Source organism: Acomys minous (genome assembly GCF_964271855.1).
Source record: "Acomys minous genome assembly, chromosome: 11".
Taxonomy (NCBI): Eukaryota; Metazoa; Chordata; class Mammalia; order Rodentia; family Muridae; genus Acomys; species Acomys minous.
This window is the reverse complement of record NC_140492.1, coordinates 41,132,463-41,204,551: the sequence shown is the minus strand read 5'-3', so window position 1 is coordinate 41,204,551 and position 72,089 is coordinate 41,132,463.

Sequence of the window (72,089 nt, the reverse complement as noted above, 5' to 3'; positions counted from 1 at the left end):
AGATTGACCTTTTTATATCCCTCATGTGAGTGAGACCACACAGAGACTGTCTCTCTGTATGTAGCCTACTTCATTTAGCATAATGATCTCTATGTTATTATGAAGGGGGGGGATTTCCATCTTGATATGGCTAAAACATATTCCACTGTGAATACATACTCTATTTTCTTTATCCATTCATCAGTTAATGAACACTTGAAATTTGGGGTGCTGTCTTGAATTCTTCTGCCACAAAAAGTGGAGTGGAAATTTCTTTTGACATACTGCTGTCAGTTCCTTTGGCTATGTAAGTAGTACTGGGATGGCTGGATGACTTGGGAAGGGGCTCCCACACTGTCTTTCATAATATAGGTATTATTACTGCCATCAACAACTTGTATGTGTTCCCTTTTCTTCACGTCCCCACCCACACTTACTCTCCATAATCTTTTGAATAGCTGTCATTTTTGTTGGTTTAATGTAATATGTCATCAGTATTTATAGTGTCATTCTGTCTTGCAAATTGGTGACCATGACTTTTGTTCATAGGCTAGTTGTCTACTTGTCCTCCTTTGTGAAATACCCATCTTTATTTATTATCCATTATCATTACTCACTGTTTAATTATTTTCCTTTTGATTTATTTCCCATATATTCTAAAATTCAGCCCCTGTGTTGGGAGTAATATTAGCAGATATTCTGTAGTTGATCTCATCATTGGGCTGATTTTTTTTCTTTTTCTTTGAAAAAAGAGGACAGTATATTTCCGTAAAATAATAACTCACTAACTATAATAGAATGCAGACAGACAAGTAAATCATGGGTTTTCAAACTGCAGCTCCAGGTCAGCAGCCAGGAATGTGAGCTGAGAGTTTGTTAGAGAAGCAGGCCTGGGTTCTACCAAAGACTTCGCAAATTTGCATCCAAATTTAAGGAAAATTATGCATAACACCATTTCAGAACCACTGTATTCAAAAATAGGTCTAGAGAGATATGGTTTCCTTTCCTGGATTCAAATCATGTACAAAAAGACAAGACTTGGTTAAGAATCCTTGCAATAATATTCTATGCATAGAAACTTTTCTGGCCACTTTTAGTCCACTTCTTTTTGAAATCATTTTTTTTTTCAATTTCTCAGCTACCAGGGTGACAGTATATTTTGTCTGACATATGACTTCTGACTTCTCTATTTTAGAAAGAGACAGGACATGGGGTGGTCCTGTAGGAAGCAGTGACATTTCTCTTTCTGGGTCAATACTTGAAGAGGAAAAGCATTTATTACTAGCATACTTTAAAGGGATGGGAATCTCTTTAGGCTCATTTTCAACTACTTGCAACATTTTCCTTGCATATGTATCTCTCTTTTAGCTTTTAAAGTATTTCATTAGAATACTTAGAATATGTTGTGAGGACATATTTCTTGGTTAGCTCACCACACTGCTGCATGCCTGTGCTGAACTGTCTCACAGATTAGTTTCTTGAATGTAGTCTAAAGTCCAGCTATGCACCACAAATTGGTAACCAGCTGGATGTCTTTGAAATTTTTTTCTATAACTTTTGTACATCATAATTAGATGTACTTTCCTCCAGAAAGTGTGCTGGGGGACTGAAAGCCTCCTGGAATTCTCTCCTCTCAACAGCAGTGTTCAGTCTTAACACACATATTTACTTAATGAAAGCCCTTGTCTGAAGGTACCACCACCACCATACTATCAAATTGGGGTAGGAGTTTTATAAATTCATAAATTGCTATGACCAAAAAATCTTGCTGAAGCTTCCAGCAGTAACCCTTTAGTTGCAGATCCCAAGGTGATACACGCTGAACGTAATTTCTGTGACTGGCATTTTGGCCTGCCCTTACTTGTTTTATGTCTTAGTGATAATTCTAGCCCTGGTAATAATTTCTCTGCAGGGTATTCATATTGCTTACTTGCACTCAAATTGTTTAAACCTTGTGTGTATGAGCTTAGATGTAGTCACACAGTGATACTGATATACTTGGCTCTATACAGTGTGATTTTCATTATTTGTTAGGTATTTATTTGTTTATGAAGCTGTGTTTAATAATGGAAGCACACTATCTGACTAAGACAGCCATCCATAAGTCAAAATTATGTACTCCACACTCACCGGCCTCTTTCCAAGCCCTTATACACCTTGTGTGTGGAACCCTCATCATTTTTGTGGCCTTCTATCTGTTCCTAGCAATTATTTGCTAGAACTTTCATGAATGGAAAAGGCAGAGTTTGAGAGGTGCTGGATATTAATTTGGGGACTCATGGTTTCAGAGGATTAGAGTCCAAGCTAGCATGGTGGGGAGCATGGCAGCAGGCAAGCACACAGGCGGGCCTGGCAAAGCAGCAGTAGCTGCGTGCATACATTGGATCCTCTAGAATGAGGCAGAAAGAGGAAAAAAAAACCCGCTGGGAATGGCATGGACTTTTACATTCTCAAAGTCCACCACAGTGACACACCTCCTCTTACAAGGCCTCACTTCTTAATCCTTCCTAAAATAGTCCCACTAAGTGAGGACCATGTATATAAGTGTAAGAGTCCATTGGGGCAATCTTGTTTAAATATACAACCCACTTATACATTCCTTCTTCTTTGTTTTCAAATTCATGCCCTTATTTTTCATTAATTGTTGTTATAATAGAGTCTTTCCCAAGGAAGAGCACACCAATTGGTTATCTAAAAGCAAATGGTCAATCCTAAAAACATACCCATTACTGTTGTTATAAATATATATAATTATATTTTCCACACATTTCCCACCTCATATGCTTTCTAATTGTGCTCAAACGTGAGCTTTTGGGTTTGTAAACACATAATAGAATCTTGTAGTAAGCTCATTAATATATGAAATTCCTTCAGGAAATATTCATACCCTTTTAAACTTGTGTGGTACACAGAACACATCCAGTCTTTGTGGCTAACCTTCCCAAAATGAATCTGGAGAGATGGCTCAGAGGTTAAGAGCACTGACTATTCTTCCATCAGACCCAAGTTCAATTCCCAGCACCCACATGACAGCTCACAACTGTCTGTAACCCTAAGATCTGACATCCAAAATGAATCTGAATGTATCATAAAAGCATTTTAAAAATGCCATGGTGGGGTACAGAACAAAAAAGACAAGGGCTTGATAGGCTGTGCAGTCAGTTTCCTGGGGCTCCACACATCTTCATAGCCCTTCCTGATCACTGACCTGAACATCTGGGGACACCAGAACTAATACTTCTGTATCCTTCAGGATCATATTCAGCATGGACATCTTTCCACTATTTTACTTATAAATTTAATAATTGCTTGGATGTTTTATTATTATTACTATTATTATTATAGTTATTATGATAATTGCTGTAATGACTGTCTGTGACCTTTTACCAGCAAATATTTATGGCCAAGCACATAAACATTGAGCCAATAACAGATATTCATTAAAAAGACCTATAGCCCTTAGTAAAATAAAAGCAGTAATTAAAATTCTACCAACCAAAAAAGGTCAAGGCCAGATGGGTTTTAGCATAGACTTTTACTAGACCTTCAAAGAAGAGTTAATGTTAATCCTCTTCAGTGTGTTAGTTCTGTTTCTTCTTCTCCTTCTCCTCCTCCTCCTCCTCCTCCTCCTTCTTCTTCCTCACCACCACCACCACCGCCACCACCACCACCATCATCATCGTCATCAAAGCGAAGAATTTGAAAATGGAGAACTCTCAGAGCTATTCTGTCATAATTATGTTTTAAAAGTCCTAAATAAAATTATTAGCAAGAAGGAGAGTAGGTACTTTTTCTGCAGAGATTTTAGTGACTAATACCCACTGTTTCTTGGTCTGCAATAACAGGGCATAGATATTAAAAGTTTGGCTTCAGCTGGGCAGCTCTCTTGCTGTGCCTTTCATTCACTCTGTTTCTGGTTCTCCATGTAGCTTTGTGTTTGAGGGCTGCCTGTCTGTTCATTGTGGTTGCAATGGCTTAAATGCTCCTTACTATATCTGAGCTGTTTCATATGGAACTGGTGGCAAAAGATCTTGTAACAGCAAGAAAAGCCACTAGGATTTGTGAGGCTTTGGGATGTATTTCCACACTGCTGATTCATTAAATTCTATGGGTTCAAGCAAACACATACCCAGCTGGATTCAAGAGTCAAGAAAATTGACTCCACCCTTTGATTAGAGAAGCTATACAATAGTGGTTAATTCTTCAAAGTACTCGCAAGTATCCAAGTGTTAGCTGAAGCCAACGAGGCCCAAAACAAAGGCAGGTAAACAGAACAGGTTTCAGGATTATTTGGTGGGTGACCTCTAGGAATGATAAATTATACTTGATGGATGTGTGGTTTGACTCTATGACAGTTGTTGAGAGAAATGTTTTGTAGATCTTGTCAGAACCCCAATATTCTGCGTGGTAACAAACATCAATGTCATGGTTTTGCTCTTGGTCTGCAGAGCACACTTTCATATGCCAACCATGAGAGCAAGTGGTACTCAATGCATCCTGGAAGCATCTACATCACTTGTAGGAAGTGTTTGTCTTAGATTCATGTTTTTGGCTAATGAATGCACATTTGAGAAAGAGTTCCAAATCCTTGCTTTAATACACTTTCCTAGCCACTTATGTATAACCTAGGGGCTTGATAAGCAGTGCACTAGAGGGCTTTCGGTAGACAAAAGCACAAAGTAGGGGAGGAGGACAATAAGAATAAGGATAGACTATAGAACATGTAAGATTTATTCAAGCAAACAGAAATCCTGGTCTTTCTGAGAGCACGTATCAAACCTGAAAAATAATACCCAACACAGGAGGTAGAAGAAATGTACTACATGCTCCAGAAGAAAAAGATGACTAATGGTGCCTGGCAAAAACCTGTAGAGGAATGACCTATGTTTTCTTTATAGTTGGCAGCAGTCTAGAGTTGACCCTTCCTGGGATATGTTTTTTTTTTTTTTTTAATGGTCTCATAGTGAACACTGGAGAAAGCCTGTCTTGAGGATGACTGTGGAACTAATCAATCAGGGCTCAGGCTTGGTTTACTACTGTCAGGAATGATTTGTTCTTTTCATTTTCTTGCCACAGAATTCTGATGAATTCATTTAAGGTGATCCAGCACAGGTCAAACACACAGAAGTACTATCATAGCTTAAATTCAGTGCAGCAATGCGCATAGCGCCTGGAACTGGGAGGGCATTCATAGCTTCCTGGGGACGTTACATGGAACCTACAGAATTCTGACATGCACTCTTACTGTAGTTTAACATTAAGCTGTATGCAGGGGAGTTTGAACATTCAGTTGAAGGATTAACGGATTTATCCCATTGAGGTGCATGTATGTGGTACTAAGAAGGTTGAGTAAGTGTAGGGTTCAAACTATCTTATGCTTTTCACACTTCAGAATTCCCTTGAGGATTCGTTCAACTGCTTAAGATTTTTGTTCTAAACCATTGAGATGTAATTTGAATAAGTTAATAAAATAAAAACTTTATAGAAATATAAAAAAAGATTTTTGCTCTAATTACTTTAAAGTGATGTGTTCCCCCTTAAAAGTAGATTATATCAAATACACTAACTAGCTCTGCTTGCCATCTGTATTTACGTTCAAAGGTAACAAAACCTGTAATCTTTGCTTCACATCACCTAGTTTTTAATCCTGATTTCTGAAAGGACTTGGAATTTAAACCTCAAACTATGAAGTAGAGGAGCTGAACTTGAAGTAAGGGGGAAGCCCTCTGTGTGCACGCATTTCATCTGCTAGTAATTGTGCAAATCTCTTACTTCCTTTGACGTCTAGGCACTGCTCTCCATCACACGAAAACGTCTAGTGACACTAGAGATTGATCTCAGTGCCTAAGAAAGGAAAAAGCGTCCTTCCTCTGAGTGATTGGCTTGTCCCCAAATTCCCTACCCCTGCCACTACCATGATGACTATAATCAATTAAGCTAGTTGTCTGAAGAGAGAGGTAAATACAATCTAGCTCTGTTATCAAGCTGTTCAGCGCTCATGCTCCCCTTCCGATAGAACAAAGTGATTGTTATTTTCAAATGTTATAGCTTCATGAAAATTAAAGGTGCTAAATGTGTCAGGCTTTTGCTTCTCTCTGTAGGCTGGCTTAATTTTTTTTTTTTAGTTATTTCAAAGTATCTAGCGTCCAATATTTAGAAAATATCAATTGCTTTCCATTTCTGGCCATCTTTAGAAACTGAACAGCCGCATGTGACGTCACACACCCTAGCGTTCATTGGAGCTCAGCAGTGCTGATTCACAGTCATACTCGTGGCCTGTGACTCACTCTCCAGTCTTCCATATGATTCTTATATTCTGTTCAGAGATGGTTGAGGGATTAAAGGCAATGTGCTACAATATCCTTTTTTATAAACACATTTTTATTGAAAAATAAAATAATTCATATTACATCTCATTTTCTATCCCATCCCATGCATCCTCCCATTCCTTGCTCCCTCCCTCCCACTTTCACCCCAATCCCCCTTCCCTGTGACTGTGACTGAGGAGGATCTCCTCCCCCTGAATATGGTGCTAGGGTATCAAGTCTCTTCTTGGTAGTCTGCTATCCTTCCTCCGAGTGCCATTGAGCCTCCCCATCAAGGGGACATGGCCAAATATGGGGCACCAGAGATCCTGGCGGGGCTGGCTGCACACACCATCTAATCCCAGCCAATGGATCTCTGAGTTCGAGGCCAGCCTGGTCGACAGAGTGCCTTCCTGAACAACCAGGGCTACACAAAGAAAAAAATGCGCCACAATATCTTAAATTTATCAACCATCTTCACTATTTTCTGTTCCTTGTCTTTGTTTCTTGTACTTTTAAAATTTGACTTTTTAAGAAGGGTTAAGGCATGACACTAATAAAGTTTCTTTTGAAAAGCAAAATAAATATATTGACCACTCTGCAGAGGAGCTTCCTAATCTCTGTGATTTTAGTCGTGTTAGTGTTATTTTCTGCAAGAACAAAAGTTCTAAAACAGAACTTTGGCAGATTTTCATACACACTATTACCATGTTTGAGTGTGAGGAAATACAAATATAACAAAGAATGCATTCCAGAAAAAATCTGTAAAGCCAATGAAATTTACAGATAAGAAGATATAACTAGAAAAGATTATGTTGAGTCCTAGACCCAGGTAGACAAAAGTGCACATAGTGCATAAATGCATGCTTATACATATGTTTAGCTTAAATAAAGTTAAGCCGATTGGGCTGGCAATAGTCTGCACAAGAACCATAGAGTAGCACCTCCCCCCCCCCCCACCGCATCACAAGAAACCTCCTTTTGAGAGGTTGGTTAGAGTAGTTCAAATGATGCCCCAAACACTTCAGACCATTGCTGTTGCTCTTCGATGCCTCTCAGAGATTGAAGGTAAGCACCTATAGCTGAAGAGACCACATATTTAAGACAGGACTTGGATTATTTGAGCTAGATCTTTTTAGAAGAACACTCTCCACAGTCTAGCTTCCATATTACTCAAGATTACTCAGGAAGCTGGCAAGAGAGAGAAGCAACGAAAAGTCTGACACAGCGGTGACACCTATGAAGAACAACCATGACCAAAATGGCAAAATATCCATAAAGGTGCACACGTGGCACTCACATGTGCGTGGTAAGCAGCAATGCTTTAAGTGGGAAGTGATATAATTATATTTTAATTAAGAGTGCTGAAACATGCCATGGTGAGTTCCAGAGCTGAGGAAAAAAAAATGGCAGAATGGAGCGGTTCATACTGCAGGGAAAAGTGTAACTAGAGACAGAGCAGTGAAGACAGGTTAAAGATGCAGCAGCTACAAGCATGGGACAACAGGTGTGTTAGTGCAGCTCAGGGGACAAAGTGGGTTGTTGTTACCAAGTAGGGCTGGACTCCGCATACTGGGAGACCAGGACCACCAAGTGATCTGTTTTGCCCCTTTGCTGTCTGTTATGCCCTCACCTCTGCTCAGCCCGCAGGCCTAGTCAGCTCACTGTTGCTTACACTTGGGTGCTTGCTATGCTGTGGGGAGGAGAGCATGGGGCTGCAGTTCATCCCTCTGTTTGCAAACATGGTGGTCATTTTGAGTATTGGCAGGGTGGCTGGTTTTGAGGGCAAGGTGGTGTACAGCAGCCTGGAGCTCGACAGGACCAACCTCCAGACATACTGCCCAACTGTGCTTTCACCCTGACTCTAAGCAACAAGAGTTTCATACAATTCATGAAATTCCCAAATAATTAATAAAAATAATATATTGGGTAAAAAATGTCTTAAGAAATGCCAAACTGTATCAGAAATGAAATCTTAAACCTAAGCAGCTCAATTGGACATTAGCCCAAGGGGCATGTTCCATGAAAGTCTTCACTTACCAGGAAATTGGGATAGATTGTGAGGACATACTATTGGGACTCTAGGGGAGAGAAGTATGGGAGAATGGGGAAATAGAAGGATCCAGGGGGTCCTAGAAACCTACAAGAAGAATGTTATGATGGACATATCTGGGCCCAGGTGTTCTGCTCAAATTATGGCACCAACCAAGGACAATAAGTGCAGTAAGCATCGAACCCCAACCCAGATCTAGTCAATGGACAGGACATTCTCCACAATCGAGTGGAGAGGGGGGATTGACTTTCACACGAACTCTAGTGCCCCATATTTGACCGAATCTCCTTGATTTGGAGGCCTGGTGGCCCTCAGGGGAGGGATAGCAGGCTATCAAGAAGAGACTTGATATTCTATGATCATATGGAGGGGGAGGAGATCCCCTCAGTCACAGACATAGGGGAGGGGAGTAAGGGTGAAAGTGGGAGGGAGGGAGAAATGGGAGGATACAAGGGATGGGATAACAATTGAGATGTGATATGAATACATTTTTTGAAAATCTTAAACAGCTCATTTTCATACTGCAGATTTATGCCAGCAATTACTGGAAAGGATGGGCATGTGTGTACACACTTGTTAACATGCATGTGCGTTGTGCATGTGTGTGTGTGTGTGTGTGTGTGTGTGTGTGTGTGTGTGTGTGTGCACGTGCACACATTTACCAGTGTTCAGGCAATCAGTATTCCAGTTCTCACTCTTGCACGATTGCTAGTATAACCACTGAACTATCTTCCCAGTTGTTGATTATGGTGTTTAAAATCTCTACTTCAATGTCAAAATTTTGCATCATTTGCACATATTCGCATATTTACACAGGAGTCCATATGCATTGTCCATGAAACCCTTCCAAAGAGCCCAATTAGAGGAATTCCCATTTTGTCACATCTTAACAAAGGTGAGTTCTCAGCAAAGTTTATCTTCTAGTAGACTTCAAGCATTGATCTTTATGGGAAAAACAAAGGTCTAAATAAACCATGAGTTATTTTTCCATCTGTTTATCTGAAAGAATCATTATTCTCTCCAGTTACAGCTTGATTTGTCTCAAAAATGTTTCCACACAGTGTTGGTGCTTAGTTCATGCCTCTGCAGCTTTGGATTTCTATGAAATTCATGATTAGAGGCGACTAATGAACACCCTGAGGTTTTTCCTACTGTTTAGTCTGGATGGGAGATAGGGAAAAGTTGAGCCCTCACTAAGATCAAGGCACTCTTGTGTTCCGAAAGAGATGCATTATTTAACATGTTTAGCATGTTTTCAGTGAGAGATCTTTATCTGATTTCATCTGTGTCCTCAGTACTTACACCACTGTGTTAGCAGCTGATGAGCAGGGATGGCTTGGGAGGTCCCACATGGCACATTGCATCACAGCATGCATGTTCCACCCAGCTGTTTACTGAGAACATCACACTGCAGTCCCGGAATTAATTTTCTCTGGAATTAATTTTCTCTTAAATGGATTTTTTAAATTAGCCCAGAACTCTTAGCAATGTTAAATGTTTAGATGGTTATCTATCTTATCAATTTAGTTTGCTACTTTCTCAGCTGTATTATTTTATTTTAGAGTCTGTGGTTGTTTATAAGAAACAAATTCAAATATTTCATATTTTTCATTTTTAGTATCACCTAAGATCCATTTTCCTTATGGCTTCTGTCATTGTTTTAAGTACAATATGTTTGGCTTTGCTTTTGGTCCTTGAAATCATAACTAATTTGAGAGGGATACGGAGATTACTAAGCCCGCTGTAATACTGATATTGCCTACAACTGCCCCTCATCCTTTGCAGACCTAGTCAGATTCTAGAAGTTAACCATATTCACATGGACAAAGTGGCTTCAGAGAAGGGCCTTAGGAATAGTAGGTTGGTAAGTTAAATATGGTCATAAACCTCATTATGATGTACCAGGTTACTTTCTGGAATGATGCTCCTGTTATAAACAGACGGCATGTTCAAAAGGTGACTGAAAAGAGCTTAACGGAAACATCATTTACATTTGCGGTGGGAATAAGGGAAACTAAGGAGGATGAAGGATGGTAGAGCACCCTAGGGCTAGAAAGAGAACAAAGGTATGATCATACGGGTGCTCAAGGGACACAAAAATCTGTGATGTGTGGTGGAGGCCATGCATTTGCCTATGTGTCACTTCATGCCTCTGATCCCCTTACAGAGTGTTCTATCAACTGCTACTAAACCAGAAGCCCCAAGCAAGGGAGGACCTCAGAGCAAAAAGAAGGTGAAAAAATGATCGAGTATAACTGATGGAGCGAGTCACCAACATAACCTAACCCGTTTGTACCTCCACACCTGTTCTTGACACTCCTTCTGATGGAAAATCCATGTCTTTCTTCATACGGAACACAGATGTTCTAGACAGCGATTGACCACATTACCATGGAATAAATATAGTCACACACTTACCAGAAAAGGAAACCTCTAAACTTTGCTAGCATACTTGATATGAAGTTATATGGTTCTAACTACTTATTAGCGTCGTGACTAGCATTGAATCCCTCTGTGTGACCAAATATCTACAATAAGAGTTTTTCAAATGGAAGATGGCTGAGCTATAATCCCAGGACTCGGAGAGGCAGAGGCAGGCAGATTTCTGCAAGTTCGAGGCCAGCCTGGTCTATAGAGTGAGTCCAGAACAGACAGGTCTACACCGAGAAACACTCTCTCGGTTGGAGAAGGGAGGTGGGGGCCGGGGAGAAATAAAGACATTTTCGGAGCTGAGCATTGAACTGAAATCCTTGCCTTGCATTTGGTTGGCACCACTGAGCTTTATGACCCACAGCCAAGAATAAGTTGTTTCTATTGACCAGAGCCACATGTAAAGAGAATCGGCAAAGGAGCTTTTACAATCTCATGAGTTCCAGCCACTGCCCTTCTTGCTATCATCACAGGTAACCAAGACATTTCCACTGGGTAATTGAGATCAATTACCAATTCAGTAGCGTGGAGACTCCCTGTTCCTAATGGTTCAGTGAATAATACAGAACAGCTACGTTTTATTCTGACTAACATCTAATGCTATCCCTGATCCTTCTGTAGAACTATTTGCTCTTCAGGTAAGGACTATTAAATTCCCCACGGCCCATGTTTCTGGGACAAGAAGCACATACTCCTGAAATGAATTACTTGATAAAATCATGAGAAGGGATGATCACTTCTGCTTACACCTTTTAGGTTTGTGTTCTATTAAATTGGTGTAGATTAGCAACTTCTATTGATTTATATTTTCCATATATTTATATCATGCATTCACAGAGTATATTCCCCCAAACATCTAGGATGGTGTAACAAATAATAACTACTGAGCTTTCAGCTAAACTTTCCCCTACTCTTACATACCAGCTGCTTCTCTTCAAGGCATCATGATGTGAGTTTGAGCCAATTGGTATAATGCTTGCAAGATAGCTTGCTTTTCCAGAGTGATGTTTTGTGGAATGCAGTGGTAAAAGGGAAGACATTCTATATGTCCACAGATGATGAGGCTCTCAAGGAATAATAACGCACAACAGAACATCAGTAAAAAATCAGGAGAGTAAATGTCCCAGATTATCTCATCTCCCTTTTTTGTTTTTTCTTTTCCTTTTTTTTTTTAATACTCTAGCAGAATCCAGAAGACAATGGGTCTCCACTGGCATAGTGAATGGCAGAATCTACATTATAGGTCATACATTAAGGTTGGAAGAAGGGCAGGAGGATCCAAGAAGTCAAATTATTTTCAAAAAAAAAAAAAAAAAACCAACCCATGGGATGCTAAATCCACATCTGTATATTGTCACAATTGCTGAAAGTCATTTGAATAATTTTTGTGATTTGTTGTTTGTTAAGGCTTAATTTATATACAAGGTTTACATATGCTTATACTCAGGGCCATGCAAAACTTGCTCAGAGAAAAAGGTCAGGAGTAGAAAAAGCTGAAGAAAATCTGGGGAACCTGAGCTGGAACCTACCTGAAACTTTCCTTCCCTATGACTAGCTTTTGTGTTGCAAGAAGGCACCATGCACACTTCCAAAGGAGGGAGGCAACCAACAGTCCTAGTCAGCTACGATACCTATGAGCTACATCAATGAGCATCATAGCCTAATAGCGCCAAGGGTGTGGTAGAGTCATGTAAAGCTTGGCACTACCTAATAGCTCCCCAATTGAACTCTTGATCCACTAAAAAACAGGGAAGCCATGTTTGTTGCTGGGGTGTCTGAATCGCTTTGCCCACCTAATCTTGATGTATTGATACAGAATACAGTCACTGGATTATCTTGATATCACTGCTCACATCCTAGGAATTACAGAAATTCTAAAATCTCAATGAGCAGTAATAAGAAAACTGAGAGGGGTTATCATAGTGTCGGAAGTAATGACAGGTCTGTACTGCTAGCACTTGGCATGGCCTGAGTGAGAAACGTCCCCCATTGGCTCAGATATTTGGACAGCTGGTTTCAAAAATTTTTAAGTGACGTTAATGGGAGAAGTATGTCACTGGGTTGTAGCCTTTAGGATTTCAAAACCTTGCCCCACTTGTGTGTTTTTCTTTCTGGCTTTTGTGTGTGGTTAGAGAGGTTGTCCGCTGGCTTCTTGCTCAGTCTGCCTTCTGCCCTATCTTCCATACAGTTATGTACTCACTCACTGACTACCCTAGCTTAAATAAACTTTGATCCTTTTGGTCATACTGTTTATCACAGCATCAGAAGAGTAAGTAATGTAGTGCCGTTTTTGTTTTCCAAGACAAGGTTTCACTGTGTAGCCCTTCCCATATTAGAACTTACTCTGTAGACCAAGCTGGCCTCAAGCTCAGAGATCTACCTGCTTATGCCTCTGCAATTAAAGGTGTACACCATCACATCTGGCTTAATATAGCACTTTACAGCATTTTAAACATATATTTTATTAATTTATTCATATTACATCTAAATTGTTAGCCCATCCCTTGTATTCTCCCATTCCTCCCTCCCTCCCATTTTCCTCTTACTCTCCTCCCCTATGGCTGTGACTGAGGGGGACCTCCTCCCTCTGTATATGCTCATAGGGTATCAAGTCTCTTCTTGGTAGCCTGCTGTCCTTCCTCTGAGTGCCACAGAGGCCCACTGAATCCAGGAAACTGCTTCTTTATCTTTATTGGCTCATATTTTGTCCAGAGGATCATCCAGTTATGGGATGTATGGATGACCTGATAACTATGTAGCCAAAGTTCTGGGAAAGGAACACCAGGAAGCTAGAAATTGTAATAGGAAGAAGGGAACTGGATAAATTAAATCTTTAGAGGAAACCCGTAGTCCTCAGGTTATACTGTAGAATTGAAACAAAGCACAGCAGTGAAGCTTTGAAAAGTGTTGTCAGGTCCCCAAATTTTCCTCCTGTGGTACACATGCAATGTGGGCTTAAGTAGTCACTAAGGCTTTGAAAAGTAAGCTGATGTTGGAACCAAATCCACTGAAGAAAAATTGGGAATTGTGGTCTATGTTTGATTATAAACAGAAGTAAGCAAGCACTTAGCTAACATGGCATTGGGTTTTAAGCAGCAATCATACGCCCATAATATTTAACCTATGTAGTATGTATTCTAGAACTATTTACAACCACGGAACAAAGATCATCATAATTTTTTCAAAGTAAAGTGTAGCCATTTACAAATTATAAAGTTAATTTGGCTCCAGTGTTAGAACTATAAAAAATGTTAAAGCAATTTCTAAAACCTTAGAAACCTCCAGGATACAAGAGCAAATGTGTGTGTGTGTGTGTGTGTGTGTGTGTGTGTGTGTGTGTGTGTGTGTGTGTGTGTGTGCATATAATGTGGGCATATGCATGCTGCACTACATATGTGTATATCACACGACAGCTCCATATGTACATTGTTTTCCTTCAGCCCATTTTGAGATAGGATCTAACTGTTTCTGAGTAGGCCAGGGTAATTGGTCCATGAGCAACCAGAGATTTTCCTGCATCTGCCTCCCATTTCTCTCTGGAATTACTGGGACTACAGGTGCTCACATCATACCTGCAGCTTTCACTGTCATTGTAGAGATTCAAACATAGGCCTTTATATTTGCCTGTCTAGTGCTTTTACCCATTGAGCAATCTCCCCCACAAAAAAGCAAACACTCTTGAAGTGAAGTGAAAAGTACATATTCTCTATATAGAGACACAGGAGCTCAATAAAATGAACTGCTTAGAAATTTTAGGTGAGAAGCATTGTACTAATAGAAAACTTACCAGTGGAGCTCAAAATATATGATAAGGGTAAATTAAGTTTATGTTTATATTAATAGTTTAAATTATATAACTAATGAAACAATATACTAATGAATTGAGGCTTACAGAATTCTTCTTTACCCAAAACCTGTATTTTAAACCAATCATACAATTTGTTATATTTTCATTATCATAATGCATATTTTAAATATGTATTACATCTAGAAGTGTACCTTTGAAACACATTTCCTTTTTTTTTTTACTGCCAATAGTCATTGACTGTTTACCATGTGCAAATTAATTTAAAAGAGGTGTTATCTCTAAACTTTCATTTAGTTTTTCTACCCTCCTGCACTGATTTATTTTAGTTTATCAAAGTCATCAAATTCCAATATTTTTCCTGAAACGTTAATAGGACAATTGTTTTAACAAGTTTGCTATGTCTATTGTGATACAGATATTTATCCAAAATATTTTATTGGGAGGCAATATACAGTCATGATCCTGTTGTATAGAAAAATGACATAAATATATTTTATTTGAAACATTAATGGTGCTGTCTAGTTTTTATACTACTAGGGAGAAGCGAGATTAAACTTAATGCTCATCCAGAGATGTACATAGAGTGTGTATTTAGGGGCAAAGGGATTAGAAAGAGTTATTCACATAAAGTTTAAATATTTCTTTACGTTCATGCACTCACCTGATTTATACAACAAAACTGTGTCTGTGTCATTGTTCCTTAATTATGTCTATGTATTAAAATTATCTACTTTTAAAAGAGGGGAAATTACATGTGTACAGGTCTTAGATTGCATCTACTGTAGTTGCCTTCAGAGTGCTTGTGGTGGTGATCTTGGCAATCTATGGCTTCACCAAGTTCCCAAGGTGATTCTAATGGGCAGGGAAAATGGAAAGCAAGTAGGCCAAGCCTTTGGCAGAGTCAATAAAATGACAATTATTAAACATTTTAATAATACAACAGCACTGCAAGCATTTGCTCTATTTAAGGCTTTTTATATATAAAATCTGTTTATGTAGCCATACTTTCATGAGTAGCTTCCAGGAAAGCAGGTTGGAAGGCGATGTTCTTGTTTCAGAGAATTGGACTCTGAGAGACAGATGCTCACTTCAGCAACACAAAGTGCCCAATCTTTACCTTAGCCAGGAATGAGAGGCTTCTTCAGAGAAAGCCAAACACACCTTGGAAAAAGACAATGAAATAATTACTAATGATATTCTGCTATACTCATAGTGTGGTGGCTAACACAACTGTCAAAGAGTCATCCAGCACCCGAGGACTTGCTTTTCATTTGCATTGTATGGTGTTCTTACTCAAAATGAAGTTTTCTCCCTGGAGTGGAGTTATGAAGAAGCTTCCTAAACTTAAAACATTTTGATAATCTTGCCAATTATCCGTGATCCGTGTATGATTAAAATGGAGACATTCCAAAATCTAGCATTAAGTTTGAGTTCTGAGACGGAAATGATGTTCCATCATTTTTTCCCACCCAAAAGCATCTGCTGTATATTTCCAAATAGCAATTGGTCATGCAAAGGATTTTCACCAGCCTGATGTGGCTGCTGACTTCCAGCCTACCCGAGACTCTGGTACCCTGGTAGCTCCCCATAGTTCCTTCCTGGGGAAGTATTGTCCATTGTTTCCTGATCCAGCAGCATCTCACTACTTCTTCCAGTGTGATTTCAAAGATGCTTTTGAGTTTGTCAATAAAGAACGAGCTACATTTTGGTTAGAAAGTCAAGCCAAGCATCATTCATGTGATAACTCACTGAAATTTGATGTATTTCCTTTTCTTTCTTTCTTTTTTTTTCTTTCTTTCTTTTTTCTTTCTTTCTTTCTTTCTTTCTTTCTTTCTTTCTTTCTTTCTTTCTTTCTTCTTTCTTCTTGAAGACATATGCTCAGGGATTCACCTCACACTGACTTAAGTCAACCAAGAAACATACATTTTATTGTTTTTATTGATCTACTGTTGGAAAATTTTCCACTGAATTATTTAGATGTTCTACTCTAATTTTTATGTTTTGGCGCTCTTCTATAACCAGGCAAGCTTTTCAGCAGTTGGATTGGGACCCCAGACCAGCCACAAAACTTTCAACCTACAATCTCCTGTCTCCAAGATGTGCTGGGGTAATAGTGGCACAGAACTTGTCAGAGTTGCCAACCAATGATAGGTCCAGTTTGAGGCAGATGCATGACATTAGCTGGATGGCCAGGAATCAGGGTGGACAGATTAGAATAAAACACAACTGGGAAAAATCAATAAAATAATTACTATATATATACATATATATATATATTTTTTGCTATACTCATAGTATGAAGGTTAACCCAATTGTCATCAAAGTGGACTCATCCAGAAACTGGTGGGAACAGAGGCAGACAGCCACAGACAAACACTAGGCACAGCCAGAGGAACCCCACAGAAGAGGTGGGGAGGATTGCAGAAGCCAGAGGTGTCGAGCTCACCATGAGATCGCAGCCCTCAGGTTCAATTAAGCATGGGTCATAGGGGATCACAGAGACCTAAGTGACAATCGGGGACCCTATGTGGGGATCAGATAGGTCCTCTGTATATACCTATGGTTGTATAGCTGAGTATTCATGTGGGACTCCCAACAGAGGGAGTGAGGGTTTATCTTTTGCTCTTTTGCCTGCTCTTGGGACCTTTTTCCTCTTACTGAGTTGCCTTGTCCAGCCTTGATATGAAGGTTTGTACATAGTCTTATTGAAACTCCTTGTGCCCTATTCAGTTGATATTCCCTGGGAGGTCTATTCTTTTTCTGAGGGGAAACAGAGGATGAAAGGATCTTGGGGAGAGAGGAGGTGTGGGGCCAGAGGAGGACTGGGAAGACTGAAGTGAGAGGAAACAGCAGTCAGGATGTAATGCATGAGAGAAGAATGAAAGAAAAGATTTAAATATGAACAGATTGGTGTTATGGCTCTCTCTGGGACTGCAGCAGAGGCAGTTAGAGAATTCACATTTTCTGATTAGAGCACACATATCACAGTCATCAGTCACTACTTGTGTATCCCTTAGCTTCATAGATGTACACATAAGAGTTTTACATTCTTTCTTGTTCTTGGTTTTGGCCTATGGTACTGATTTTCACAAAATAAATCAAAGAATTTATAAACACAGACTGGGCCTTCATCCTCAATGACCTTAAAATCACATGCCAAATCCTAGAAAATGGAACAGTATATTTGATTTTAAGGCATGACTTCTTCATTTTTAAGCTGCTATCCATGACTTACAGAAGTATTTACTGTGTGAAAAAGGAAATCACACTGGAGTATTAATCAAGACTGTGGCTTGTACATGATAGAAACTCAACACAAAGAAGCTTTAAGCAAAAAGAACAGTTTTGTTTCCAGTTTTGACTACTTAGTCCTCAGATGACTCTGGTCAAGTATCAGTCTTTGAGCTAATTGATAAAGGAAGATAAAATGATTGATTGGTAACATGCTTTCATGACATCATTACATGTTAAGGGGAGAGTGAGTGGAGGAAGAACAATTTTCCTTCAATAAACATGACATGGATTTCCATGAAAGTGTGAGACACTAAAGTGTGTCTCATTCCTTTAGTGATGTATTTATGTGAGGGTGAACTAACTGGGAACAGCCACTGTCCACCATGATAGGACTGTGCAAAAGCAAAACGAACCATGACCACTCCAGAACTGGAATGTTAACTTATATGAACAAAAACTTCACATTCAGCTTTCATCCTGCTCCATTGGGAAGTCTGTTGTTCACAATTACAGCCTTATTGGACTTATGGAAGACTGCAGAAAGAATTAAAATATTCTAATGACTATTTGCATCGACATTTGCAATATTGCAAGTGGACTTGATGTAAACAAAATCATTGTTGGTAAAGCTCATGAATGGAGGAAGATAAGAGTAGCATGTTTGAAAAATCAATTTAATGGTCTGGTGATAGCTCTGTGGGTAAAGTCTGGCTGAGCAAGCATAAGGGCCTGAATTTGAATCTCTGGAACCAATGTAAAAAATTAGGCATGTCTTATGAGCTAGGCATGTCTCTATCCCAGTGCTGGGAGGCAGAGATAGGAAGGTCCATGGGGCTGCCAGTCAAGCAGTCTACCCAAATTAATGACATTTACATTTAGTGAAGGAGCCGGTCTCAAAAAATAAGGTAGAGAGTGATGGGGAAGACATCAGCTGCTGGCCTGCTTCTCTCTCTGCCCCTTCCTTGATAGAGTCTACTAAAGTCATTGCATAAAAAGGTGTTTTATGATCTTTCTACAGTTTGTCTTCTTCAAATACCTCTCATTCTTTATCTCTCCTGCTGAAAGTGTCCTTTTGCTGTTTCTTAGGAAAGGACTGGATACTAGTCCAACATGGGTGTCCTCTGAGAGTCTTCACTCAGTGGGGCATTGAGACCGATGCTGGGGCTTGCTACTGGGACTCCAGGTGAGAGTGGTATGGGGGAATGGGGAGATAGAAGGACCCAGAGTGTCCAGGAACCCTACAAGAAGGCTGGTGGATCTGGATACAGGAGGGCCTACCTAAACTACTGCACAAACTAAGGACAATGCATGCAGTAAACCTAGACCCCCCTATTCAGATCTAGCCAATGGATAGCACATTCTCCACAGTTGTGTGGAGAGCAGGGACTGACCTTGACATGAACTCTCGTGCCCCTTACTTGGCCACTTCCCCTTGGTAGCAAGTTCTCGTGGCACTCAGAGGAAGGGGAAGCAGGCTACCCAGATGAGACCTGATAGGCTGTGATCATATGGTGGGGGAGCACATCTCCTTCTGCCATAGGCCTAGGGGAGAGGAATAGGGTGAAAGAAGGAGGGAATGGGGATGGGAAGATACAAGTGAGGGGATAACAATCGAGATGTAATATGAATAAATTATTTAAATAAAAAATAAAACAATTGTCTAGAAAGATTGTAAGCCAGGCCTTAAAGGTGGTGGTTAGAACTGTGTGATACTGAAATCATTCCCTCTACATTTGGCTGCTTTCTCTGAGCAATTACTGAATGTTGTGCTATCCTAGTGTTATGAAGCTATGGCATGTGTGTGTGTGTGTGTGTGTGTGTGTGTGTGCTTATTATATATGTGTATACATGTCTATATGTGTATATTATGTGTATATGCATTCTTATGATATGTGTATATATGTCTGTATGTGCGTGTGCATGTGTGTGTGTTTGTGCATGTATGTGTTCTTGGCTATATGAGCATGGAAAAGCCAGAGGTCTATGTCAGGTGTCTTCCTCTAATGTTCTTTGCTTTACTTTTTTGAGACTATATTTTCCCATTGACTCTGAAGCCGGCCATTTCAGCTAGATGGCCATCAATTCTCCAACAGACACTTATTTCTGAACCCCCATAGTTCTGGGGTTATATACGTATACTACCAGGCCTGGCTTTTGTATGGGTGCTGGGGATTTTAATTAAGTTCCTCGAGAGTTTGATACTTGGTCATATACTTAAAACTATTTAAAAATAAGGTTTAACATTTAATGAATCATCTAAATGAATTGACCTTAATGAAGAAATATTTTATGAATATTGGGGAAATAAAGACTAGATGGATGATGGATCACCTAGACTGACATACCTAAGTAGGATGATGCTCTTAAGAAATCAAAATCTAGATTTAAATAATGACAGATGAATTTTCTTGAAAATTAACAAATCTACATTTGAGAACACCTGTACAAATGCACAGTCCTTACATAAGAATGAACAAATGTGTTCTGAAGGTTATATGGTTGGTTTGACATCGGTTCTTATTCAAAGAGGGCAGGCTTATTTTAACAACGCGGTTGGTAGAACAGTAACATTTGGTATTGCTATTTTCCCCTTGACATATTGTCTATGGTGACATCTCCTTCCAGATATAGAGATCTTATTACTGAAATCAATAATTTTTATCTTCAGCCATTAACCTCTGTAATAGCTGAGTAACATTATAGCTGTCACTCAAATCTGAGTGCTGTGTGTCTAGGTTCCTTGTGAGGAGTTCATTTACTCTCCAGGATCCAAAAGATTATATGAGTGCATAGTGATCAGGGAGAGGGCCAACTGACGCTTCGGCTGTTGTTAACCCAAGAGAACACCCCTGTTTCCACTTGCACAGCACACACATTTGCTGTTGGCACTTGAGTTACGTCATTTAGCACCCTCCGGGCCTTGTGATCCTGGGGTACTCTCATTATGCATGTTTTGGATTTGTGTGTGCTTAAGTTTTATGAATCTTCTTGCCCCTTCTGTGCTTCCCACCTCTAGTCTGTTCTGATTTAACATAACAGAAGGGGGTTATGGAAAGGGATTTGAATATTTGAGTACAGACATGGATTTCTGGTTGGATATCCAGTAAGCTTCACTGTTGCCAGTAATATCTTGAAATAACATACAAAAATTTGCACTGTTTATATATGTTAAGTGTGCTATTGTGTCTCTAGCCATAAAAAATTAGATGCTCCTTTATGTTTCCAAAAGTTACTGTTTTGAATTAATTGTATGTTGAATAACTAGAGTGTTCTTTGAACTAAGATATTAATTTGCTCATACAGTTTGATGTTGTATATGGTAACCATTATGCATGTTTTTCCTTCCCGGTTAACAGTATTTCAAGAAGTATTGTGACTAACACACTTCTCTTTCTTGTACAAAGGGAATTTTATTTTACTTTCTTGGAGAGTCATCTCAGCAATTTCTGTCTTAGTATTATCAGTGTTTGTAGTTTTGACCTCATAAACATGAGTCTTGGTTGCTTTGCGCATGTGCGTACTGTAGTGTGGGTCTCTAAATTTGATGTAAGTTTTATAATTTATTGTTTTTTTTAAGCTAGGCTGATCTTTTCATCGTCATGGGGACACTACATGGTGCTAAAATGGCATTGTATCCAATTCCCATTGGGATATTTTTCTTCCTCTTAAGAATATTACTTACATAGCAGCCAGATAAGTGCTTTACTATCCTCATTTATTATTCATAATGTCCCCAGCTGCTAAGGGGTATTAGATGCTTGGTTTTCACCTTGGGGACATGGTCCCATTGTAGATAGAAACCAGGGTGCCTAATAAATGCATCTAAGAGTTAAATGGGCATCCTGGGTGCCTTTTCCTCAGGTGGTGGTTTAGGTTCAAACGCTCTTTCTTCTATATCTTTGCAAGGCTCTTTAACTTGAAAATTTTCTGAAGTTTGACTTTATTAAATTTTATGCACTAATTAGAACTGTTAGAATAAAAAAGGGAAACCAGCTTATTTTTGTCTTTGTTCAAGATAATGTTGAGTTTACCAGAAATATAGAAATAGGGATTCAGTCTTATGCAAGAAGCAGAAAGGGACTTCTACTTTGAGGCTGTACTTAAAAAATAGTTCAAATAATTACTTAGTAACTACTTCTAGTTAATCAGCAATATTTGATGAATAAAATGACTGATATGATATTAATGTATATAACCATAGCATATAAAATTAAGTTTAGGAAACGATGTAATTTTCCAGTGTTCTATTTGTGGAGGACTTTCTTTTTGTATTTAAAAATTCAAGTATTGTACTGACCTAAACCGTGCATATATAGGTTAAAATGTTTAAAAATGTATTGATTTGGTGTGTGATTTGGTATGCTGTAAGGATTACCACAATCACAGTGACTACCATGTCCATTAATTATGTTGAAATTGTGTGAAGGATGAAACTCTTTGTATTTACCAGATTTCAATAAAAAAAAAAAACCAGCATGGTATTAAGTGTAGACACTTGGTAATAGATCCCAAGAAATTACTCATGTTTTATATGAGCATCTGTTTTTCCCCATTTCTCAAGTTTTTTTTCAAACGCCTTACAGTCAATGGCAAGAAAACCATTTTATTCTCCACTTCTATGGTTATAGCTCTCGATTCCTGCGCACACATGAAGTCATATTGGCTTTTTACATTTGAATTGTACTTATTCTCACTGAGCATAACGTCTTCATTGTATTTCCTTTAAAAATGATTGAATCTCATTCTTCTCTCTCTTCCCTCTTGTGTGTGTGTGTGTGTGTGTGTGTGTGTGTGTGTGTGTGTGTGTGTGTGTGCATTATTGTCACTTTATTTCTCAGCTGTTCCCACATTTCATCTATGTGACTAAAGCGGCAGTGAATGTGAGGAAGCAGGTATCATTTCAAGATGCCGATATTATCAAAGGAAATGACGGCAATTTGCCATTTGGAGTGAAGAATACTGGACTGGAATCATGAATGAAGACATCATTATGCTGTGCCACCTCAGACAAATGACATTCCTTCATCGGTTCTTCATACATGACTGTGTGGGGATAATAAACTGCCCATATGATGAAGAAAAGGAAGGACATGTGATGGCAGTGTTTCACAAATGAGAGGCTTCATGGATGTCAGGTGGTGTACTTTTCTGTCGAGGTGCACTGCTGCTTGACAGATGTGGATGCAACTGTACTTGTGGTACCTGGAAGATGCTTTTGGTACTTAACAGAGTTTCAGCAGTGATGAAGTTAGTACAAGGCAAGGAATTTGAAAGGATTCCCCACACTGAGGAAAAGCTTATTCTCATCAAATTTTTATTTACTCAGTCCTTGTGATTATAAACCTCTGTTGAGTTTCCAGGACATGTTAAAATGCCTTTATATGTTGCTACCAACTACAGCACAAGAACTTTTCTGATTGAAATATCATGTAAATAAAATAATCAAATAATTATGTTACTATTAGAAAACAGAAAAATGGTCTCTGATTTGCCTGACCTTATTTTTTCAGCGTAACTCTTTTAACAGATTTTATACACGCACACACACACACACACACACACACACACACACACATACACACAATGAAAGAGAGATGGAGAAAGCGAGACAGAGACAGAGAGACTCAAGGAGATACATACACACACACACACACACACAGGGAGAGGCACATACATGTACACATGCCTCACGTGCATGTGCACATGCACCCACACACCCACCATGTTACACTGTGTGATTAAAGGATCCAAAGGGTCCTAGAAACCTACAAGTAGAACATTATGATAGGCAGATTTGGGCCCAGGGGTCCCGCTCAAACTAAGGCACCAGCCAAGGACAATACAGGCGGTAAACCTTAAACCCCTACCCAAATCTAGCCAATGGACAGAACATTCTCCACAGTAGAATGGAGAGTGGGATATGACTTTCTCACATACTCTGGTGCCCCACCTTTGACCATGTCCCTGGAGAGGGAGACCTGGTGTCACTCAGAGGAAGGACAGCAGGTTACCAAGAAGAGACTTGATACCCTATGAACATATACAGGGGGAGGTAATCCCCCTCAGGAACAGTCATAGGGGAGGGGAATAAGGGGAAAATGGGAGAGAGGGAAGAATGGGAGGATACAAGGGATGGGATAACCATTGAGATGTAACAAGAATAAATTAATAAAGGAAAAATAAATAAATAAAAAATAAAAAAAGGAAAAAAAAATAAAGTTGACATTGGTGCTAAGGGGAAATTTTATCTTTTAAAAAACCTCATAGTAGTGGCTGAAATTAAGCCAGACAGGAAATCCCCCTTCAACTGTAGAATAGCAGGCAGCAAAAACTTCTGTATGCTCAAGGTAGTAGGAAAGCTGACTCTGAGGAATTAATTTCTCAGCCCTTTGGTGCCCCAAGCTGGTTCTTTGGCTAAGGTTATCCCAAGGGCCATTGTGTTTGAAGAAATACATAATGTCTACAGTCATAAGAGTCATAAGAGCTGTTGTTCAGCCTTACTCAACAGGAGAAAAGGGCTTCACGTAAAGTCTAGCATGGTGTAGGAAAACTTACTCTTTCTACATTTTCTCGCTGACTCTTCATGGATGGGAAAATCAAAATATCATCCATTCTGGTATTATCAATTTTAAATCACGATTTTTCCCTATGGATACATTAAGTTATTAAATATGTATTAATCTTCTGACTTTTTAAAATATACTTCCTGCTCACTCCATATATTTCAAGCATTACAATTTGGGCAGGAATCAAGCTAAGAGTTGATAGTGGGTTTCAAATGTAGGGAGTTCCGTATGAATATGGTTTTAGATTTTTCTAAAATATAAAGAGTGTGCTACTCAGCCCATTGAAATATAGATGAAAGGTGTAATTTTGATTGTTATACAAATTATAAGACATGATATGTAAGATGTATTGAATTAAAAGGATCAAGATAGCATTTTACTAACATAATCTCGAATGTTGGTCATGACTTGCATATATTTTTTCTTAGAGCTAATGTTAGGTCATCATGTGTTTGTCATTCTCTCTCTCTCTCTCTCTCTCTCTCTCTCTCTCTCTCTCTCTCTCTCTGTGCGTGTGTGTTTGTCTCTTTCTTGTTCAACACATGTGTTTGTACTTAAAAGTATAAAACAAATAATATGAAGACATATGTCTATGCCATACTTATAATCTAATATTCTAAAGAATATAGTGACAATTTTTACAAAATCAAAATAAAAGAAAGAAAAGATCTTTTAATCTCTTACATTGTACAAGAAAAAACCATAAAATAGCATATATTTATCAGCTTATATATGATATACGATTCTGTCCTATAAACAAAAACTCTGATTTAGATTTCACTGTGTTTTAAGATTCCTTTCTAATAAGAGAATGCACCTGCCACTATTAAGATGCTTAGTATTTCTTTGCTTCTTTTCCTCTTCAAAACTCCATGAAGCACATTCTAAATTATCTCCCCCCCCCATGATACAAGTTACTTTTTATTTTAGTTAGTTGGTTTTTAATACTTCTGGTCTTACAAAACTCAAACCTTTTAGGGGATGAGAGAACAAAACCCATCCATCCTTACCTTGATCTGCACCAGAATGCCTCAAGTTTAGAACTAGCCTCCCAGTCTAATGAGGACACAGTCTAATGCAGACCATAATATATCCCTGGAGTTTGCAATGAGCTGCTTTCTGCTGTCGAGCAGCGCAGAGGGCACCTAAAGCCTCATTCTAGCATGACTGAATCTTAGCGGATCCTTACTCTCCACACGAGGAATGGTTACACAAGGATGTTAATGTCTAGGACTTGGCCCTTTTTATTAGATGATGATGCTTGGGGAAGAAAGACATGCAAACCTACTTAGCAAGAACAACCATGTTCCCTGGCAAAAGTAATTCAATATGATCTGGTTGTTTTTATTTGCAGAATTTTGCTTTAGGTAAATCAGTGCTTGCCAAACAACAGATCTCACAGCAATAGCCATAGAGCCCTCGGTAGCAATCTTCCTGGCATGGCATATCCAGCATATATGTTTACCTCTGATCCCCTCTTTTCCCTTGGGGTCAACAGATGTCATGATGATTTAGACATCTTCTGTTTTGACATTTCTATGTCTCAGATAATACTTGTGAGTGAAGGAAATAAGTATAAATTTCAAATGAAGATTTGTATTAGATGTAATTTAGTGTTGGGTTGAAGAATCACTTCCAATTACCATCTTCCAATGTAAAACTCACAATTAGAAATCTTTCTGTACGTATAGTACAGGGAAACTTAACTTTTCAGTTTTCAGAACATACCTGCTCTCAAGCTTTCTATCTAACTGAAAGTTATCTTCTATTCTGGGTCAGCTGAGGCCCATCCAAGCAGATCTCTAAGACGCTGTTACTCATGTGCAGAACACATTTAATGTTTATGTAAAAAGTACACACAAATGTACATACAGATTGTTCATTACAGATTTGTTGATGTTTGGTTCATGCACTGTATTTTTCTCTTATAAATTGGACAATGAAGTTGTTAACACATTCTCAGAAGAATATAGTAATCACTATCTAATCCTAAAGCATTTACCTAACTACATCACTCCCCCCAAAAGGCTGATACCCATTAGTAGTTCCTTCCTCCTGTCTTCCCTTCAAAACAGCATTTTGTCAGACATTAACCTGTCTTATCTCTGTATGAATTTACTGAGTTTTGTTGTTCTTTTAAGTTGTTGTTTTTACATTTTATCCATTATAAATAGTGGATGATGGATGATGCGTGGTGTGTTTCAGTTCTTTTAGGTTTTATGTAGGAGTGGAATTGCTTTGTCACATGCTGAGTCTATGTGCACTCCCGTGAGTAACACCCAGCTCCAAAGCTGCAATGCCTTCCATCCCTACCATCTGTGTACAACAAGGATACATGTTAAAAGATTAGAATGAAGATACTCATCTAGTTATAAAAATGTTTATCTTTTATCTAAGGTATACACACAACAATTAGTATATCGACTGTTTTCTTTAAAAGGGCATTACTGGCTGGGCAGTGGTGGTACACAGCTTGAATCTCAGCACTCGGGAAGCAGGGATGCAGAGGCAGGCAGATCTCTGTGAGTTGGAGGCCTGCCTGGTCTACAAAGCAAGTCCAGGACATCCAAGGCTACACACACACACACACACACACACACACACACACACACACAGAGAGAGAGAGAGAGAGAGAGAGAGAGAGAGAGAGAGGGAGAGAGAGAGGGAGAGAGAGAGAGAGAGAGGGAGATTATGTCTAAAAAAAGCATACTAAGACATTTCAATAAAAACCAAGATTTTTATCTTGTGTTTAGATAATAGTAAGGCCTTAAACATACAATTTCTAACACAATGATATAACATTTACAAGGGGAAAATTTCTATTGTGATAAATTGATGTAGACAATGGTTCTCAGTATGTCCTTCTCTAAGAAATGAGAGATGTTTTGGAACTGGGCTATAATGATTCCAGGAAAGAGTCCGGGTATCATGCATTTCTCAAATTATTGAAAAATTTGCAAAAATTCACTGAAGTTTATGTGTGAAAATATTCTTTGTAGAAATGTTGTATAATGTCAAATTTACTAATAAATGCAAAAGCAACAAATGAAATTCAGAAGTAGTGTTGCTTACAGTAGAGTACAAGTAATGTTACATCCTCATGCAATGTCACGCCAAAAAGCCCTCAAAAAACTGAGTGTGTCTGGTAAATGTACAGATGGAAACGATGCTCAATGTAATATCCTTATCTGCAAAATTATAATCAGATCTCATCATTCCTCTGGTTATATGGTTGCTCTCCAAGGCATGAATCACTAGAAACTGTAAAGAACAACTGCTCTTGAATAAACAGTGACACACATAGAGAGGAGGAGATACTTTGTTCATTTTGTGCTTTCTGGGCAGTGTAGAGCATCATAACCACATGCATCTTACATTTTTTCCTAACAAATACAAATAGTCATCTGAATAATGAAAGTTACTTTATGTGTTCTATAAAGGATTGAATTTTAAGGGACAGATCTATCTATATATTTGTCTATCTATCTATCTACTTATCAATCTACCTAAGTTTATCTATTCTTAATGTATCTACTCATTTGTAGTCTGTCTTTCTATCATCTACCTATCTAATGTCTATCTATTATCTATCTGCCATCTATCATATCTATTTAGCTATCCATCTTATCTATCTATCTGTCTGTCTGTCTGTCTGTCTGTCTGTCTATCTATCTATCTAATCTGTCTGTCATCTATTGTCTATCTACTGATCTAGCATCTCTCCATTCACCTTCACGTTTATAAAAAATTGCAGCAAGTTTAAAAAAATATCTCAGGTATTTGTTGTCATGAGGCTGACACCATAACCAATGTCTTTTCTGGTTGGAAGTAGACACATATGTCTGCTTGAGTGTGTCTTGTTATGCTGTTTCCTAAACAAAATCTCTGAACAAAAAGAAGAGGTTGTGAAGTTCATGGGGTGTTTGGGGAAGTGAACTTCCATTTTGGAGTTGGCTTGACTCCTGAGAAGCTGGCATGCATCCTGTTTTGCTTGTGTCTCAATTGCCTGTGGCTAATATCCAGGGGGGTGATTTAGGAATTGTACAGCCTAATTCAGCTCAGCCAAAACAAGGGACCTGCTCTAGCAAGGTTTTAATGTTCCCTGAGGGTTTCAAATAGAAGGCCTGAGAGAGGGAAATGGCACTCTAATGGGGCATTCTGTGCCAGAAAATCTCGCTCTCCTGCTGTCCCTCAGACACTCTGACTGCTAAGCATTTGTTATTCACTATGCCTGTTGGCCTATTTGAAGCAGTGGGCAACACCTCCATCCACAGTTGATAGGAAAGACTCAAATAGCTGCAGACTGCAGTTGAGTTCTCTAGGGACTCCATCTGAAATCCAGGTAGATGAACATTTCCAGGGTATCCTACAAGGTCTGTTTTGGGTTTCTGGTGGTGGGTGAGGGGAAATGGGGAGTCAGTTTTAATCCACATTGATTTCTGTGTAGCATCTTCTAAGGAAGAACACTCTTGAATTCTAACCTATGTTGTCTTTCTTTGTAAACAATACTGGGTGCTAGTGCTGGAAGACATGTGCTGCCCAGGATGGCCAAGCAACTCCTGTGAAATCGGAGTTACTAATACTATCTATCTGGTGGTTTTCACTCTAGGTAGGTGCCATTGTTAACTACTATGTAGATAGCAGGATTTCTGCTAACTAACATCCTGTAAGCCACCAACATTCCTGACATGAGAAAGAGTTATAAATGTCAGAACTACTATTGTTGAGAAATAAGAGAAGGCATGCACATCTCACCAGAGTCAGGGTCTTACCCCATTTTCTTATAGTGTTTGTTGACTGTTTTCTTCAGTATCATCTCACTAGATATCCTCAGGCAATGCTGAGGAGGGAATTAATTAATTAATTAATTAATTAATTAATTAATGGGAGTAAATTTGGCTATGAGACCCCATGGCGAGAAGTGGAGCACACATGATTCTTTTTAGAAGTCTCTTCAGAATCCACCTGTGTCTCTGGCAGTCTCAAATTCAGTCTCTTCTTCTTCCTGTCTCTTCTCTGCTACTTTGTTTTTTTCCTCCTGTTCTTGTCTGTTTTATCATCTCCCTCTGTTTTTTCCCTTTTATTGATTCTTTTCCCTTTTTGCCCACTTTCTCTGGGGTTTTGGGTTAACTTTTCTCTCTGTACTATGTGCTCCTTACCTGGAGCCTCCTTTCTCTCCTCTCAGTCCTACTCCTTCCATTCTGCCTTCTCCTGTTTTCCTTTCTTTCACATCCCAGTAGAAATAAATAATGAAACTATAATTGGAAATATTCGCAGAAAGTACACCTTCTTCATATTTTTAGAAGAAAACATTAAATCATGTCACTTTATCTAAATATCTCCTTATCTCATTGTCCGTAATGTGAGACACAGTACTTGGTACAGAACTAAAAAGTGTCCATATCGGTGGAAAACCATTAAGCATGAATATGGTTACACTTAGCTCTTGGCCTATTAACAAATGTCTTCCTTAATTTAAACAATTATACAGATACAGAAAAATACTGGCATATATAGACATATATACTGGTATCTATAGATGTACCCACAGTATAGGAGGGGAGTAGACAACTATATTGTGGTTAATTAAGTCTTATTCATGCATAATGTATCTGTGAATAGGAAATCCTTTTATTGTCTCAGCATGTTTCGGAGGCCTATGAATGTTTCTCTCATGTGGTGGACCCCATCGGATGCCTAAGCTCGACTCAGCTCTCATCAAACACCATGAGCAGATCTACAGACATAAACACCCAGTTATCATTGCTCTTGTCTAGGCTCTGAGTGGCTACAGGTCCTCAACACTCAGAGTATGCTTAAAGCTTTAAAGATGATGTCACTTTTACTATGTTTGGAGGGGCAACCACTGCCAGGGAAGGTGACTTTCTGGCCCCTGTGTAGCTCTTTATTTTATTTTATTAATTTATTCATATCACGTCTCAATTGTTATCCCATCATTTGTATCCTCCCATTCCTCCCTCCCTGCTTCTTTCGCCCTACTCCCCTGCCCTATGAGTGTGACTGAGGGGGACTTCCTTCCCATGTATATGCTCATAGGGTATCAAGTCTCTTCTTGGTAGCCTGCTATTCTTCCTCTGAGTGCCACCAGGTCTCCCCCTCCAGGGGACATAGTCAAATATGAGGCACAAGAGTTCGTTTGAAAGTCATTCTCCACTCTCCACTCAGCCGTGGAGAATGTCCTGTCCATTGGCTAGATCTGGGTAGGGGTTCGAAGTTTACTGCATGTATTGTCCTTGGCTGGTGCCATAGTTTGAGCAGGACCCCTGGGCCCAGATCTGCCATCATAAGTTCTTGTAAGTTTCTAGGACCCTCTGTATCCTTCTATGTCCCCATTCTCCCATTCTTTTAAGTGCATCCAGAGTACCGTGGAGCAGAGCATGTACCGTCCAGATGTGCTGGGCAATTATTCGGGGTTGTACATGGGCTTGTGCATGAGGGCTGGGGTTGACCTTTTTTTTTTTTTTTTTTTTTGGATGAAATGGATTATGTTTAATGTAGGTTATACTTTGACCATAAGTTTGAAAATCAAATAATTTCTGCCTCCTTCAGTTTCCTGATGCCCTCCAGACCTCAGTGCCTTGTGTGTGGGTGGCTTTTGAGGTGTCCATAGCAGGTGCAGGGATGTCAGGTGGAAAAATCCATGGGGGCCTGTATTTAATTCAGCTTCAGCTTCAGCAGCACTAAAAGATGAGCGTGTCAGGCCTCTAGGTGGTTAAACTTAGTAGGGTTAGAACATCTAAAAATACATGGGGAAAATGCCACGGAGGGATGACCTTTCAGGAGAAATGTTCAGTGTCTGAGACCTAAAGTAACTGACAGAGATCCTGAGCCATAGGGGTCTGACAAGAAAGCATTAAAAAGCCTCCCTGCTGGAGGAGAAATGGCTTTCATTTTTTTTTCCCATTGCTAATTGATGACTTTCACTATTGTTTTTAAAAGAAAGCTTCTTATAGGTATAGAGTTTAAAGAGCTTCTGTTCATGTATGGACAGAATCTGACAGCAGGTGCATTCAGAACACAAGGCACATGGCAAGGAGGATAAGAACCGCTCTCTTTTACATCCACACTTCATCCATAAAATATAAATTGGGGAAATATGCAGTCTTTGTTTCCCGCAATTCTTTTTCAAGCTTTACTCAAGCCACTTGCAGTCTAAACTAATGTCCGACATTAGGAAGTGGCTCGTCACATCCCTGCCTTCCCTGGACCCACTTTGGAACGCTCATGTCAGGCTTTGTTCCACTTTAGCTCGTTAGTGGGATGAACTGGAGGCTTCCAAGTTTGTCGTGTAGTTTGACAAAAACAAGGAAAGGGGAACCCGGACTCATACTTTATTTCATTTTAACTCTTTCCTGCCATAGGTAGCCTGTATCTATTAGCTGATCTCCCTGTGACATGAGCAGCAGGTAGCTACTTCTGGCTATTGTGGTTTATGCTAACAAGGAAATTCATAAATAAAGGAGATTGTCACCTCCAGGGATTAAACAGACAGAAGCATGGGGATTTAGTTTGGTTCACCATTTCAAGGTTTTGGATTCTACGAACCAAACAAAAATGCTCCTGATCACTTAAGGAACAGGCACTAAGGAAACACTTGGACCCATATGGAACAGGCCAGCCAGCTAGATCCAACAGCCCCTGTTCCCCATGGAGCCACTCGCCACTCAGCAGAGGCATTTCTTAGAGGTCTTTACAACCTCCAGTCCTAGAAGGGATGGAGAGTTGACCCTCAGCTGACCCTTGCCTGGATCTCCTGAGAGGTATACCTCCATTCTCCCACATGTAGGTTTATTGGTTAGCTTGTCAGTTACTCCATTTATTAAATTTTGCATTATTTAATGTTGCTTGGTGTTTTCGATAGCTATTTTATTGAAATCATTTTTCCCCTGAAGTTAAAAGTATGGAAAATACAAAGAAGAAAATAACCATCATTTATATTCCTGCCACTAAGTAACACCCTGCTTTAAAAGGAAAAAACTACTATACTGAAACAATTAAAGTTTATTGTGTGAAATCGATAAGTTTTAGGAAAAAATGAGAACAAAATAAAAAAAAAATGGGAATGTCAACAAACAGCAAACTTCATTGTTTAAGAATAAACTTCATAAAAAAAGAGTAAACTTCATTATTCATGCCAAATATTATTTCACACATAATCCAGATAAGTAATAGAAAACAGTTTTTTAAAAAATATTGAATTATACTATGATCTGCTTCAAAAAATAGAACAATGGTAGCTTTCCTTTCACTTGAAATCAACGGAAGAAAATGAGGCTGAAATGTATTTAAGGTGACAAGTCTCAAGTACATTTGTAAAAAAGATTTTTCATTCCTTATAAGGACATAATTATAAAATGATTGACATTTCAGAGCCATTGTATACTGTAAGGCAATGGGTTCATAATTTTAAACAGTTGAAGCCATGTCATGAACGAGAAGAATTTCACACCGTCAACACATTTTCTTGGCTTTCTTGCCTTAGGTACTGGTTATTACTGCTTATACAAGTGGTTTTTTTTAAACTTTGAAATTCTAACATCATGTTTGCTGTGCTAATGCTGGTGGTTTGTTGATGGTGTCTAAGTGGTTCCCTTTTCTGAACACAAAACTTTCATTTTGTTGTTCTATCTCCATCACTGAGAATAAGTCCAGGAAAACAACGGGCATGCAGTATTTCTTCAGCACAATTTGATTCATCACAGTAGTCCTTCCTGAGTTAAATAAGTGAGTGATTATACTTTTGTTTTAGTGTCCACTTCCATGTTATTTCATACAGTGCATGTATATATTAATTAAATCTAATTGGTTAGGCATTATCCTTTTACCAGTGACAAATACACACAACTTATTCCTCAAAATTATATATTTAATAATTATTTCTTATGTTTGTAACGGGCTAGTGTCTTGTGGGAACATATTGCGGGTACAATGGATCACAGTTGGGATCTCTTAGAAACGTATAATAATTAGTCCATGTCACTGATTTGTCACCAAGATGATATATCATTTGTTAGTGAGATTACTTATTCTTCTTTTTTTTTAAAGATTTATTTATTTATTGTATATAAGTGCTTTATCTGCAGAAGAGGGCACCAGATCACATTATAGATGGTTTTGAGCCACCATGTGGTTGCTGGGAATTGAACTCAGGACCTCTGGGAGAGCAGGCAGTGTTCTTAACCACGGAGCCATCTCTCCAGCCCTACTTACTCTTCTTTGATATAAATTTAAGAATGTTGCCTATTTTGAATGCTAGATGCCTTCTTTTTAAGAAATACAACCTTTAACACAACCATCCTGCCGTTGTATTTATATTGAATTTCTTTTCTGGTGATTTTAACCATGGTGCCATATCTCTCTACCTGTTTATGTTTTGTCTTGGTTTTTTTTTCTAGATATTTATCACTTTTTTTTTTAGTAGTAGCCATGTTGTGTAAGATGGTGAAGACAGAATCAAATAGTTTTTGTCCGTAAAGTGGATATATATTTCCGGTGGCATCTCTGCAGAACATTTGAGTCCTCTCATCTGGGGACCACTAGGACTGTATTAAAGATACAGACTTGTCTTTGTGATGCTCAATGTAGGACATCCATCGGACACATTGAGTGGTAGTTTGTATTAAGAATGAAAGCTGATAGGCCAAAAAGTTTTTCATAGTATATTCCTCAATCCAAATTTTAGCTGATTTCTTTGCTGTATCTCAAGTATGCTGGAAGACTCTAGTGGAGTAATTATTTTCGTGGAGAATGATTCTTTTGATGGGGGGGGAAGGGAGGTGTTTGAGCCTGCATTTTTTTTTATTCTGATTTAATTTCCCCCTTATCATATAAACCTGAAGTTTTATTTTTTAACCAATCCACTAAGAATGGTAGTTTGAGTCTCCCCTATGAACGAAGAAGAAAAAAGGGCCTCAGAGCAGCTGCTAGTTCTAGCTATACAATGAGAGACAGTTCAGTGCTCCTAAGATGTGAGAGTCATGGTGCAAATGCGAGGAAAGATGAGCAGCTTCTGACAATGTCACTGCCATGGAGTCACACATCTTCCTAGCAGTTTGTGCACATCAGTGTGGTAGATGTCCTAAGAGATGATACTTGCAAGTGTTTCATTGTGTCTTCCTAAGGTAAGAGAGTACTCCCTCAGGGTCTAACCAGGTAGGGCCTGATCCCTTTGTAAATCTGGGCCACTCCTTGTCAAGCTTCCAGGCAGAAATCAGAAGCCTTTGTATTTAAGGCACCACTGTGTTTTTGTCTTTTAAGTTCACATTCTGGATACAATATGTCTTGGTCAGTTAATGTGGAGTGTTCCTGTGTGATGTTTTTAATTAGAAATTTCCTGAAACTTCCTCATTAAATAAAGATTTCTCCTTATTTTCTTCTGTTTATTTCCTTATTCCAAGAATGAAGATTAATATTATAATCATATGTCTTTTCTTAACATCACTTGTTTTGCTTTACATTTTTGAAAGTCAGTTTCTTTTTTTTTCTTTTTTTTAGTTTTTTTCCTCCTTTATTAATTTATTCTTGTTACATCTCAATGGTTACCCCATCCCTTGTATCCTCCCATTCTTCCCTCCCTCCCATTTTCCCCTTATTCCCCTCCCCTATGACTGTTCCTGAGGGGGATTTCCTCCCCCTGTACATGCTCATAGGGTATCAAGTCTCTTCTTGGTAACCTGCTGTCCTTCCTCTGAGTGCCATCAGGTCTCCCCCTCCAGGGGACATGGTCAAAGGTGAGGCACCAGAGTATGTGAGAAAGTCATATCCCACTCTCCACTTTACTGTGGGGAGTGTTCTGTCCATTGGCTAGATCTGGGTAGGGGTTTAAGGTTTACCGCCTGTATTGTCCTTGGCTGGTGCCTTAGTTTGAGCGGGACCCCTGTGCCCAAATCTGCCTATCATAATGTTCTACTTGTAGGCTTCTAGGACCCTCTGGATCCTTCTACTTTGCCTTTCTCCCATGATTCTCTCATCTAGAGTCCCACTAGAATGTCCTCTCCTCTGTCTCAGTTTCCTGGTAAGTGAAGGCTTTTGTGGGACATGCCCCTTGGGCTAATATGCAGATATAAGTGAGTATATACCATTTGAGTCTTTCTGCTTCTGGGTTAACTCACTCATTATGATCATTTCTAGCTCAATCCATTTATCCACAAATTTCGGGAATTCCTTGTTTTTTATAGCTGAATAGTATTCCATAGTGTATATGTACCACAGTTTCTTTATCCATTCTTCTATTGAGGGACACTTAGGCTGTTTCCATGTTCTGGCTATTATGAATAAGGCTGCTATGAACATGGTTGAGCAAATTTTCTTGCTGTGTGCTGGAGCATCTTCTGGGTATATTCCAAAGAGTGGAATAGCTGGATCTTGAGGAAGCCCTATTCCCATTTTTCTGAGATAGCACCAGATAGATTTCCAAAGTGGTTGTACTAGTTTGCATTCCCACCAGCAATGAAGGAGTGTTCCTCTCTCCCCACATCCTCGCCAGCATGTGGTGTCGCTTGAGTTTTTGATCTTAGCCATTCTGATGGGTGTAAGATGGAATCTCAGAGTTGTTTTGATTTGCATTTCCCTGATGATTAAGGAGGTTGAGCATTTCTTTAAGTGTTTCTCAGCCTTTTGATATTCCTCTGTTGAGAATTCTCTGTTTAGTTCCATGCCCCCATGAAAAGAAGAAATCTGAGGATAATAGGCATAATAATCGAAAGTCAGTTTCTTTCACATCTGTATTTACACTGATAATAATAACACTGCTCCACAATCTGAGCTTTTCTAGTTCAGTTCTGAATATTTCCATTTGGCTGTTGTCTTTGTTTTAGTGTGAATTATTTTGGTAGCTAAATAGAGACAGTATTTTATTTGGTTAAGGCCCCTTTAACAAAATACTATACTCTATTATGCTTACAGAAAACAGGAACCTATTTTTCAGAAAGGCTGAAAATTCCCATTAACAAAGTAATGGCAGTTGGTGAGTGTGTACAAAAAGTTCATTGACAGTTGATTTTCTCTGCATCTTCACACTGTACGAAGGGACCTCAGATCCTTATGATCTCCTTTAATGAAGTCATGCTAGTTTTACCTTCATGCTCTTCCCTCCTAAATATTCCTTAGGTAAATATGTCATGGAAATACACTTCAATATATGAGTTTGGGGGGAGATATTAGTTATTCAGACCAGTTTTCCTTTTTCTTGATTAATTATTCTGTTTGTATCTCAGCCTTTTATTTGAGTATTTGGTTTTCCAAACCAATGCACTCATGACATCTTATAACGGGGAACAATTATAGGCAAATATCTTCTCTTCTATAGGACTTATTGTTTTAGTTTCTAGTTTAGATTGTTTCGTTTGGTCCATTTCTTGCTATACTTAGTGTTTTTAAAGTTGGAGAATTTCATGCATGCGCATTCTGTGCTGTGACCTAACATAAACCCCAAACTCTCCTTCCAGCTCCACTCATACCCCTCCAAATCTATTCCTCCAACTCCGTGCTCTTTGTTTTTTAAATCCAGAATACATGTATTGCTGCCTACATGGACATGGGTGTAGGATGACCTCCTGGAACATGTGTCATGTCTCTGGGATCATAACCCTAATTAAAACTTACTAGTGATCTATCAGAAGCCATAGATAGATTGCCAATAGCCTCCTCAGCAGTAGTGTGCCTTCATAAGTTGTCTTGGTTTCTTTTCTATTATGGTGACAAAACACCACAGCTAAGAAACCCCCATACTGTTTTTCCTGATATCTATGAAAACCCAAATTTAAAAACATGTATATTTATACATGAAAGAACTAGTCTTTCTTGGTATGAGTTACCTCACTCAGAGTGAGTATTTCAAAATTGACCCATTAATTGTTAATTTCATAATTTTTATTTATAGATGATAATATTCCATTTTTAATATACCTTGGTGGGTATCTAGGTTGCTTCAATTTTTTTCTGTTTTGAATAAAGCAGTAATGAGCATAGATGAACAGATATCTCTGCAGTAGGATTTAAAGTCTTTTGGGAACATGATCAAGAGTTCTACAGCTGGATCACATGGAGAATCTATTCCATCTTTTTAAGGAACTTCCACACTGATTTTCATAGTGGCTGCAACAGTTTGCACTCCCACCAACAGTGAATAATTGTTCACCTTTGCCCACACCCAAGCCAACTTCTGTTGTCATTTTTTTTTTCATCTTAACTGTTTTAACTAGGGCAAGACAAAATCTCAAAACTGTTTTAACTTGTGTTTTACTGGTGGCTAATGGTGTTGAACATTAAAAATCAAAATACTGCCAAACCAATGCTTTTTCTTCTTTTGAAAACTCTCTGTTTAGTTTCATGCTTTGATTATTATTTGGATTGTTTTCTTTAGATATTTAGCTCTTTGTATATTCTAGATATAACCCCTCTGTCAGATATAGAGGTACTAATTTTCTCCCATTCTGTGTGTATGTCTCATTTGAATGATGGTGTCCTTTGCTGTATAAAGATATGGTTTTATGACTCCGTTTCTTAAGTATTGGTCTCAGTGCCTCGATGTGTTATTAACGACCTCCTTAGAAAGTCCTTTCTGGTATGAATGAGTTCAAACGTCTTTCTTACTCTTCTCTAATCAATTGTGAGTATCAGACCTTATGTGAGTCTCTTGATCTATTTTGAGTTGAGTCTTGTGTGCAATGAGAGATAGAATCTTCTTTCTTTCTTTTGACCTGTATCTATCTATCTATCTATCTATCATATGGCCACCATTTTTGAGGGGTACTGTCTTTTCTCCAATTAGTATTTTTTGGCCTCTTTGTCAAAAAATAAGATGGCTATCAGAATATGGACTCCTAGATTCTATACCATTGGCCAGTGAGTCTGCTTTGATGTCAATATTTTGCTATTTTGAATATGATGTCTCTGTAGTTATAACTTGTAATCAGGATGAAGTCACCTCTAGCACAGCTTCTATTTTTCAGTATTGTTGTGGATGTGCTTTGTCTTTTGTGTTTCCAAATAAATTTTAATATTTTTCAAACTCTATTTATATATGCTCTTTTCTTTTCCCTCTTCTAGTATTTACTTCAGTTAATTACTTTCTTCAGTCTTTTATTTTAAAGTGTTTATTTAACAAGTTTTTTACTTTCTAGCTTAGATTTACCCCAAATTATTTTGTTTTTTGATGCTGAGGTATATTGGATTCGACCCCCGATTTTCTTTTTCAGTATAATTTTCAGTATAGGAAGGTATATGATTTTTATATGTTACATTAATTATTCCATTAATTTATTAATTTATTCACTTTATAGCCTGATCTATCCCTTGCCTCCTTTCCCTCTCTCCTCCCAGTCTCACCCTTCCAACCCTCTTCACACTCCCTCAAGAAGAGGAGCTCCACCCCCCATGGTTACCAACCCACCCTGGCACTAATTTTTTATCCTGATACTTTGTTAAGTGTTTATTAGCTGTAGTTTTCTGTTGGAGTCCTTAGCATGTTTTTAAATATAGAATCATATCATCTACTAATAAAGGTACTTTGGTTTCTTATTTCCTTATTGGTATCTCTTTCTCTTGCTTACTGCTCTAGATAAATATTCAACCAATATATTAAGTAGAAATGAATACACTGGACATGTTTGTCTTGCTCTTTCTTTGTGAAAATAATTCTACTTTCCGCTAGTGAATATGATGCTGGCTGCGGGTTTGCTACATGTTGCCCTTATTGTATTGAGATATGTTCTCTGTATGCCTAAATTCTCCAGGACTTTTACTGTGAAGGGATGCTGGTTATTGTCAAAGGCCTTTTATGCTTCTAATGAGATGATTTGTGGCTTTTATCTTCCAATATACTTATGTAGAGAAATATTTTTATTGATTTACATTTACATCTTTGAGATCAAGCCAACTTGACTGTGGTGGATGATCTTTTTCATATGTTTTTGGATTTTGTTTGGGAATATTTTGTTGAGAGCTGGGGGTTTATGTTTATTGAAGAGATTAGCTTATTCTTTTCTTTCTTTCTTTCTTTCTTTCTTTCTTTCTTTCTTTCTTTCTCCTTTTTTCTCTTCTTTTTGTTGAATGTTTATTTAGTCTTTCAGAACTCATTTTCCAACAATTTTAAAAGAAATAACCCATCCCTAGGCTTTTTGTTAGCCTCTAGTATCTAGTGGGCATTGCTGCCCTGTTATACATTAACTCCATTTGGGCTCTTTTTAAGTATGTGTATAGACATAATTTAGGAAGCTTCTACATTTGTAGCCTTCCATATGCCTTTTTTGAAGTTTTTAATTTCTTTATCCCTCCAAGCATTCCCTCCTCTATCTTACCCTCCCGATTCTATGCCATTAAATATTTCCTGTTCAATTATTACCTTTTAACCTTTTATACTATTGTGTTTTATCTCCCTTTTCTTAAAAGCCCTGCACTGCTTAGTAATTTCCTGACCTCTATGGGTATTCCAAATCAAACACACATATCAGAATATTCAAAGAAAACATCTGTAAATGAAAGAAAATGTGTGACATTTGTCTTTCTGTATCTGTTTTACCTCACTCATGATGGTCGTTTCTATATCCATTAATTTACCTTCAAATTTTGTTTTTTGTTGTCAACTCATTAATATACTATTTTATAAATATACCACATTTTCAATACTCACTCATTAGATAATGGATGTCAAGGCTGCTTGCACTTACTATCTATTGGAGAGTAAAGACTGCATGTGTATATGTCTTCATAATAGTATATGGAGTCCTAAGAGGGGTATAGCTCAATGGTACATCCAATTCAATATTTTTGAGAAATCTTCACACTTAATTCCATAGTGGCTATATAAGTTGTTATCCCCACCAGCAATGAATAAGTGCCCCTCCTCACCTCCCACACCTTTTCTTTTCCGTTTTAAATTTTAGCCATTCTGACTTTGGTAAGATGAAATCTCAAATAGTTTTAATTTGCCTTTTCCTGATAGGCAAGGATGTGGAACTCACAGCAGTAGTGAATGTAACGCAAAGCCAAACTAAATTCTACCATGTGGAGGGGAGTTGAGCATGAAGTCCTATCTCAAGCCAAGGAGCTGCTGGGGAGGGAAAATCATTGTTCTTTAAATGCATATCCCTAGTAAGTTAACCACTCTCTAGAAGAAGGCCACACATTCAAGAATATACATAAATTGAACTTCATAAAAAAAAAAAGTACAGGCAGTGGGTGGCTACAAAAGGGGGAATGGATCTGCTGATAGTTAGGGAAGATTAATACAATAAAAATTTATGAAATACTCAAATCGCTAATAAAATATATTTTAAAATATTTTAAGCTTTATTTTCCTTCTTTAAAGTAGAGATGTAGTTATTACAATTTTCATGTTTATAGTATTAAAATTAAGTGGCAGCTCTGCTTTGGTTTTTTGTTACATTTTTAAATTTAACCAACTTTTATAGAGAATAGTTAATACTTTTCTACATTTAAAATCGGTTCATATTTTAAAAATCTAACTGATAAGCAGCACAGATAAAATTTCAAGCTAAGTGTTCATGTTTACCTTAAACTTCATTTCTTGGTTTTGAAAATTGTTTCCCTTCCTCCCACTTCCCCCCCACTCCCCTCCCCTATGGGAGGAATGGGAGGATACAAGGGATGGGCTAACAACTGAGATGTAATATGAATAAATTAATTAAAAAAAAAGAAAATTGTTTCCCATGGGCTGAATGAGCACCACACTAGATGCCAGGTGATGGCCATCCAGTAATGGCTATTGCACCTCTGGTGTGGAGGCAGCACTAGCTCTTTGGCACAGAGTAAAGGATTATTCCATAATGTGAACTTTTCATCTTCTAGTCAAGGTTTTTGAGTTTCGCCAGCCTTCCTTGTGGCTTTAATTCCTTCACTGTAAGTCAGTATCTGGAGAACTCATCCTTATCACCTACAATATATTGGTAAGTCAGGGATATGTCAAGGTTTGTGGTCACACATTTTATTTGTCCCTATTGGATTTGTGGGCATGCATTCAAATGCAGCGTGATTTCATGCCCAGGAAGCCTCAAGAACCATAGATCAGTTGGCAGACAGACTGTGAAACATGCAATGTTTATGATGATCTATGTTGTATAATCATATGAGATAGATTGCATATATAATGCTCATCAGTGTGGAGTCATCTGGGGAAGCATCTGTTGAATTTTGTTTGCCAGCTTGAGGAAAAGATATTGCCAAGAGGTTGGCAAAGGCATTTATGTGCTTATTGTATGAAGCAAATTTATACTTTTGACTGGGACTCCTGGAGTGAGAGCAAAGCTGCACTTACCTCAGCATAGGAGTAACCACAGGGCCACACCCACCGTTCCACACTCCACTGGAGATGCACCACATGCCAAGGATCCTCAAGGGGGTTTGACAGCAGAGAGCATTATACTAATGGATTCATTTCCTTCTATGTAAAAGCACAGCTGGGAAATATTCTTCTTAAGCAATAGGAACATCAAAGCATTCATATGACACAAAATCCCAAAGACCAGAGTTTACGGTTGTGGTATTTGTTGTGATTTTAGAGGACCACACAAGTCTACAGACTAAAGGGGGGGGTGAGCTAAAGCACGTGCTCATTTTATTTTATTTTCCTTTCCACGTAAATTGGGTAAACACAAAATAGTCATTAAAAGAGACTATCCACAGAAATGCATTTTATACTGTAGTTCGAACCAAGGACCTTCTAGAAATGCACTTTCAAAGAAACTTATCAAGATCCAAGTCGATAGCATCAAACAAGACTGTAGTCTATTTTCAATACTAAAATGCAGTATCTCTTTTATCAATGTGTTTTGAAGAGAACCTCGTACTAGCAGTTTCCGGTGCAACACAGAGCAGATGTATTCTTCTCAGAGGTTCTTTCGTTGTCTTTGCATTTTCTTACATACTTTTATTTCATGGAGTAAGGATCTATGACTAGGAATCTATAAATATTCTCCTATTGGAAAGTATCATACTCTAGAAAAATAATCTTTTACCTTTTTCCTAATTCCCTGCATGTAACGTACTTCAGTTGTTTCTTCGCCATTGTCTGCTCTTCTCCCTGTCTTTTCACATCCACACCACCCTGTTCACCTTCTACTCTCACGCCTTGTTTTAGTTTAGTTATACTTATATTAATTAGGAATGGTCATATAAGGAGGGATGGGGGTTAGACACTAGCCGTGGCTACATCTTTTAGGAACACCACTTTCTCACCTTGTTTAGAATGCTAAGAAACGGAACCAGGCGTGAACTCTCTCACAGTATCTCCCGAACACACAGGATACTGGTCTTAAAAGCATAGTCAACTAGCCCTTTTCTCTTTAAGAGGAAATAATTGGGCTCAGATGTGCTCTTCTACAGGGAGTGCTACATATAAACACATTTCCATCATGAAACCCATCATTAAGGGTTTTGTTTCCTCTAATAGCATGAGATATTTTGAAACTTCTTAGTCATAGACAAATTAAGAAAAATTTTTTTCTTCCTGATTCTTCATTGTGTTATAAATGTCTCCTCACGAATCAGTTGCACATGGCAGAGTGTTAGTCTGAATTACTCTACGGGTGCTGTAATTGTATTCATCTTTCCTGTAGATGGAATCTACATGTGTCAGATGAGGTGATGTTCTAATTAGCCTCATCACCACTGCCTAAACTTGGGTGTATAGCCCATATTTCCTTCACTTCCAAGAGGTTGAGCAAACAACGAGGTGTTTGTCATAATGCTACTTTACAAAGTTCACTTTTGTATATCTAATTTGAACTGAATTAATATGCTGGAAATAGAAATTGTAATATAGCACATACATAAGAATTTTTAGTGACTCACATTGCACAAATGATTCTGAAACAAACTGTGTAAGAGACTTTTAAGTTACTAAGGAAATATCAATAATTTTATCTTCCATCTATCAAAATATAAATTCTATGGTGACACTTGATGACCTAAAGAAATTGTTTTTGGGTGCTGGTGAGCTGGCTGAAAGGATGCAGGTGATGATCTCACAACCGGTATGGTGAAGAGAGAGATCTGACTCTTGAAATTTGTCTTCTAATGTGCCATATGGCATTCCCAAATTCTCAAAGACACATGACTAAATAAATGTGAAAACCAAATGTATTACCAATGTGACAAGTGTAACAAACAAGAGTATTTCTTAACAGTGTAAAGTACTTTAAGCTTTTAGCCAGATTTTAGAGAAATACACAACTATAGTCCATATATATATGTACACACATATACATACACATATATAGGCAGACAATTGCTTCTCAGGCTAAACAGTGGTCATTATTGGCATATGTTGCTTCTTTCTTTTTTATTTATTTTTAACAAGCTGCATACAGTTAGAAGAGTTATGAAACAATCAGGAAAACAATATATAAAAGTTACATTCAAAATATTTAGCTCATTTGTATTTGGCAAACTGAAAGAAAATACTATGTAGATGAGTCTAAAATATTTTTGTACCTAAATCATTCTCTATCATATCTTGTATTTATCAAATAAAAAATATCTTTCTAGACCTTAAAACATGTTCTTAAATCCTAAACAGCTTAATCTGGAGAAGGAGTAAAATTATTACTTGAGTAAGAAGTCCAGGCTAACAGCTTCCAAAACTAAGAGATAATAGAGACAGTTTACTGCCTGGTTTTTATATTTAACAAATGTGCTTGGAAATGGAATGGATAATATGCTTTCGAATCCTGAGCTGGATATAAATTAAACATGTATTTTCTTTAACTATGCATATGACATGAACACACAGACACACACACATGCACAAGTGCACACACACACACACACACACACACACACAGAGCATACATGTATTTTAATATATCACCTAATTAGAATTTATTTTAATTTATAGCATTTAAGAGAAGTGTTTGATATCTGCCTTAATCATACAATATGAAGTTCTCTGTATTTGTATATGCAATCTAATATGAATTACTTAATATTCTGTTAATACACATGTATGTGTGTAAGTGATAAATGAAAAGATATCCAAAATTATTAGCCAGCGAGTATGTCCTCATTTAAACTGGACCATTTTGGGAAGTCATCAATAGAAGCGTTCTTTTCATTTTTTTTTTTTTTCCTCCACTAAATTCTAATTTAGGTTATAGCTCACCTTCAGTCCTGGCTAGTTTTATGTGAACTTGACAAAAGCTAAAGTCGCTGGAGAGGAGGAACCTCAGCTGAGAAAATGCCTTCATAACAGGCTGTAGGCAAGCCTGCAGAACATTTTCTTAATTGGTGATAGGTGTGGGAGGGCCCAGCCCACTGTGGGTTTTGACACCTCTGGGATGGCTGCTGTGCGTTCTATAAGAAAGCCGACTCAGCATGACCAGGGGAACACGTCGGTAAGCAGAGCATCTTCGACGCCTCAGCATTAGCTCTAGCTTCCAGGCTTATGCCATGTGTTTCCTCAATGGACTGTGATCAAAGAATCCCTAATGCATTTTCTTCCCAACATGCTCTTGGTCATGGTGCTCCATCATAGCGGTAGTAACTCTTAAGTGGCTTCCTTCTTCTCATATACCTGTGATTCCTCTAAGAACAGAACTGAATTTATGGTCAACTGAAGAGTTTGAGGCTTTAAGAAATAGAATATTCATTTTATAGTCTTCTATAAGCATAAAACCCATGGTGGCCCTACGTTTTAGCTTATATAGGACTTAATATGTGTAGAATATGACTATATTGTTAATAAGGGTACAAACCAGAAGAAAAATTGGCATCTTAAGATTTGGGGTAATTCTAAAATATATGCAGAGATGGTGGTATTCTGGGTGTTTTTCAAACATTCTACTCAACTGTCACCATCACTGTCCACATTACCTTTCTCTCCAAGCTATAATTAACATAAAAAACATAGGCATTTTCTCTACTTCCCAGACAAATGATACTAGTTAAGATGTTTTCAACTTCATTTTAGATCCACATACAAAATGGAAGTTTTTTTTTTTATGATGCCCGTTCTCTACATGACTTTGACCTAAATGTAGAAGAAGTGAAAGCTTCGGAGGCAGGTTGTTTACATACATGTTTGAGCCCAAACCTGTCATTTTGTTCACTGTCCTGTGTAAGTGCGGCATTGTGTACGTTCTGAGGTATAAATGCAAGATCAAAAGATGAAATGTGGAAGTTGAAGGGCTTTTGAAACAGTTTTGAAAATATGTTTCTGAATACCGGAAGCAGCTCCCATTTAGATGAGTTCAAGACATGAGAGTCGGATAAGGGGAAAATGGGAGGATACAAGGGATGGGATAACCATTGAGATGTAACAAGAACAAATTAATAAAATAATATGTGTCTTGGGAAAAAAAGACATGAGAGTCGGAAAAAAAATAAAGTCACATTCAAGAAGTTTTGCTGTCAATAGGTAGGAAGGAATATGAGTGTAACTTGAGGGGCGTGAGAGCTGCATGAGGATTTATTTCAAGATGAAGGATTCAGACAAGAGGATATTTCAGGACAGGCAGGAGTCACTGAAGTAAAACGAATAGAATATTTTGGTGAGAGCATTGGATAATTGGCTGTGTATGGGAGATCCCAAAGGAGCTGTAAGTGGAAAGCATTTGGGGCCCCCAGATGGGCGGGTGCCGTAGACAAAACTCTTTTGGCTACATGTGACTGAATCCCAGTTTGAACTGGCCACGAATAAAGAGGAAAGACATTGATTCATGTAAACTTTGTCTGTTTGTCCCTTTTGTCCTTACCCTCAGTATCAGTAGATTTATCTCTACTTTTCAGTTTTAGATGTATAGGAGAAACTGATTCTACCAAGTTGCAATGAAAAAAAAAAATCTGTGGCTCACGCCCTTCCTTGTAAATTCTCACCCTAAGAGGAAAGACTCAATTTCAGGAAATTGTAAAGTTGTCTCAACTTGATCCCCATGCCTAGAATGGACAACCTGAGCTTAGGCACTAACAGAAGGAACACAACATCTCCTCATTCTCTGTGCTTGTAATTTGTCTTCTCTTTCTTTGTGTGTGCCTGGTGCCTTGTTAACTTTTTGAGATAACGTCTTCTAATGGATCTCAGGCTGGCTGTGAACTGACAGTCTTTCTATGTATCCCTTCCTGCGCACTGGCTTTTTGGCATTATTGCCTTTTGAATTACTATAGCTAGGGGGAAAATAAACGTATAACGAATAGGTAAAGTTGGACCTCATTGTCTTCTTTTTTGTTTTCCTAGTGTATTTAAGACAAATAAAAAACCATTCCAAAAAAGGGAGATGGTTAAGTGTTGTGTTAGACCAGCAGTTCTCAACCTGTCTGACTTGACACCCTCACAGGTCACAGATCAGATATCCTGAATATCAGATTTTTATGTTACAATTCAAAGCAGCAGTTATGAATGCATAACAGCGTAACAACAGTTAAGAAGTGGCAACGAAATAACTATGGTTGGGGTTACCACACATGAGGAGCTGTATTAAAGGACTGCAGCATTAGGAAGGATAAAAACGACTCTGCTAGATAGTGTGGGCTTCTCTTTTGTTAGCTGAACAGCTGTGCATTTGGAATCATGGTGAGCTGTGAGTTTTATGACGCAGGCTAACAGTTATAAACAGGTACCTCCTTAGGTGGATTGAGATATTCATCTGCTTGGGTTAGTATGGTAATATGGTGGGGTTTTTTTGTTTGTTTGTTTTTGTTTTTTGTTTTTTGTGTGTGATTGGTTGAACTGTTTTATTAAAAAACAAAACAAAGCAACCCCCCCCAAAAAACCAAAGCAGATCATTTGTAAAAAAAAAAAAAACAAACAAAAACAAAACTGTGCTAAAAATAGACTATAACCACCTTATTATAACTTATAATAGGAAAAGAGTACCGAATGATGACCAACACAGGGCATTGGCAAAAAATATAAAACAATCTCCCTATATTGTATTAGAAGAGAAAATGAGTTGACCGGCCAGTTTATTCTAGCTTTGGACTGGGGGCATAAGCTCAGAGCTGCCCCTCCCCTAAGCCTTGGAATCTCCTATCTTCGTGCTACAGTCAGAAAGAAAATCAATTAATTATGTCTCACTTTCTTTTTCCACTTAACTCCTATTTGCAGCCCTGCGCGCTATCCCTCCTTCTGCACACTTGCCATCTCACACACTTGTACTACTTCCGTCCAAATTGGGGGTTCGGCATTGCTAGGATTGCTATCAACTAACATAGACATTTGACTTGAGTTTCCAGTTTTTCAATTAAGATTATTTTTCTTATAATTTCTCCTGGTCCAATCCAGGTCAGTCCTTTTTATTTCACCTTCCACTATTACTGCTCTCTTTTTCACTTGTGTCCTTGATTTTGCTCCATCTTTCCAAGTCTCCGGTCATGTCATCTTTTTCCCTTCCCAGCTTCTCTTACTCCTCCCCTCACTTTATTTTATCTAATTGTTTCTGGACAAATCTATAAATATTTAAAGAGGAAATATTTTAAGAGGGAGTGAATTATCTTTGGAATTTGAATAAAAGCTTAGGAATTCCATGTCAACGTAGGATATTTCATTTTTGTTATTATAATACTGTGAAGACCTGAGAAAAATTGGGCATGAAATCTCTATCAATGAAATGCTTTTAAGACTGTTTTGAAGAAGAGCAGTAGACCTTGGCTAGAGGGTATGTGGGCAGGACTGGGAGGAGTGGAGGGAGAAAAGAAAATATAGTGTGTGAGAGAAGAATAAACAAAATAAAAAATAAAAACCTTGTTTTGATAGAGCACACTTATTTTCGCAACTACAGCTTGTAATCTGTTACATTATACAATAGAATGTTTGTATATTTTTTTGTAAAGGAGTTTAAGAAACCAAATTTTAAAACATAAGGGTAGTTTTGATTGGGGACTGTTATGATATTTCATACTCTTGTTTTTGAGGCAGGGTTTCTCTGTGTGGCTGTCCTGGAACTCACTCTGTAGTCCTGGCTGGCCTTGAATTCACAGCTTTTCCCCTGCCTCTGCCTCCAGAGTGCTGGGATTAAAGGCGTGCACCACCACGCCCAGCTGATATTTCATACTCTTGAAGACAGTGCAGTGCCTGGGATCTGCTCTTTGTATGAGTTGGACGGACTCATAACTTAGGTGTAGTCTTAAAAACCCAAGCAATAACTGTGAAACTGTGATTATGATGGCCAAGTGAAGGGAGAAAAACCCAATATTAGTAAATAGACTAAGAGACATACATTTAATCAGCAGGAAGACAAAGGAGATTTTATTAGAAATTTTTTTTTTGCATGGATTACGGAGTTACTTCAAAATGAAAGTGCTTCCAGGAGAGATGTAAGAAGTGGACCAAATTGTAAAGAGATGGATGACTATTAAAACCATCAGTAAAGATAAAATATAATACTGGAGAAGTCAGACCAATTAGGTTGAAGAAAAGAAAAATTACATTCCAGGCCATAGAGACTTGCTAATTTTTTACCTTGGAAAATGAATGTGAAAGTAGAAGAAAGAAATCCTATGAACTTTAGAGGAAATGTTGTCCAATGAGGGAGCATTTTCAGGCAGTTTGTTTTCCCTTCAAAACAGGGTGGAAGACCGGTTAACTTGTTTAAGGTGACATACATAAGTGATGATGCAGCTCACGATGAGCCTCCAGGGACCGGCTGCACTGTAATTAGATTGGCACCCTTCACAAACTTGCTTTCTCGCTTGCTCACTCTCTGAGTCTTTTAATTCCGTTAGCTTCTAAGTGGTTTTTTAACCCCCCACCATACACACACATTAAAAACTTCCCCATCCCATGAGCCTTGAAATTTAATATGCATGAAAATTACCACTATCTTTTGCTCTTTTTGTTTTGCTTTTTTCAAGCCACTGACTTTCCTTTGCTTCAATTGTGTTCATAATCCTCCCTACAACCATTTCCAGCATGCGCATCAATCATGTGGATTGTGCAACACCATAGCCTTCTGCTTCTGGAAGGCAGGGCTCACCCTGACTGACGCTTCTCCCGCAGTGCTAATGAATATCAGATAGAAAACTTCTAAATACTGAAGTTTTAGAGCGCAGCAGATATCTATGAAAGAAAAGCAAATAACCCCTTAAGTAGGATGAATTCTGGCCACATGGATTCAAAGGGGCCTAAATTACACAAGGAAATAGTTAAACTCATGTGTTTCTGTCTCATTTTAATTATTCTCTTTATGTGCAAGGTGGCCATAGGGAAGACCACGAGATTCCTGGGGAATGACCCAAGCTTTTCCTCATGATATTAATGTTACTTAACGATTTGTGAGTGACACCACCACTTGAGAATGAGGACGTGTGTTGGGAGTTGTGGGCAAGCTCAAAGACATGTTTTACAAGTTGAAAGAGAACTGCATGTGATCAGTGAGGCTAAAGTCCAGAGATAAAGACATGAGTGGTAAGCATTGGTCTTGGGAGCTCATTTGCTATTTTAGGGGAAAACACATTAGAAAATACTAAAACAGCAAAAAACAATCTTCCAATAGGCAAATTTGACCCCAGTGCTTTACACGTGTCAGGGCATAAATGCACAAGGTTGTTGGCACAGAGCCTAGTTGTTTCAGCCTCATGTTGGAGTGTCATCATAGACTATCCCATTATATTCAAGTGTCATGGACAGGACTTTGTAAGCTATACAGAGTAATTTTTCATACTCATGGAAGCCAAATGTCTAAGATTAGAGGTTGAGGCTTTAATATGTTATGGTGAAGGTCTTCTTATGGATTGCAAACTGTCCACCTCATATCACATGGCAGAAAGAGGCACAGAGGGTTCTCTAGGATCTCATGTAAAGGTATTAATCCCACTCATAAGATTCCATTCCCTAGAGCAACAACTTCCTGAACAGAACACCAATAGCCCAGGCCTTAAGGTCAAGAGTTAATAAATGGGAACTCATGTGGCTGAGAAGCTTCTGTAAGGCAGGAGACACTGTCAACAGAACAAAGTGACAACCTACAGACTGGGAAAAGATCTTCACCAGCCTTACATCTGACAAAGGTCTAATATCAAAAATATATAAAAGAGCTCAAGAAATTAAACATCATCAAACCAAATCACCCAATTGAGAAATGAGGCTCAGAATTAAACAGAGAATTCTCAACAGAGGAATATCAAAAGGCTGAGAAACACTTAAAACATGTTCAACCTCCTTAGTCATAAGGGAAATGCAAATCAAAACAACTCTGAGATTCCATCTTACACCCATCAGAATGGCTAAGATCAAAAATTCAAGTGACACCACTTGCTGGCAAGGATGTGGAGAGAGAGAAACACTCCTTCATTGCTGGTGGGAATGCAAACTAGTACAACCACTTTGGAAATCTGTGTGGCGCTATCTCAGAAAACTGGGAATAAAGCTTCCTCAAGACCCAGCTATTCCACTCCTTAGAATATACCCAAAACATGCTCCAGCACACAACAAGAACATTTGCTCAACCATGTTCATAGCAGCCTTATTTATAATAGTTAGAACATGGAAACAGCCTAAGTGTCCCTCAGTAGAAGAATGGATAAAGAAACTGTGGTACATTCACACTATGGAATACTTCTCAGCTGTTAAAAACAAGGAATTCCTGAAATGTGTGGACAAATGGATTGAACTACAAATGATCATAATGAGTGAGTTAACCCAGAAGCCGAAAGAGTCAAAAGGTATATACTCACTTATATCTGGACACTAGCCCAAGGGGCATGTCCCAAGAAAGTCTTCACTTACCAGGAAGGTGGGACAGAGGGGAAGACTTCATATTGGGACTCTAGGTGAGAGAATCAAGGGAGAATGGGGAAAGAGTAGGATCCAGAGGGTCCTAGAAACCTACAAGAAGAACATTACGATGGGCAGATCTTGGCCCAGGAGTTCTGCTCAAATTATGGCACCAGATAAAGACAATACGTGCAGTAAACTTCAAACCTCTACCCATGGACAGGACATTCTCCACAGTTGAGTGGAGAGTGGGGTCTGACTTTCACATGAACTCTGGTGCCTCATATTTGACCATGTCCCCTGGATCGTGGGGCCTGGTGGCACTCAGAGGAAGGATAGCAGGCTACCAAGAAGAGACTTGATACCCTACGAGCATATACAGGGGGAGGAAGTCCCCCTCAGTCACAGTCATAGGGGAGGGGAGTAAGGGGAAAATGGGAGGGAGGGAGGACTGAGAGGATACAAGGGATGGGATAACAACTGAGATGTAGTATGAAGAAATTAATAAAATATATATTAAAAAATAAATAAAAACTAAGCAAAACAAAAAGATTGTAATCCCGTGACTGAAATCTACTGTCAGGGCTCTATCTCATGCTGCCATTACATAACCTGCTGGAGTATCCTACACATACTATTAGAAGCAGGAAAAGCATTTAATCCTGTAGGACCTCAGGCCCATCTCCTGCCTTCCTGTTTCAAATGCAGCTTTTTAAGTAAGACCCACAGATAGGCACGTGCACACTGAACTTTGAGAATCGTTTAGGGAGAAACTTCAGAAATTCATCTCAAGTTTTATTATCCAGTTTAAGAGGCCAGGTTTGTCTCTAGATTGATGACGAATCAGGTATGTTCTTTAGAGTTTCCAGTGGCAAATTGAATCCACGTGTGAGACTCGTAGATTGCAATGACTATCCTCCTTGTACGGTAAGACCTCAAGCTGCAGAAATGAGATTGCTGTCCATTCCAACCCCATTCTCGCAGACCTCTCGGAAGTAGATTCAAGCTCATGTAGGAGACGAAGCTCTTGCTTTCAAGTTTTTAAAATTCTCATTTATTTATTTTATATATTGCATTTTGTTTTTTGTTTGTTTGCTTGCTTGTTTGTTTTTGGAAACGATTAGCTCTGGAAGGAGTCGCAGATAAGAGTGAACAGGAGATGGCTGAGATAGGAGGAAAAACTAGGTGCATTCTTCTGTTCTGGGTAAACAGAACAGAAGCTGTACATTCTAATATTGATTGGCAGAATCAATGTCCCTCTGAGTAGCAGCTTCCATGACTCACTGGCCTGGGCTAGGAGGATGGAGAAGCTTAATAATGCTTTCTCTGTTTCTGTCTTTTTCTGAAGACCTGAGTACATTTTTCCATCCTCTTTCTGAATTTAACACCTTTGGTTTTGTTACCATGCTAGTATATTGTGAAATGAAAACTGTGTCTTCCTCAAAGTATTTGTCTTTCCCTAGACTTAATGCTTTTCATTTCCAAAGTCTTTTCTTATGTCACTGTTTTTATATGTAATGAGAGCCAGAGCACTAAGGTAGAAGGCAACTGTCACTCTTGTCTTCAGCTACAAACACATTAGATGTGAGAAGTGAAAGTTAAAATGCAATGAGGTGTTGGGGAGAGAAAGGTAGGGTATTTAGAGAGGAAAGAAAGGCTACAGTATTTGGTCCGTGTATTCTCAGTGTTAATGATGCCACACCTAATTAGCAGTTTGCATGCCGGCTCCTGCTTCACATGGGGACAGTCACCTGGCAGCACCTGAAGCTTATTCCTTCATCTCTGCTCATGCTCCACTTCCCCATCATCTTTCTTTGAAGGCAGACTTCCCACCCCTACTGTAGAAGGATTTCTTGAGAACGGTTTGCCACGCGTTTTTATTCTAATTTGGATAGATTTCATGTTGTCATCAAATAACGGAGGAAAAGAGAGCCAAAAGGAGTGAAAACTTGAGCAGTCAGCAAACCCTCCCATGCTCACTTCTTAACATTTATGAGGTGAAGCCATTTTCTGTATCCCCTCTGCCCTGATTCAGTGTCATGAATTTGGATTATATGTCAATTATCTGAATTTACATCCCTGTGTGCTCTCCGTTGAATATGAATGTGAGTTTTAATTTGAAACTTTTTTTTTTTGTGAACAAGAAGACTTCCCATAAGAGCTATGCTGTAACCACCATTCTGGGCAATTTCATAAGCACCAAACATCTTGTCTTTCCCAAGGTCGGCTATTGCACTCCATCACTGGAAATGAAGTAGGACGTATGGTTCTGGTTAATCAAATTTCATGCTCTGCTGCCTCCATCTTTTGGCCTCTTTGCTAATTGATCAAGTTTTCAATTAAAATCTTCCATCTTTGTTTTAGTCCCTTGTTAAGCTTTTTACTCCATTAGATGATTTCCTGAGATAGAAGCTGCTGCAAGCCTCTATTAGCATCCCATTTGATGTGGCCAATGCAGAGCTGCCATGAAGTGAAAGGACACTGTCTTTTTTCCTGTTGTCATCATCCCGTCTTTCATGGTGAATTGTTTTTCCTTGGACTTTTCTTTGCTGTGTTCAGAATTAAAAATTTTGATCTATTTGTTTAAGGGTGGATTAATTCATTGCATTTGTTACCAGGTTGCTTGTTTTTAAGCCCTCATTGTGCGCTTTTCAGACGTCTTGCTCAGTAGCAATTAAACAAATTAGGAAAGATAGGCTCTCAGGCAGCAAGAAAAAAAATGGCTGTAGTTAATAAATGGAAAGTGTATGATGCTTGCTTTTAGGTAGGACGCAACTCTGTGAAGTCCTTCTAATGAGATTTCGAATTACTTGATTACCAACCCATTTTATTGTTTCTATAGATCAGTTGGTGCTAACACATCAAATATATGTGGCTGCACACCTTACCGGTTACACAGATTATTTCCTTTCATACTTAATAAAGAAAGTTTCATCCTCGAAGTTGCAGTAAATCAATTCCGCCTTGAAATTCACTAATGGATAGTGGATTCAAATGTAGTAGTTATTAAAATCAATACTTATAAAAATGGAAAATGTATTGACTAGATCCATATAAATAAAATTTGCACTTTGAAAAATAATCCTTAGCTTGAAAATGAGAGAAGGTTGACAGTGTAAGCCCCAGGGGAGAAACTCAGACAGCTTCACGTAATACACCACAGGCTGGATTAATGGTTTACTGTTTAGAGCTTTCCCAATGTGAAAGTCTCAGTTTGTGACAATCTCCAAGAAATGTGTGAAAGCACAGAAAATATTCTCCTTGCTACTTATGAGGCAGACTTCCTTTCACCTTGCTTCCTTAAAACTCCTGGTGCTGTAAAACTGGACCTGTGGATGTTGATATTTGTGCCGAGGCATGCTGTTGATGCTGCCACAGTAGGCTTAGGGAAATACACCCTTTTACACTGAATGATAATTTTATTTAATTGTATTCCCTTGTAGCTCCTTTAATTGATACTTGTCATGTGATGTTTAGCATGTTTTGTGCATCAAAACTGTCAAATAAGAATTTTTTCATAGCATATACGATTAGAATGCATGACATATGTGTCACTAAGCACATTGGACCTTTATGGAAAATTTAAAACATCAAATTGTGAGAAATATTGAGCCATGTTCAGCATGCAGAGTCAGCACTCTGACAACTGTAGGCTTGTGTGCACTTAGTATATTTTCTGCAAAGGACATAGACTCTGTTAAAAGAGGAGTCTGAAAAACTATTTTTTTAAAGAGCCCTGTATTTTCAGATGATCATGCACTGAAAAAAAAATAACTTTCTCCCAAAAGTATGACTTCCTATTTTATTAGAACAGTTTTAAGTCTCCAGATATAAACTCTTAAACTATACCAGTGGTGGCTTGTCTTGACAAAAATCAGTTTGTTTTAAAACTGTTTGACGTGTTGGGGCTGATAAATCTGAAATCTACTATATCATAAATTCAAAACCAGTTTTGTCGAAGAACGCATACTTTCAGAGGGAAAGGCATCTTCCCTAATATTCCATTGTTTGTAACACAGGCATTCTCACTCTTAGGGGTTTTTAGGATCCCTTTAGTATAACGTGCTTCTTAAGGCAGAGGACATGGAGCACCTATGATCATGGCACATGGTATACATGTGTAAGTTTCTCAATGCATAGATGAAAAATATGTGTACCATATTTTAATATCTGTGAACATATACCTACAATTGTAACATTTCTGGGAGCATAGCAAAGACTCATCTTTACAAACTATAGACCCCATTACCAGGGATTAATTCAAGTTGTACCAGTAGAAGTTATTCGTGCAGCTTTCAGTAGTTCATCAGTATTTTATTTATTAGATTTATTAAGTATAAAGTTAATAAAAGTAAGGCTCTACCAGGCACATGCCCCATCTATGAGGTTCCTTATCATAATTAATCAGAAAATATAGATGTTGCACAAAGTGTGCTTTCTAGTCCACACAGGGACATATGGCTGGTGGAGAATGCTATACCCAGAATTTACAGAGTGTTTTTTTGTTTTTATTATTTTTTATTGATGTATATAGATGATTTACCCAGATGAACCTCTGTGCACCACTTGTGTTCAGTACCCATGGAGGTCAGTAGGATCCCCTGAAACTGGAGTTCCAGATAGCTGTAAGCTGGGTGTTTTAGAGTTAGAAAGCAATGGTGTGCATTAATCCAGCTACATAATATCTCTGTCATCTGTTTTGATATACAACAACACCCATTTTATAATGGAGGAGTCAGTATTCAATGGAGATCCTTGTAGAAGAATTTTAATTTAGAACATAGCTGCTCTGGCAAGAGGTCACATCCAAAGACCTTCTAGATCTGTGTGATCAGGCTGGTATAAAACACCCCTTTAATCCAGGAGACAGAGGCAAGCAAGTCTGAGTTCAAGGCCAGCCTGGTAAGTATCAGGTAAAGAAAAGTGTAGGTGCAGGTGTGGTGGTCCATGCCTTTAATTCCAAATCAATGAAGGTAAAGGTAGAAAGGCTGTAGAAAGAAGCAACCATGTTTCCAAGTAATGTCTAATTGAGAGGCAGAAAAAGAAAGTGACAAATCATAGAAGGTTTGACAGAATAAGATATGACCAACGTTCTGGAGAAGAGAGTGGAAAGGGAAGCGACTTAAGGGCCAGTGCAGAGAAAGAGAGAGGAGGCAGTTTCACAGAGACAGAAATCAGGTAAGCTAGGAGATTAGAGCAGATGGCTGGAGTCAGAAGCCAAGCAGAGAAGTTCAGGGGCCAAGAGTGTAGCCAGACTGATTAAGTCAGCTGGGAGAGGAGTTTGAGCAAGAACAGCTGAGTTGAACCAGCCAGCCCACAGCTCAAAAAGAACAAGAAAGAGCGAGCTTATTAAGCAGTATGCCTCAGAGGCTGAAAGCACTCTAGGCCTAGGTTAGATTGTATGGAGGCTAGAAGCTTCCAGGACTAGGCCTAGGTTAGCAGACACAGGCAGTAAGCCTTCCAGATAACAACTGAAAGAGGCAAATAGATAAGTAAGTTCTCTTAATAGTGAATAGTGACAATGTAGCCCATTATGATTCCGAAGCCTTTGTTTTTGTACTGCATACAACTTCCTCCTATATTGCTTGCACCTAGAAACGCTTTACAAGTTATAAATTTGGAAAAGTCCTGCAGACATTTTCCCAGAGTTTTGTTCTCAGCTATCGCATCGTCTCTCAATGTCTCCTAAAGGAGATAGAAGGATGAATGCTAAGTTCAATATTTAGCAAATGGAAATGCAGGGTTTTAGAATCTCTTTTAAGTCAAGACTCTTTTTGAATTTTGGAGAAAACCCACCTGATATCAGATCACACTTTATTGTTTACTACAAAAGGAATATATGCTGTATTGCACAATAGGTGCTACGAGCAAAACAATAATTGCTATAGTAAGATTATTGTTCTCAAAAATTGGTCATGTAACAGTATCTTTCTTTATCTAAGACTAAATTTTTCAATAAATTCCCTACATGTATATATCTACCTATGTATCTATTATGTATCTATCTGTTTGTCTGTCTGTCTCCCTATCTATTATACCTATAGTGTTTAAAGTATCTTAAAGTGGTTATGTTTTACAACAAAATTTTAGAAAAAAGACAACTATAAAGATTTTTGTACATAAACATTTATATTATTACACACATTATTACACAATATAAAACTGATTACCTGTGGCAAGAAGAAGAACCGTGACACAATCAGGAATTATATAAGTGTTACATTCTTAGTGTTTTGGCTATTTATATTTGACAGCCTTGAAGAAGACATCTTTCCTATCTTGGTGCATCTAAATTTCTGACAGCAAATCAGTCTGCATCACATATTGTCATTATCAACTTAGAACAACTATCTAGACCTAAAAGCATCTTAACCCCTAGACAATTAAGCTTCATTGTAATACTAAGCTACCTGGTCATCAACTCCCTCAGAGACTTGAGAAGGAGTAAACTTGATTAACTGAGTATGCTGGGAGTGGAGGTTAGTAACTTTCCAAATGAAAAGATGACAGAGACAGTTTTCTACCTGAATAGTCATCCAAAACTCTCTATAACATTGGTGCATCTTCTTCAGTCTTCTGGCCCAACATATCTGACAGACATATTTGTGAGGCAGGAACTATGGAGGACTTGCTTACCCTGTCTTGGCAGAGTTTGGCTGATGACTCTGCTTGCATCCAAGCTTGCCTCCCCCCCCCCCCTTTTTTTAGGCAGAATTCTATCTATGGTAGAAATGAAGACTTTTTTCCCAGTAGCAAGTTTGCCACATTTGAAGCCATCTCCATAAGGAGGCTCTTTGACGCTCATCATCTTCTTTGAGGTAGGCTGGATGTTGCCAGGAGTTAACCTATGTCATTGTCAATGAATCTTTAAAGTAATAAAACCATTTTAAATGCCATATTCTGCATGTTTCTGGGTTTTTTTTTAAAGAACTTGTCTTTCTATAGCGTCATATCTATCTGCTGCACATAAGATGTATATTCTTGTGATGAAAGTAGACTAGCAATTGACATGACCATGATTTAATCTACTAACATTTAATTTGTATATCTTATTTCTCCTAAATAGCTTGATAACACTTTCAAGGCATTGGAAGTAAACCTTGTATTATAAATGAGTTATATGGATACAATAACTCATATTAGAGTAGAAATATATATATATATATGTATAGATAGATAGTGTGTGTGAAGAATAATCTTACATTTGCATTCTATACCACTGTATCTAGAACTTATTTTGCATCATATACAAAATTATATATCAGTCAATTAAAAATATTCTGTGAGTGACAACTGAGGCGTTAAGTTGAGCAGTAGATTTACTAATCTACTTTTTGTTCAGTCTTCCCTGTATGTTTCTATATTTCCCCTTCTTTCTTTTCAACCATTTTCTCCAAACAGGAACTATAAAGAATTTTAATTTAAAATAGACAAACACAACTTATAGAATGAAAACTTTTATTTCTTAAAATTGGGACCTTCTTTTGGAATTTTATACCATAATCTAAGTTGTGCATAAGGATTTAGTTTCAGGAAACCCCAAAGAGATCAGTGTTAATAGAGGCTTGATACCTTTCTATAAAATGATACAGCATTTGTATATAATCTATATGTATCCTCTGGTATATATTAAATAACTTTAGATTGCTTAATGGGACTTACACACTGTAAATGCTTAAAATATTTCTTATGACATATTGTCTAGTGAATACTGGCAAGAAAAGGGCCTGCATCTGTTTAATTGAGAAATTTAAATCTATTTTGATACAAAATAGGATGAATCCATGGACTTTGAACCCACAAATATGGGTAGATCACTATAAATGAATGGGCATATACTCCAGTTTAAACATGTAGGCATGTAAAGTCTGTGTGTATGTGTTATTCTCATAAGGTTGTAAAAGGATGCCATGCAGAAAAATGCTATGGGAATACAAATAGCATTTTCAAAAGGAACACTGGAAGAAGGAAGCTAACCATGTAATACTTTGAAGGTATGTTAGTTAATTATTACATGTATCCATGGTTCTGCTAGTATTTGGGTGGAGCTTTCCTTTTGATCTCTTACCTGTGAGCTCCCTTTTCTCAGAACATCAGAGCCAGAGAGTATCCAAAGTAGTTAGTGGTTTGCAACCTGTAGTTCATGACTCCTTTGGGGCTGGGCATCAAACAACCCTTTCTCATGAATTTCCTAAGATTATTAAAAAAGATATTTATATCACACATTATAACAGTAGGAAAACTACAGTTATGGGGCAACAGTGAAAATAAATTTATGCTTGGGGGGTCACCACAACATGAGGAGTGTACTAAAATGTCCCAAAATTAGGAACCATTGATCCAAAGAAACCAGGTTTGATAACATGGGATGGAAGTAACATACCATGTATTCTTCTATAATTTCCTTGAAGTTAGCGAGCAGATCCAGTGCAGAATCATGGGGAAAGAATTGCACAGGTATGCACATGAGGGACTGGCCCTGTGATGTGATATTTCCTAGCAAGATATGAACAGAAGACTGTTCACTGTAGGATGGACACCTACTAAAGACCAAAGAAATTATTTAACCCAAATGTAAATTACCTGACTAGTGAGTTAAATACAGTTGCTTACAGGAAGACTGCAGAAGTGTTACTTGTCATGGAGCTCTTGTTGGCAGCTGTGTCACTGAAGAGCCCACCCCAGCATGGATCAAGCTGGAAATCTGTAGCCCTAGAACTCCTTAAGTAATTTGCAACAGCTCAGCTAGTTGAAGTGTCTTCTATTTCCAGTAATTATTTACTGCTTTTATAGCCTATAGGGAGGCCCTGTGAATCTTGCAAATTTCACTGACTTCCTGAGCCTTGCCAGTTTCCATTTTCTTATCATCCTGAGTCTCATTAACCTCCTTTTCCCTCCAGGAGGGTTTCTTTTAACTCAAAGAAAAAAAATACACGGAAAATGTTCACTAGTAATCACAGGTTCTGCCTAGCACACATTCTCAGCATGCATATTTTGGAGATGTATCAGAGACTGGAGAGCTGTTGTTGAGGCCCAGTTTACTGGTCATGGGTCCAGTAAGAGGCCATATTTGCAAGCATTCTTGGCAAGGAAGTGTAGATCTGTGACTGAGTTTTGGCTTGAATAAGGCAAGTGAATCTTCTGCACATCACTCATGAATGCACTCCCTCACCATCCTCAGGTCATCTACCTACTATGGCAGCCTCACCTGGATGGAGACAATCTAGGCTGTCTTTGGAGAGTTCATGTTTTCAGTGAGAGCCCAAGATGAAAGACACTTTGGTATCTTTATACATGACTGACTGACAGTTTCCAAGAAACAAAAACCACCCATGTTGAATATTATTTGAGAAATGAAAGGTCTGCTGGGCTGAGCCTTTAAGGGTGTAGAGAAAATATAGTAGACAGTATATTTAATGAACATTTGCCACATGTCTGAAGCAGCACTCTGTGCCCAAAACAATCATGCTCCCATAATGAAAAAAAAAACCATAGACATGTAAGATCATGGCTTAATTATCCTTCAATTAAAAATATTTACACAGTTCTTGATACAAACTAAATTCTTGGAAATGCTTAACAATGGATTGATGCTGACCTGTCACTCAGTTATTACAGGAAACTGACATATATAATAAAATTCACGGGCCCCTTTTAGCTTAGAGTATTATTCTAATTTGAGCCTGAAGAAGTACCCTAAATAATAATTCCGATGGTGCTGTTTTTGTTTTTCTTTGTTTCTATATTAGTAAGGTATTGCCTTCAACCCCTGGTGTAGAATTCTGTAACTAATTAAATAGGTAAGAGAATGAAAGGCTCAAGTTAGGAGCGTTGGAATCGAATATTAGATTTCAGAGCAAGGACTTGAGAGGTACTGACAACAGCAATAAATTCAGTTTACTAAATACGTACCTTTGTCAGTCAGCTTTTATTATTGGCTCAGCTATATCACAGCTCTGCTTTTCCCCCAAAGCATCTTAAAGACTTTAGATTCTTTTATAAAGCACATAATATCTTGTCAATTGGATTTGTGTGTTTCGCCTTTATTTTTTTTTTACAGTCATGAATTGCCTATATGCCAAGCTTTGTGCCATGCCTCGGAGATATTAGAGTTGAAATGGCTCCACAAAGCATTCCGATCTATGGATTTTCAGGAAAACAGATATCACCTGTGCATAGACATGCTACTAAGGCAACAAGTGATGTGCTTTATTAACAGCATCATACATGAGAAATACACTAGTTAAATTGATTTTGATATCTAGGAGATCTTCCTGTCATGGTTACATGGTATTCTCATACTTTATAGTGTGCCTGCATCAAATACTTTTTTTCTTTTTGTATTTTTTGCAAGCTTATTTTCTTGTATTTTGTTTTATTTGGTTCATTGCAGAAAAAAAATAATGAAATTAACATTTGCCATTCAGGAACCCTTTTTTTTGTGTGTGTATGTTGTTTTGATGAAATGCTACAATGCTGCAGTCAGTAAGATTCTGCATCCTTGTATGTGGCAAATGAGAAATCTCAAAGGGGCAAACCATCTGGCTGGCAGCTTGGGGCAGGGTGGGGCAGTGTGGAATCTCAGTGGCTTGGGCACTGAAGGAGAGGGAGGTAAAGCATTTAAGTAAGGGAAGGCACTCTCTGAACTTAAACATGTCCTACGGGGTGGCAGAATAGTCAGAATCCTGCTGAGGAACAAGACTTAATGGAGCGAATGAAGGCAGTCCCAGTTTGAGAATTGCTTTTCTATATTTATGCCACTATATATTCTCGCCGCTGCCGTTCCCTCTGCAGCTCTCTTGTGTGCCCCTAGCTAATAGCTACTACGGTGAGAATGTGTGCCATGTCTAGCTCAGAGTGCCTCACTTAGCATCATTCCACTTAATACTCACAAAAGCCCCATTGGGAAGGTACCACTTTTGTCTTCATTGTGTCAAAAGGAAAACAATGTGAAGATGAGACTAATTGTGCATTTAATAAATGATGTAAACGCTTGACTCTGCGGACTGCCTGTTGATAATTGTGCTTCCTGAATATTAGTCTCTTTTTTTTTTAACCCTTGCATCATCTATTGGAATTGAGTTACTCATCAATTTATCTGAGTAGATATAGATTTTTTTTTCATTCTAGAAGCATTTGTATCTACCTTAGAAAACACAGATAAACAAAATGAGGACACGAAGATTAAACCTAAGTGTCCAGTAGAAGGCCGTGGTACCGCCTTTATATGTCCAGCACTCACAAGCTTTATGTTGTCTTGTGAGTTAAAGACATTCTATCCTTAGAGATTTTCAAGCCTCAGTTTGCAGATATACGTTGAGGCTGACTCACTTGAAGATTGTTTATGGAATGACCTCATAATAGTGATGCAAGAAAAGTGCCTCTGTAGTTAGAGTACCTGCGCAGTGAATTGGGAACACTGTCCCAGAAACAGACACTCATCCTTCAATGTGCAGACTAATACAACTTGTTCTGCCTTACTGCTCCCTTTTTCCTTGAGAGTAGCTTTAGGCTTTTCTTTCTCTCTCTACTTTTTTTCTTTTGGCCCCCAAATAAATGCCTCCTCTTTCTCCTGCTCTTCACTGCTTTTTTATGGTGACCTCTTCATGCCTCAAAATATCAGAGCAGTCTTCCCTTGGTATATAACTTCTCTTGCCTTTCCTTCCGGCATGATCTTGTTTGAGTGTCATGTGTTGAAATCTGTTAATGTATGCCTAAACTGACTACTGAGAGCTCCATCTAAGCCAGGACAGAAATACCCAGCAGGTGGAACTATCATGTGAAGTGCATAATATTATGCTGCCTTGACTCAGATAGTCAGCTCTCCTGTGAAAATTTTTTATCAAGAAGTTTCAGCTTAGATGACCAACCATATGATTTTATTGTCCATAGGCCATCAGTGGGCAGGGAAAGATTGATTATAATTTAGTCAAAATATGTTCATGTGAAACTAGTGTATTGATATATAAATTAGATTGAAAACAAGAGGGCATAAACATTTTAAACTTTGTTTGAAAAGCACGATTAATAGAGCAGAATTAGCCATGACTTGGAAAGAGCATTGTAGCTGTGTCTGGAAATGCACCTGCTTTTCATGTGTTTGAGCATCTTTTCAAAAGGATCAAGGCCTGGGTAGAAATTCATCCCAATGATGCTTCAAGCTGATACCCTACGGGTTATGTTTTAGGATGCATATATTAAACTCGGATCAAATAACGAGAATGGAATTAAAATGTGCCAAATACATGATTTTTTAAAGTGTTCTTTAAAGTGCCCAAGTGAGGGAAGGAATCCAGAACAAGAAAATGTAATGAAAATATAAACACAGTAAGTTTAAAAATGTATGGAATAGTGCCAAAATAGCACTTAGAGAAAAATTTATCACCCTAAATCCCTCTAGTTGGGAGAATAAAAGAGAAAAATAATTAGCTGTGCTTATAACCAAAGTCATAAAGAATAGAATAAAAATAATTTTCCAAAAGAGGGTAGAAAAAAAGGAGAAACTGCTAAAAATATAAATGAAAATTATGGAAACAAAAGTCAAAATAGGATTTAATGCACAATAAAGCAAAAATTAAATACTTACATATAAGTTCAGGAGCTATAAATGATGTATAAAAGTATCAACATTTATTGGAAGAATACTGAAATCAATGGAGAGACAAATCGCAAAGATACAAAGATAATATTTTAAATGTATCTGATGATCTTAATGTTCATTATTCTTTTCATACTGCCTCAGTTAAAGCATCCACACAATTCTAGGATTTTTTTTATAAACTGTAGAAAAAATTTTTAAGAATAGATCTGGGAGCATAAGTAGGTGAAGATCTCAAAGAGAATGCTCTAAAAGAGAAACGAGAATTGTCAACCATCATATTTACACTAAGATCCTAGGTGTAAAACGAAGTTTCCATATTTTGGAAAGAAAGTAAAATGCTGCATATATTTTAATAAACTTTTAGGTGTAGGAATTATGTCAATAAAATAAAGAAGAAAGGGACACCACCTAAAAAGTTGATATGCCCATTTTGTAAATAGAGATAAGCATGACTCTGGGAAAAATAGCTACAGTGTGTACTCCACATTTGAAATATTTCTCTAGGAAAAAAAAACAGGTTACAGATAAGATTAGAGCAAAAGTGAAAAATCAAAGCAAAATTGTTTAAAGTGTCCATTTAGCACTGAAAGAAAATTCTGAACAACATAGAAATTATTCAAAGATATCAATGAGTTATTCATTTCAACAGCCATTTATTTAACATCTAAGCTCTCATGATACTTAAAATTATGTTATTACTCCCACAGGAGCTTACACACTTGTCAACCAATTAACTATAGTAAAGAAATACAAAATAGAAGATGGGCATTAAAACACTTTATACCAATTGAAATGGCCCACCTAATGCTGAATGTAATTCTTCACAAAAAGTGAGTTTTTGAAAAAAAAAAAAAAGACAGATTCATTTGGGTCAAAAGTATCAATTCTCCAAATCCTTTTGTACTTGAAAACTTTCACCATGATCTATATTAACTTTTAAAATATAGAATATATATTTAGAAATGATGAAACATTAATTATAGCATCCAGAAATAGCTGCTATTAATAGTTTTATATATACACCTAAAATTCTAGTATATAGCCTCTTTCCTGAAACTAATAATTCATTATATAATCTATATTAGCATTACCGTATACATTTTTCTGTATCAATAATAAATTCCCAACTTTTATTTTCTATTTGTTTAATCTGGTTCTACTATAAATGTCCCCTGGAGTGCGTTTGACTCATCCACCTTTTATTTCTCCAAGACAACTTCAGCTTTTCACCATTAATCTCAGTCATTTCTCCAGTGAATAGTTATTACATTATCTGATGTTCTAGGGTTTGCCCAGAGTGCTAAGCATACTGATAAGGGGGCTTTCCTCATGAAATTTACATAAGAGAGCTGTGTCAATCACATGCCCTCTTTTGGCTGTAATAGGTCGATACATACAAGCAAAGAGACCACATCATCTTTTGCTGTGATGTGCTTCCTGATGGAATGCTGCAACTCTGCACTATCTATGAGCCTGAGCTGATTAGGGTTTTTTCCTTTTTTTAAAAAAAAAATCTTTCTTTATTATTTTATTTTTTACATATACATTTATATTATTGCACATATATACAATAGATTATCTATAGCAAGAAGAACCATCACACAATCAGGAATTACATAAATGTTACATTCTTAATGTTTTGGCTATTTGTATTTGACAGCCTTGAAGAAAACATGTTTCCTATCTTGGTACATCTAAGTCTAAATTTCTGAATGTAAATCAGTCTCCATCACCTACTGTCATTGTGATTAGGGTTTGAAAAGAGTTGCCCAGACACCCTTAATAATCATGGGTGTTTTTATCCCTATGTAATGATGAAATCTGGGAACTTGGATTGTTTCCTACTTTCAGGAAACAGTTAAGATCAAATTTACTACAGTTAGCATTTCCTTTAAGTTCTACTAAGCTTGAATTGTAGCAGGCAATAAGTTCAGATCCTACTCTTATTTCTCAACAGTATTATTTCTTATTTCTCAATAATAATGTCTCTCTCTAATCTCAATTTGTGCATTTTCTCCATCCCCCAAACTTCCTACTCCATAGTCCTCACTCTACTGCAAATAAACTTACCTATATCCACAGTCACCTTAATTCACATTAAAATCCTTTATTGCCTCTTGTGAAACCTCTGCCAGCCTCTCCCATCCACTTTCTTTTTCCTATCACTATCATCTTAGGCGGGATGCAGAATGGTACTTCACACAATCATAGCTAGACTTGCTCTAAAGCTTCTCCTACCCTTCCTAGAGCATGGATTTGTAGTGTTTAATGCATATAGTTTTGCTGATAAGGTTCTTGAAGAATTGTATTTTTGTGTACAGTTTTAATATATTAAGTGCCATTATGTTGAATATAACACTCCTTTCTTATTTTTATTCTGTAATCATTGAGTTTATGAAAGCGCTTGGTGTGCCTGTGAGCTTCATTATTGTATCCATTAGATGTAAAGGATAAATTTTGCTCTGTGTTCCTGTTGTGCATAGTCTTCCAGTGAGCATATGTCTATGGTATACCAATGCTCTTTCTTAACGGCAAATGGTATTATGATGGCCAATTGAATGCAAAATAAAAACAATTAGATGTCCTAGTTCTACCTTTTCTTTCTTTCTTCCTTCCTTTCTTTCTTTCTTTCTTTTTTTTTTTTTTTGAGACAGGCTTTTTCTGTGTACTTTGGCTTTTCTGAATCCCACTCTGTAGACAAGACTGGACTGGAGCTCACAGAGATCCACCTGCTTCTACCTCTGAGTGCTGAGACTAGGGCATGTGCCACCATTGCTAGATTTTTAATTTTTTTTTTGCTAGATAGTGGTGGCACATGCTTTTAATTCCAGCACTTGGGAGTCAGAGGCAGTGGTCCTGTGGGTGGTACAGAGACCGTTGTGCAATCCCTTATATCTGAGAGTGGACTGTCTCTGGTGATGAGTCTCTAACTAAAAGATGATGATGAAGGGATGTGGTGTCCCTTCTGGGGTTCAAGTGTGAAAAATTGAGACTTTTGTACTGTTTTTATCTCATAGGGGAAAGAAACACATTCTTCAAGCTGCTCTCCATACACAGCTGCATGAAAATGAACAGGTCTTTGGCTAACAATTAGGAAGAACCCAATAGTGACATCAACAACACAGTAGATCCTGAAAATGATTCCTAAGGACTTCCAGAAGCCCTGTATGTAACCATGGAAGCAGGTCTTCATTATGTAGAAACTTAAAAGAACAAAAGCCCTAGATGTTCTTATCGCCAGAATATGGAGATAAGCTAATCAAAAGAAACCCAGAAATGTAGAAACTGAGAACAATAAACAAGTCGCTATTGTTAGGCTGGTCTGTTGCAACAGGGTCAAATATGACCTCTATGATGAATAACCCTTCATTTTTCTCTAAATCATGTACTGAAGATTCTGTCCCTCGCATAACAGTGTGCAGAGGTAAAGGAGCCTGAAAGTTGTAACCTCATCAATGGGTTACTTTATTGATGGATACATAGCTCAATGGACTTATAGAAAATGTAGGAATAGGACCTGTTCAGAGAAGTAAGGCAACAGCATCCCCCCATTCTCTCTTACTACCCCTTTCTCTTTCTCTTTTTCTCAGCATGCAGGACACAGACAGAATTATCTACTATATAATCCAGCCCTCACGACGTTCTGCATTGCCTTAGGCCCCAAACAATGGAAATAGGTGAACATAGTAAAATTTCTGAATCCATGAGGATAAGCATATCTTAATAAGTAGAATTCATTGTGTTAACACAATATATGAAGCAAGAAAGATTTATTAAAGCAAAGAGAAGGAGAGACAGAAAAGGTTAGTTGAAAATCCTGACAGTCAGCAGAGGAAAGTTGGAGAAAAGGTTATGCTTTTTGAGCTAGGCAGGGAATAGTTTAATAAAGAAAAATCCCTAAGACTGGAATAGGCCTAGCAAGAAAGGGGATTGGAAGGAAAATCCCCCAAACCAACTGGCCATGTTGTGGATACTCTTCTATAACCGCTCCCATTTGTACTTTGCAGACTCTGCCTCAATCTTTAGGTGATGCCAAGGCAAGGAAGGACTTTCTGTTTCCATTTACAAACTGGATTTCTTTCTTTTTTTTCAAAATATTTTTTTTATTAATTTATTCTTGTTACATCTCAATGGTTATCCCCTCCCGTGTATCCTCCCATTCTTCCCTCCCTCCTCTTTTCCCCTTACTCCCCTCCCCTATGACCCTATTGGGACTCTAGATGAGAGAAGTATGGGAGAACAGAAAAGCACAAACTGGATTTCTTATACCTTAATCTCAAGCTAGCCTTTTAAGTTTCTATACTCATATCACAACTTGAAAAACAAGATTTTTCTAATGTCAATAATGAATGCCTCTACCAAATAAGGATAGAAGGAAAGAATATTAGATCTAAATTGCATAGGAGAAAAATAATGAAGATAAGATAGATTAGTCTAATTGAAAACAGATGTCTCATAGAGACAAATCAATAAAAGCAAAACTACTTTATTGAAATTTCAATCAAATACATAACATCTTCAGCTAGCATCAGGAAACATTCTCTGCAAAGGACCAAATGTTTCATATTTTAAGATTTACTGGGAAGTAATCTCTACTGTATTCTTTTGATGTAATGTAAAAGCAAGCACAGAACATTTGTAAATGATTCTAAACAGGTATGTCCCAATAAAACTTTGTTTTGGATCATTGAAATTTGGATTACACATCATTTTCATGTCTTGTGGAACACTAATACTGATATTTTGTTCAAATATTTAAAACTATAAGATGTTTTTAATATGTGAATTACATAAAAATGGGCAGTTGAGGACACTTGCACATGTGTTGTGGTTTGTCTTTACTTGAAATTACCTTGATAGAGTAAAAAAATGTTCAAAACTGAGAATAGAAGAAATAAAAATTATGAATACATCTAGAATGCTAAATTGTTTTATTCATAATGGAAGCATTCCTGAATAATTTTTAAAATAAATTCAGAAGGAATGTCATTCCTATATAAACTGTTGCATAAATAAGGATGTAATTAACATTTTAATTTATTATCTCTTATAAGAACTGTGGGTCTAATAAAAAAAATAAAAAAAAAATAGAATCCCAAAAATAAAAAATAGAAGAAAAAAAAAAAGAACTGTGGGTATTTTGGTCTGTAAACATATTTATTTTAAGAACAGGAAATAATAAATCATAGTATCTCATGAGCTTATATTAAAAATGCAAAAGTATTTTTAGATTAAATCTATATATCTATACATAATTTATGTTTTTAAACACACATATACCTACATTAAAAATATATTCAATTCTAGAAACATGGGAATAACAATTCTAGATGTAACACTATTCTTTCTCGAGAAGACTAATTTTTTTTTTTACTTTGAATAAGCTACTATAAGTTCTGAGAACTTTAACTTACAGGTTTAACAACTTAAAACATGTCAAAGTACAATAAATGAAAGGCACATAGACTGAAAATGAGAAGTAAAAATTCAAAATTCAGCCAAATAATTTCTTTTTAAAAAATATTTTATTAATTTATTCATATTACATCTCAATGGTTATCCCATCCCTTATATCCTCCCATTCCTCCCTCCCTCCCATTTTCCCCTTACTCCCCTCCCCTATGACTGTGACTGAGGGGGACTTCCTCCCCCTGTATATGCTCATAGGGTATCAAGTCTCTTCTTGGTAGCCTGCTATCCTTTCTTTGAGTGCCACCAGGTCTCCCCATCCAGGGGACGTGGTCAAATATGAGGCACCAGAGTACATGTGAAAGTCATACCCCACTCTCCACTCAACTGTGAAGAATGTCCTGTCCATTGGCTAGATCTGGGTAGGGGTTTGAAGTTTACGGCCTGTATTGTCCTTAGCTGGTGCCATAGTTTGAGTGGGACCCCTGAGCCCAAATCTGCCTATCATAATGTTCTTCTTGTAGGTTTCTAGGACCCTCTGGATCCTTCTACTTTGCCATTTTCCCATGCTTCTCTCATCTAGAGTACCAATACGATGTCCTCCCCTCTGTCCCAGTTTCCAAATAATTTCTAATTTTAAATTTATATCAGATTTCTACTTTTAAATTCATACAAGATTGGAAATTAAATATAAAAAATTGTACAGAAGAACCTAAATCAGACTACTCATCAATATGGATCTTAAAGCCTTTATTAATGTGATAGTAATCAAAATGAGTGTACTATTACTGAAAGGATGTATTGATTAGGCAATCAGTCTAGAGTCAAGAAAGAGACTCCTCAAATAACTAGTCCTCAGGAGGATTATATATATGAGCAGCTTTTACGTATGTATTCAGGAATACACATACACCTATAATCATTGACACACATGTGCACATACACACACACACACACACACACACACACACACACAGAGAGAGAGAGAGAGAGAGAGAGAGAGAGACAGAGACAGAGAGAGACAGAGAGAGGGAGAGGCCAAGAATTTGAAAGACAGCAAGAGTTGTACATAAAAGGCGTTGCAGGGAAAAATGATAAAGGGAGGAATAATGCAATTACAAATAACCTCAAAAACTTATAACCCTTTCAAAATAAGAGCTCTTGTGCGCTTAATCTTTCACTGCAGAAGTGCAGTGCAGTTAGCATTTAACTCTATAAGGAGGACCACAGAGTTTCCCCAAGGTTCCTGCACTATCTTCTATTTCCAGCTTAAGCACACGAGAATTTTCTATGCCTCACTAGTCTCTTCATCTCTTCACCTGCTTTACTATTATTAGTGATGTTAAATATAGCAATGCTAATGTGTAAATAATGTCATCTCATTGTGGTTTTAATTTGCATTTTCCTAATTATTCGTGACAGTAATCATCCTTTTGTCTAATCTTCAACCATCTAAATAATTACTTTGTGAAATGTCTAAAAATTTTTGCCTATTTGGAAGAAGTTGCTTTCTTACCAGGAAGAACTTCCTCACATGTTTTTTGACACATTTTGTTTTATCTAGACAAATATATTAGTAATACATGTCTCTTCTATTGTGGCTTGCCTCTTCTTTAATAATGATGTATGTGTAAAGCTAAGGTTTTATTTTATAAAAGTGTGATTTATCACTTTATCCTCTGGTTTGTGTGTCTTATTTTCCTTTCTACAAGATATATGCTTCTCATTTCAAAGTTTCTATTCAAGCTAATTTTTGGAGCAGTATTTTTTAAGTCTATAAGCAAATGTTTTATATATATATTATATAATATATGTAATATATATCATATTATACATATTGCAATATATGTTTGGTTAGTGTGTGTGTGTGTGTCTGTGTGTGTGTGTGTGTGTGTGATGACAATTTAAGAAATAGTGGCTATCATGAAATTACACTCAACTCCAATTTTAGAGTAGCTTTATCCAAACCAGACACAAAGTAAAAGGTTTTCAAATGTCTATCATAACTGTAATTATATTGAGATTGATGGTGTTTAAAATAGCAAACAATATAGCATTAAAAATGTACTAGGCACAAATATACCATATGTAAATATCAAAAATAACATTCTCACTGAAAGAAATTTGGCATAAAAAGTACACACAGTAGAAATTCATCTACATGAAATCCTATAAAATATAAACTGAGGTTTATTGATTGAAATAAGAGTTTTGCTTTTCTGGGCTTCTAGGGTGGAGGTAGGAAATGGGTTTTGAAGAAAAAGCCATGGAAGGTTCTGTGTCTCATTTGTGGTAATGACTTTAATAACTGTATATACTTGGAAAAATACACTGAATTGGATGAATTGAATAAGTTCATATTATAGTACTGAAATTATGAATCCAATTGTGAAGAACACTTAGAAACAAGTCTAATGTAGGGACTACAACACACGATGATCTGTTTCTCTCTATGTTTGGGCATTATTTAGGCATTAGAATTTTCTGGGAAATTTTTATTCTCTCATAATCTTAAATAAAAATAAAATTATCCCACAAAGTATATGCAAGAAAAGATATGACTTTGTTTATAGAAATTATTCAAATGATGTTAAAATAAATGTGAATGACATGAAAGTTGACTAGAAAATGTAAAATTATCTAGTTTTAATTAAATACTCCCAATTCTAAGTTAAAAAGATAATTTATATAGTACTTAATAAAATATTAAAATACAACATATGCTTTGCAATTCTGTGAAATTAATACACTATTTTTTATGGATAAAACATTGGTTAACTTTTTCCTAAGTTACTACTTTTTAGATATTACTAATTACAATGTACCAATTGCAACAATCTTTTTAGAAAATAAATCTGAAAGAAGCACATTGGCAAAGCCAAAACCTAATAGTCTATATTTTTCCTTATGTGAGTTTTCATAAAATTCCACAAATATGAGTGTTTTGAAGACAAGTGTGAAAAAGTACTCACTGAAGCACTGTTTATCATGCTAGTATCACTGACAGCAAATCCACTT